Source organism: Pseudophryne corroboree, chromosome 11, assembly GCF_028390025.1.
Source record: "Pseudophryne corroboree isolate aPseCor3 chromosome 11, aPseCor3.hap2, whole genome shotgun sequence".
NCBI lineage: Eukaryota > Metazoa > Chordata > Amphibia > Anura > Myobatrachidae > Pseudophryne > Pseudophryne corroboree.
Window position 1 is genome coordinate 171868085 of NC_086454.1, and position 72089 is coordinate 171940173.

At 46.2% G+C, this 72089-nt stretch overlaps 1 protein-coding gene across 2 annotated transcripts; it reads left to right on the forward strand.

Moving 5' to 3' along the window:
* Positions 1 to 7941: 7941 nt before the first annotated feature.
* FOSL1 (FOS like 1, AP-1 transcription factor subunit) lies at positions 7942 to 60369 on the forward strand. 2 transcript variants are annotated; one of them, XM_063946164.1, is made up of 6 exons: positions 7942 to 8018; positions 17298 to 17464; positions 52633 to 52891; positions 58274 to 58468; positions 59023 to 59130; positions 59318 to 60369. In XM_063946164.1, exons 3-6 carry the CDS (start codon positions 52748 to 52750, stop codon positions 59753 to 59755), a joined length of 885 nt encoding a protein of 294 aa, XP_063802234.1. In that variant the 5' UTR covers positions 7942 to 8018; positions 17298 to 17464; positions 52633 to 52747; the 3' UTR covers positions 59756 to 60369. The 2 variants fall into 2 exon arrangements, with proteins under 2 accessions (XP_063802234.1, XP_063802235.1); XM_063946165.1 differs by lacking the exon at positions 7942 to 8018 and adding an exon at positions 8082 to 8406.
* The last annotated feature ends 11720 nt before the right edge of the window (positions 60370 to 72089 follow it).

Sequence of the window (72089 nt, forward strand, 5' to 3'; positions counted from 1 at the left end):
GCAGAGAGAGTTAGATTTGGGTGGGTTATTTTGTTTCTGTGCAGGGTAAATACTGGCTGCTTTATTTTTACACTGCAATTTAGATTGCAGATTGAACACCACACCCAAATCTAACTCTCTCTGCACATGTTATATCTCCCCCCCCCCCCCCCCTGCAGTGCACATGGTTTTGCCCAACTGCTAACAAAAATCCTGCTGCGATCAACTCAGAATTACCCCCCAAATCTGGTCAGTCCTCCTCTATTACTCAGACTTGTAAACATGCTAAGTGCTATCACATCCATGTTAAATATATCTGGATAGCAAGTGGTTTGTGGCCACATTGTTTAAAATCTCAATATAGCTTGTTTGACAGAAACATCTAAATTGGGGTTTTTTGTTTTAAACTCTGATGCTACGTATTTATTTCTTCAAAGGAAATCTGAAATTTGGTCGCAACCACCTTAAATATCATTTAGAAGTTTTACTGCAGCAGATTGTAGTAAAATAAACGTCTGCAGCACATATACTGTAAGTCACTCGCTTGTGGTCTTAGTGCCAGATCTCCTTTCCTTTCCCTGGTTCCCCTTCTGTTTACTCATCCACCTTGGCACGGGATTAAATAATCAACAGGATACAGAGGATTCCTCTCCTGTGAGGGAAGAGGGATCCTCATCATGCTGGAATGTGTTCTCCGTCCAGGAGAGTAAAGGGGATTTTTACACTGACCTACAACAGCACCAGTAGGATTTGTGACAGACCACAAAATTAGGCTAATATAGAAACCACAAGTAAACCGTTGAGCTGTAAAATTACACAATGGTTAACTTTATGTCTTTCTGTTAAATAATAATATTGGTAAAAGAAAAAAAAATTATAATAATGTGACTTAAAATACACATATTGCATATTACACACAAACATCTTTCTACGGGTTTACTACTCCTATCCTATAGCTTATATAAAAAAAAAAACTTACGTCATATAACTACATAAACAAGTGCCATTCAAACCTGCCTAATTTACCAAGGATAGGATGTCTGTGGTGAAATACAGGTGAGTCAGTCACTGACACATTCCTTTAGTTCTTTCATAACGAACTCCTTTATAGTTGTGCGGCTTTATAACACCTGCATCTTTATATAATATCTCTGTGCGATACACAGACAGGGGCCTGTGTTCACTTTCTGTGGGCCCCCACTCCCAGAAGAAATCATACTGGCACATGCATTTAAGTCTTCAGTTGCAGAATATCTTCCAAAATCTTCCATTTACCAGTAAAGTGTTAGTATATGGAATGCACTACTGTGCTTCCTCCATGATGCTCCTTTACATGAAACATCCGATTCAAGATGGCCACAGTTCTTTAGCCTGCGCATGGGCGGTGCCATCTTGTCACTGTGTTTGAGCGCAAAAGTAATACATAGACGTGTACTACTTAGCTCCATTGGGGACCCTGTGTAATCCTGTGATCCCGCATACATGACGGGCTGGACCACTTTCTGCTCTGCTTCATCTACTCTGCTTGTGTACATAACTGTGAGTACGGCTGTACTGAAACTATGCATTACAATAAACACAAGCTCCGGGTTAAGGGGGTGATTCAGCCCCAATCGCTGCTATGCGTTTTCACACAGCGGCCAATCAGCAATAGACTGCGCAATGTCGGCCAACAACAACTGGAATTGCCGGTCAGTGACAGGATGGTGCGAAAATTCCGATCGATCGGGGTGTGTCCAGAAAAACGCAGGCGTTCACAAGCGTTTTCAGGGAGGGTGTCTGACATCAGCTCTGACCCAATCAGCCTGTTCTCATCGAGGAGTAAGTCCTGGGCTGTGCAGAGACTGCACACACTGGATTTTTGCACCTTGGAGTACACATGCGATCGCACACTTGTGTATTTACACTCCCCTTTGGGCAACTCCTATCTAAATGTAGGACAGCAAAGTTAGAAGCCCAGAGATCATGTCTAAATCACCCCCTAAGTCTATCCAGCTGACGTGTCTCCCAAACTTCTTTCCGCTGTTGTCTATTATTTAACAACCGTGTACAGCACAAAAAAGTACACACTTATCGACATAAAAGAGTTGATTTAGAGTAGGTCATAATTTTGCGTCTCACAGCTAACCACAGACACACAATGTGTAGCTTAATGTGTGTATTTTGAGTTGCACATATATTGAGATGCATGCAACTCCAAGTTATAGATGTGGTGGTGTTACACACTGAGCATGTTGTGATACAACTGAAGCAATGATTCATTGGTGTATCTATAATGGGTCCTGGGAGTGCACACAAACCTGGGGTGCCACACTGCACACCATGCACCCATATAATTATACTTACATCTCTGGAGTCCTGTATTGGTCAAAGCTGCAGACAGAAATCATCTGGTACAAATGCAGATTCTACTGCACTGAAAGAGGAGGGGGCCCAACACAGCCTGCACACAGGCCCTCTCCTCTCTTAAACAGTCCCTGGCTTGATGATGATGATGAATTCTGTATAAATAAAACAAGTAAATACAATGGAATAAATGCCTAAAACCTTAAAAACGGAACCAGCACCAGTGCTATAGCCCGGGTTGGATAGCGCTAATTCAAAAAAATAAGAATTTACTTACCGATAATTCTATTTCTCATAGTCCGTAGTGGATGCTGGGGACTCCGTCAGGACCATGGGGAATAGCGGCTCCGCAGGAGACAGGGCACAAAATTAAAAGTTTGACCACTAGGTGGTGTGCACTGGCTCCTCCCCCTATGACCCTCCTCCAAGCCTCAGTTAGGATACTGTGCCCGGACGAGCGTACACAATAAGGAAGGATTTTGAATCCCGGGTAAGACTCATACCAGCCACACCAATCACACTGTACAACTTGAGATCTGAACCCAGTTAACAGCATGATAACAGAGGAGCCTCTGAAAAGATGGCTTCCAACAATAATAACCCGATTTTTGTAACAATAACTATGTACAAGTTTTGCAGACAATCCGCACTTGGGATGGGCGCCCAGCATCCACTACGGACTACGAGAAATAGAATTATCGGTAAGTAAATTCTTATTTTCTCTGACGTCCTAAGTGGATGCTGGGGACTCCGTCAGGACCATGGGGATTATACCAAAGCTCCCAAACGGGCGGGAGAGTGCGGATGACTCTGCAGCACCGAATGAGAGAACTCCAGGTCCTCCTTAGCCAGGGTATCAAATTTGTAGAATTATACAAACGTGTTCTCCCCTGACCACTTAGCTGCTCGGCAGCGTTGTAATGCCGAGACCCCTCGGGCAGCCGCCCAAGGTGAGCCCACATTCCTTGTGGAGTGGGCATTTACAGATTTTGGCTGTGGCAGGCCTGCCACAGAATGCGCAAGTTGAATTGTGCTACAAATCCAACGAGCAATCGTCTGCTTTTATTCTAAGCAGCTCTTTAGGAGAGCCACCTAGATTGCACCCTTCTCGGCCGGGCACAAAAACCTAACTGAGGCTTGGAGGAGGGTCATAGGGGGAGGAGCCAGTGCACACCACCTAGTGGTCAAACTTTTAATTTTGTGCCCTGTCTCCTGCGGAGCCGCTATTCCCCATGGTCCTGACGGAGTCCCCAGCATCCACTTAGGACGTCAGAGAAAAGGGCAGTGTGCTGACATATGTTTCCTGTCACATACCTTTAATAATAAAGAATGTGAGTGGGAGGGGCATTAATCATACTTGCCTACTCTCCCAGGATGGCACTCCCGGCTTCCTTGGAAAGAGAGCACGTCTCTCAGAGCCGGCGTGCACTTGTTGTTCGAACGACACCCCACCCATCCACCCAGCACAGCCACTGCCGAACACTTACAAGCTGAATCGAGTCATCATAGCCCTGTCCCTCACTTTACAAAAACTGTAATCTGTGCATTGATGTGTTTCTGCCCCACCCACATATGCCCCCGTTATGTTGACCTGGATGGTCATCCCAGGCACCCTGTAGCCATATACAGATGCTGTGGGGCAGCAGCGGCTCTGCACCCTGGGCGATGACTCTACTCGCACACCCCTACTTACGGCCTTGGGGATCAGCATCTCTGTATTTATATAGAGAATAATCGTTAAAATAATAATGCTCTTCTCCAGAATTAGTATTTTAATAATTATGTACATTGGAGGAAGAGACGCCAGGGAATAGGTAAGAAGATGGCAGCCAGCATTGTGATTTTTGGATCAATCCTACTGATACATCTTGCCTCCAGGATCCATCAAAAATGCAATGTATCAGGGCATCTTTCCGAATAAATGACCTGTGATGCCCATTTGTAGCCTAGACTTCCTACGGTAATTAGATTTCTAGATAAGCTGACAGTCTCAATATTAGTATATTATTAGTTATTAGTAATATGTTGCAGTATTGTACAGGACAGATACTTATCATAAATGAATCCTAACTCAAGCTCTATACACACTATACAATATTTCGTGTTCATGCCCAATCTGTTGTTCACTGGCATTGTTCACTTAACCATCCCACTGGATGTGCTGCACGTCCAATGGAACGATTCCACAGACGATGCGGTGTTGTTGCATGCAGCATGAAACGATACATTGTGTCTTCGTGCGGCGGATCATGTAGTGTGTACGCTATATATCACTACATGTCGCTGGGTAGCGTCGTTGATCAGGTGTATACCCAATTTTACTCTTTAATAGTAAATCTTGTCATCACTATACACAAATCCATGTTTACAAACACACATGCTATTATATGCTGTTTTGTTTTCTTGAGTATGCCATCCCTCCTGTTTATCCATAACATTGTTTTTATAACTTCCGGTAGTCTCCAAAACGTATAGGGGGGAGATGTGGAGAGAGATAAAGTACCAATCAGCTTCTGTCATGTTACAGGGGGATGCAGTTAATTTACCAGCTGTCAGGAACCCGGCGGTCAGAAGGCCGATGCCGGAATCCCGACAGCCGGCGATATACCGCCAGTCGGAATCCTGGCCAAAACCCCTAGTTTCCACTCGGTTGGTGTTCTACTCCACCACCCAAGGGGGAATATAATAGTGTGGCGAGCTAAGGTCACCACCAAGCCCGAAGCACGGCAAGCGCAGCGAGCCCGTGAGGGGACTCGTTGTGCTTGCTGCCGGGGTTCCGGCATCGGTCTCCCGACCACCGGTATTACATACCAGACCCATTACAGGCTGTGTTTGAAAAATGGCAGTTAGGAGCTGACTGATTAGTAGTTTATCTCTTTCCACTTTATCACTCCCCAAAGCTGCCCCATAGCACACCTACTGATAAGTGATCGGAAATCACTTGTGACTTAGAGGTCTAAGTACTAAGCTTTGGAGACAGATAAAGTGGATGGAGATAAAGTACCAACCAACCAGCTTCTGTCATTTTTCAAACACTGTAACATGGCAGTAAGGAGCTGATTGGCTGGTACTTTATGTCCGCCAACTTTATCTCTCTAAGTGGCACATTTATCAAAGTATATTAGGTATTTCCTGAATGTAAGAAGGAGGGACATTGCCGCCTGCAGCCGCATTCCCAATATTGGTCCCCGCAGCTACCGCCATCCCATTGTCACCTATGGGCTACAGATTGCATTGCTGGCCGGGCAGACGGTTCCCTTGAACCCTACCTGGAAGTGGCCTCCCTGGAAATGGCCTCTGTGCGCGGTCAGAACTGACTGACATGCACAGACCCCCCGGCAACGCCACAACACATCTCAGGGACTGGGTCCTTTCGGAGCCCCTGTCACTGCATGTGATGCATCAAACATTCTGTGGATAAGATCACATATTGCAATGCGATCCTGGGCGGTAAGATCCCGCCCAGATCGCATTCAATATGCAAACCATGATAAATGGGCTCCCAAGGATTAGTACATAGCATACTTGCCTACTCTACCGGAACGGCTAGGAGGCTCCCGAAAATCTGGTGGTGCTACCGGACCCCCATCCCCAGGAAAGTGGACAAGTCTCCCTGATCCTGCCTCCGCCAGAATCCCAATCCCCGCAGCCACCGGCAAACCCCTGTACCCGGCCGCAGAATTGGGAGTTTTGGGATAGGGGGCAATGATGCAATTCGCACTCATTCATAGTCCTGCTCCCAGATTTACAATGCCGTAAACTGGGCATCAGAGGCGTAGCTAGGGTTTTTGGAGCCCAGGGCAAGATGTAAAATGGCGCCCCCCCCCCCCCCCCCCCAAAAAAAGCACACAAAAAGAAGTATGTGCGCTCGTCAAAAAAATGGGCATGGCCACACTCCAGAAGGGTGTGTGGCCACGCTCCAGAAGGGGTGTGGCCACTGAAAATGGCCCACAGTGCCAGTTACATTGCCCCACAGTGCCAGATACATGCCCCACAGTGCCAGTTACATTGCCCCACAGTGCCGGATACATGCCCCACAGTGCCAGTTACATTGCCCCACAGTGCCAGTTACATGCCCACTGTGCCAGATACATGCCCCACAGTGCCAGTTACTTGCCCCACTGTGCCAGATACATGCCCCACAGTGCCAGTTACATGCCCCACTGTGCCAGATACATTGCCCCACAGTGCCAGTTACATGCCCCACTGTGCCAGATACATTGCCCCACAGTGCCAGTTACATGCCCCACAGTGCCAGATACATGCCCCACAGTGCCAGTTACATGCCCCACAGTGCTGGATACAATGCCCCACAGTGCCGGACACATGCCCCACAGTGCCAGATACATGCCCCACAGTGCCAGATACATGCCCCACAGTGCCGGATACAATGCCCCACAGTGCCGGACACATGCCCCACAGTGCCAGATACATGCCCCACAGTGCCAGATACATGCCCCACAGTGCCGGATACAATGCCCCACAGTGCCGGACACATGGCCCATAGTGCCAGTTACATTGCCCCACAGTGCCAGTTACATTGCCCCACAGTGCCAGTTACATGCCCCACTGTGCCAGATACATTGCCCCACAGTGCCAGTTACATGCCCCACTGTGCCAGATACATGCCCCACAGTGCCAGTTACATGCCCCACTGTGCCAGATACATTGCCCCAGTGCCAGTTACATGCCCCACAGTGCCAGATACATGCCCCACAGTGCCAGTTGCATGCCCAACAGTGCCAGATACATGCCCCACAGTGCCAGTTACATGCCCCTCAGTGCCAGTTACATGCCCCCATTTGGTGCCAGATACATGCCCCACTGTGCCCGTGCCCCCCCTTCCCCCCCGTTCACTCACCGGCCGCTTATGTGAGGGGAGGAGAGCGCAGCGCCTCTTCTTCCCCTCACGGCTTCGTCCAGGTCTCCCGTCCCGTCTCCGGCGGCTGTGTCTGGCGCCGGTTCGCTAGCCAATCAGAGCTCACGGACCGGCAGCCAATCAGGAGCCGGTCCGCAAGCTCTGATTGGCTAACGCCGGAGACCGGACACAGCAGCGCTGCTGGCAGCGGCGGTGAGGGGAGGGAGAGACGCTGCGCTCTCCTCCCCTCACATTTAGGGTTGACGGGGGTGAGTGGGGCATGATGCCCTGGCCGCCGGCGGCGCCCCCCTCTCCTGGGCCTGCCAAGGCGCCCAGGGCATGTGCCCCACTCGCCCTACCCTAGATACGCCTCTGCTGGGCATTGTAAAGGGGGGGAGGTGTGCGATGACGCAATCCAGCGTCCACACTCCCCACCTTGATGTCACGCCCCCCCTTTTACACCGACTTGGCTGCCTCTGACCAGAAGTACATAGTCGACCACTTACTCTCTAATTGTAAATATGTCATCACCATACACAAATACACGTTTCTTATTTACAAATCCACAGCTTCCTAACTTCCTATACGCTACTTTGTTTTCTTGAGAATGCAATTCATAACTTCCCGTAGTCTCCAACACACGTAGCACGCCCGCTTGTAATCGCCCGTATAACAATTGCCGAATACTCCCCCTTTCATGCCCGGTAACAGCTGCCAATTACAGGCAGCCTCTGCCTCTCCCTCACGCCTCTGCTGCCCCTTTAAGACAAAGAAGCCTGTGATCTGACAGCGCGCTGAGTCACAATGCCGGGAAATCAGATAGACGCACGTGACGGTGAGACAGCAGAAACAGACAGCTGGGAGCGATGCAGTGTGAGAGACTCTCAGACCCGGGGGTGGGGGAGTGTAAGGAGGAATAGAAGGAGAAAGTATTAGCCGGGGACTGAAAGGAGAACTTGTTAGCAGGGAAAGTGTGGGGAAAAGAGGAAGACAGAGCAGGAACTCTGATCTATTCTACAAATGATTAGTCTCTCTCATGCATCCAAAGCAGTGCTCTGTCATCCTCTCATGCTGTATGTCCGAGATCATCACACTCCTCATCAGACATCCACTCTCTAAACAGCAAAGGATAACACTGATTAGTATGCTGTGGTGCTAGAATACTACATAGAGATCACTGAGCACACTGTAACGTCTATAAGACTATAGAAAGACAGCTATAGGTACTGCACTTTTATTTATTATTATTCATTTAAATTATTATTTATTTGGGAGCATGTTAATGAAGCTCTGCATTTTGGCACCGCTATTTATAATTTCTTATTGACAGAATGATTTCAGACAGAAGCCCCTTCATATTCACTTTTGTTTTGGGTTAGAACTGGCCGACTAAGTACACCCCTTCTAAAACAACAGTTACTAAAGGTAATAGTTGGTAGCGTGGATAGTAGAGGAACTATCTCCCTGGCCTAGCTCCTCCCCCTTGTGCTGTGGCTCCTCCCACTAACGGAAAAGGTCCCTTAGGCCACTTGGATCTAGCATCAACCTTTCTCTTATGTCCTAGAGGATAATGGGGTCCACATTAGTACAATGGGGTATAGACGGGTCCACTAGGAGCCTTGGGCAGAGGCGTCACCAAGTGTGGTGACACCTGGTACGCACTCTGCATTACTGCACCCCCCACTCACCTCACCACAGCTGCACGAAAAGGGGGTGTGACCTAATTTGAAGGGACGCTGCCTCGCGGATCTCCCTTCACTCCGGGATCATGTCCAGCTTACCCGGGCCGGAGAGTGTTGGCTGCCCCCTGGAGACTGTGCAGCGCAGTGCCGGCTCCTTATCTGTGACAGGAGCCGAGTGCTGCAGAGGATTATCACACTGCAGCACTCGGCTCCTGTCACTGCAGAAGAGCTGGCACTTTGGTGTCACCCCTTCCGAGGGTGACACCTGGGTGCGGGCCGCACCCCCCCGCACCCGCCTTCTGACGCCACTGGCCTTGGGCACTTTAAGAAATCAATAGTGTGCACTGGCTCCTTTCTCTATGCCCCTCCTACCAGACTCAGTTTAGAAAATGTGCCCGGAGGAGCCAGTCACGCTTAGGGAAGCTCCTGAAGAGTTTTCTACATTTATTTTGCTGTTTGTTATTTTCAGACAGTGCTGTTTGGCAACAGCCTGTCTGCTTCGTGGGACTTAGGGGGGGAACGGACCAACCTCCTCCAGGGTTAATGGTCCCATTCCTCGCTGACAGGACACTAAGCTCCTGAGGGTCCTATTCGCAAGCCCCACCACAGCGAGCGCACGGGCCCGCAGCACACCGCCACCCCTAACAGAGCCAGAAGTAAAGGTGGGTACACACCAGTAGATATATCTGCAGATCAATTGATCTGCATATATATCTATGTACGGATCGGGCAGTGTGCTGTGCATACACACTGCCCGATCCGTCGGGGGACTGACGTCATGAACTGGGCGGGCGGGCGCCCGCCCAGTTCACCTGTCAATCACCGCCGGCCGCCGCAGCATGTGTATGGCCGTACACACACACAGCGACGCGCCAATATATCGTTAGATATATTGGCCGTCGGCTGTGCTGCGCAGCCGACGCGATACGTCTGTGAACGACGGAGTTCACAGACGTATCGCCCGTACACACTGGCCGACGCTCCCGCGATATATCGGCCGTTTAAGAGAACGGCCGATATATCGACCAGTGTGTACGGGCCTTAAGAAGAGTGGTGAGTAGGTGGCTGGTGCCCCGGTTAGCGGGTCACCATCTGAAATTGCGTCATAAGGGTGTGGAGCGCAGCGCTGACAGGCAGGCTGCACTCCAGGGCTCAGGATGACATGCTGTGTGCGTGTGTTCCACTGTGAGGGGCGCGCTGAGCCATTACTTATGTTACCCACACTGGCAAACTAGCTTACAGGGGTTCTAACCCACTGTTAAGCACCATGCATGCCTCAGCCAGTATTAAAAAAAAACTGGGAAGACCACGTGCCATGGGGGTGGGGCTTCACTATGAGCGGATCCAGCAGCTCCCCAGCACCATTTTCCCTCTGCAGCTCTACACAGACAGACTGGCAGGGAACGCAGCCCCTCCATAAGGACTCCAGCTTGCCTCAACGGTACCAGGTGGTCATAGCAAAGTGGGGGAGCAGTATTAGAATACTGAGCCTTTATTAAGAGGGCTTAGTTTGCGACCCAGCTAACCTTATAATTAGCTATAGGGGCGCTGTGTGGCTGGCTCCATCATACTCTGTGTCTCCCTATTCAGTGTGTGTGTGTGTGTTTTCTTTTGCATTTTACTATGTCAAAGGAGTGTGTTTCATGCACAGCAGAGTGTTTTTCTCCGGGGGGATCCCTACAGTGTACTCAGGATAGTACACATTCTCAGGCTAGTGGGTCAGAACCAGTATTCATTAAAAGGGATGATCTCAAATATTTCACATAAATTATCCCAAAATGAGAAGGAGATGCAATACTTAAGACAATCTGTGGATGACCTGATGAATAGAGATTCAGTGGCCATTCCAGCGTCTCAGACCCCTGCCATTTGTCCACAAAAGCGTACACTGGCCCAAATCATGCAGACTGATACTGAAGATGATGTATCAGATGTTCAGGGTGAGGTGGACTCGGGAGGGGGGGGTGCAGCTTTGTCACAGGCAATACAGGCCCTGAAAGAGGCTGTTAGAGATGTCCTGCACATTCCTGACAAAGCGACAGAGGACGATGAGGAATGTTATTTTAATGTAAAAAAGAAATCCTCTGCTACTTTCCCTGCATCTAAGGAATTAAATTCCTTATTTGAAGAAACTTGGGGGTAAATTTACTATGAAGGGAGTTCTATTTAAGATGGGATGTTGCCCATAGCAACCAATCAGATTCTACTTCTCATTTAATTAGCACCTTCTAGAAGATAATACCTGGAATCTGATTGGTTGATATGAGCAACATCCCATCTTAAATAGAACTCCCATCTTCATAAATTTACCCCTTGGTCTAATCCTGACAAGAAGTTTCAGATCCCTAAAAGGTTACTTATATCTTTTCCTATTCCTCAGGATGAGGAAAAATGGGAAAACCCACCGATTGTTGACGCATCAGTATCTAGATCAGGGGTGGCCAACCCGCGGCTCTCGAGCCGCATGCGGCTCTTTCATCGTCCGCATGCGGCTCTATCCGCTCCCGGCCACCCGCTGCGCTACTTCAATGGAGTCTCAGCGGCGTGTGAGGAGAGGGGAGGAGAGCGCAGCGCGCGCCTCTCCTGCCCTGACTCCTGCGGCGATGTCTAGCTTCAATTCGGTGCCGGACCATGAGCCAATCAGAGCTCGTGGTCCGGCAGCTAAGGCTCCTGATTGGCTGCCGGATCGCGAGCTCTGATTGGCTCACGGGCCGGCGATGTATCGAAGATATACACTGCCACCGGAGTCAGAGGAACAGGAGAGGCGCGCGCTCTCCTCGCCTCCTCTCACAGCAGCAGCACGGTGAGCAGCACATGGGGGGGGGGGGCGAGCCACTGTGGGGATGTGTATCTGCGCTGGGGCCATAGCTGGCACTGTGGGGGCATGTCTATCTGTGCTAGGGGCATAGCTGGCACTGTGGGGGCATGAGTCTCTGCGCTGGGGGCATAGCTGGCACTGTGGGGGCATGAGTCTCTGCGCTTGGGGCATAGCTGGCACTGTGGGGGCATGTGTGTCTGCCCTGGGGGCATAACTGGCACTGTGGGGGCATGTGTATCTGCGCTGGGGCAATAGCTGGCACTGTGGGGGCATGTGTAGCTGCGCGGGGGGCATAGCTGGCACTGTGGGGGCATGAGTCTCTGCGCTGGGGCATAGCTGGCACTGTGGGGGCATGAGTCTCTGCGCTGGGGCATAGCTGGCACTGTGGGGACGTGTGTCTGCACTGGGGGCGTAGCTGGCACTGTGGGGGCATGTGTATCTGCGCTGGGGCCATAGCTGGCACTGTGGGGGCATGTGTATCTGCGCTGGGGGCATAGCTGGCACTGTGGGGGCATGTGTATCTGCGCTGGGGCCATAGCTGGCACTGTGGGGGCATGTGTAGCTGCGCTGGGGGCATAGCTGGCACTGTGGGGGCATGAGTCTGCGCTGGGGCATAGCTGGCACTGTGGGGGCATGAGTCTCTGCGCTGGGGCATAGCTGGCACTGTGGGGACATGTGTGTCTGCACTGGGGGCGTAGCTGGCACTGTGGGGGCATGTATATCTGCGCTGGGGCCATAGCTGGCACTGTGGGGGCATGTGTATCTGCGCTGGGGCCATAGCTGGCACTGTGGGGGCATGTGTATCTGCGCTGGGGGCATAGATGGCACTGTGGTGGCATGAGTCTCTGCGCTGGGGCATAGCTGGCACTGTGGGGGCATGAGTCTCTGCGCTGGGGGCGTAGCTGGCACTGTGGGGGCATGAGTCTCTGCGCTGGGGGCGTAGCTGGCACTGTGGGGGCATGTGTATCTGCACTGGGGGCATAGCTGGCACTGTGGGGGCATGTGTATCTGCGCTGGGGCCATAGCTGGCACTGTGGGGGCATGTCTATCTGTGCTGGGGGCATAGCTGGCACTGTGGGGGCATGAGTCTCTGCGCTGGGGGCATAGCTGGCACTGTGGGGGCATGAGTCTCTGCGCTTGGGGCATAGCTGGCACTGTGGGGGCTTGTGTGCCTGCACTGGGGGCATAGCTGGCACTGTGGGGACATGTGTATCTGGCACTCGGGGCATAGCTGGCACTGTGGGGGCATGTGTTTCTGGTTCTGTGGGGGCATGTGTATCTGACACTGGAGGCATATATTTATCTGGCACTGTGTGGACATATGTCTCTGGCACTGTGGAGGGGGGTATATGTATCTGGCACTGTGGAGGCACCCATTTATTGGCATTTTTATATGTATGTGGCACTGTACTGGGGCATTATATGTATGTGGCACTGTACAACATGACTAAAAATGGGGTTATGACACAAGGTCATACTCCTACAAATGTCATACCGAAAGGTGCGCGCACAAAAATGGGGTGTGGCTTTGTGAAAACTAGGCCATGCCCCCATTTTTGAGCACGCGCCTGATAGTGGCTCTTGCCCTTTACTACGGATCTTTTCTGGCTCTTTGCCTCTTACTGGTTGGCCACCCCTGATCTAGATTATCACGTAAGATAGTTTTACCGGTCCTCGGGGCAGCTTCCTTAAAAGATGCGGCAGACCGCAAGATTGAGACCACTCTCAAATCTCTGTACACAGCTGCGGGGGTGGCTATTGCTTGTGCTTTGGTTCACTAGGGCCATTGCAAAATGGTGAGGTAACCTAATTGAGGGGTTAGATTCCTTACCAAGAGGTGAGATGATTTTACTCCTGCAATATATACAGGACTCTGCAAATTTTATGGTGGAAGCCATAAAACAAATTTGATTGCTCAATGCACCCGCCATGGCAGTATCAGCATGCAGGGGCCTATGGCTATGTCAGTGGACGGCGGATTCCAGAAAGGGTGTGGAAAGCCTACCTGGTGATGAAATGGATACGTGGATATCCAAGGCTACGGCAGGTAAGTCTACATATCTTCCTTCCGCAGCCCCACCAGCTAGGAAGACCTATTCTGCTCCGAAGCTGCAGTCCTTTCGGACAGCAAAATTCAAACATAAAGCCAAGGGTTCCTCTACAGCCTTCAAAGGCAATAGAGGTAAACCCAGAAAACAAGCAACTGCAAGATCACAGGAACAGAACTCTAGTTCTGCTTCCTCAAAGCCTTCAGCATGACGGTGGATCTCTCTGCCTGGGAGACAGGCAGGTGGGAGCCCGATTAAGAGATTTCAGTCACATATGGGCGACGTCATGCCAGGATCCCTGGGTCAAAGAGGTCATCACCCAGGGGTACAGACTGGAGTTTCAGGAACACCCACCTTACAGATTCTTCAAGTCAGGCCTACCAGCTTCTCAGGAGGCAAATATAAATTTACAGGATGCAATTCAAAAACTGGTACAGACTCAGGTCATTGTTCCAGTTCCAACTCAGCTACGGAACAGGGGTTATTATTCCAACCTGTTTGTGGTACCGAAACCGGACGGTTCGGTGAGACCCATTTTAAATCTCAAGTCGTTGAACCCGTACTTATGGGTGTTCAAATTCAAGATGGAGTCTCTGAGAGCGGTGATCTCGAGTCTGGAGGAAAGGGAATTCTTGGTGTCTCTGGATATCAAGGATGCATACCTTCATATCCCGATCTGGCCGCCTCATCAGGCTTATCTTAGGTTTGCCTTACTGGACTGTCACTACCAGTTCCAGGTTCTGCCCTTTGGCCACTCCACGGCTCCGAGGGTGTTCACCGAGGTAATGGCGGAGATGATGTTTCTCCTCCGCAAACGGGGAGTGAACATTATTCCGTACCTGGACGATCTGCTGATAAAAGCACCATCCAGGAAGCGGTTATTGGACAACATTGCCCTCTCAACTCGACTGCTGGCAACAGCCTCCCTGCTTCGTGGGACTAAGGGGAGGAGTAGTGTCCGCCCTAAGGGGTCTGAGCCACTATCTCCGCTGACAGAACACTGAGCTCCTGAGGGGATTGATTGATCGCCACCACAGGGGATCGCTCACCCCGGCAGCATGCTGCCACCCCCTTACAGAGCCAGAAGACTTGTGGCGAGTTAGTAATCGGCCCCCCTAGCAAGTGGGGAGCCGGTGTGAAGATGGCGGCAACAGGGTAGGGAGCACAGTACTAACTGCACTCCGGGGCTCAGTGGTACTTGGTGCGGCGCTGTGAGGGGCGCCCTGAGCCAGCGCCTACACCCTACACTGGTTGGCAAGCCTGTCAGGGACCCCGAATCACTGCCAGAACATACCTCAGGCCAGTATAATTCAAACAGAGAGCGGGCAGCAGCGCCATGAAAGGGGGCGAAGCTTCTCAGAGCGGACCCAGCACCCACTACCTCAAATAGACATGATGGCCTCTCATCTGAACAAGGAGCTTCGGCAGTATTGTTCCAGGTCGAGGGACCCGCAAGCCGTGGCAGTGGACGCCCTAGTGACTCCGTCGGTGATCCAGTCGGTGTATATGTTTCCTCCACTTCCACTCATTCCAAGAGTTCTAAAGCTCATAAGGAGAACAAGAGTTCAAGCGATCCTCATTGCTCCGGACTGGCCAAGAAGGGCTTGGCACGCGGATCATGTGGATTTACTGCTAGAAGAGCCGAGCCCTCTTCCTCTTCGGGAGGACCTGCTGCAGCAGGGACCGTTCGCTTATCAAGACTTACCGCGGCTACGTTTGATGGCATGGAGGTTGAACGCCAGATATTAGCTCGGAAGGGCATTCCAAACAAGGTTATTCCTACCCTGATACAGGCTAGGAAAGGAGTAACGTCTAAACATTACCATCGTATTTGGAAAAAATATGTATCTTGGTGTGAATCCAAGAAGTTTCCTGCGGTGGAGTTTCAACTGGGACGGATTCTCCTCTTCCTGCAAGAAGGTGTGGATATGGGCCTGAGGTTGGGATCCGTAAAGGTCCAGATTTCGGCCCTGTCCATTTTTTTCCAGAAACAGTTGGCTTCCCTCCGTGAGGTTCAGACTTTTCTGAAAGGGGTTCTGCACATCCAGCCTCCCTTTGTGCCGCCTATTGCACCATGGGATCTTAACGTGGTGCCGCAGTTTCTCCGATCGGATTGGTTCGAGCCTCTACAGGAGGTTGAGGTCAAGTTTCTCACATGGAAGGCTGTCACTTTGTTGGCCTTGTGCTAGACGTGTGTCTGAGTTGGGGGCTTTGTCTTATAAGAGCCCCTACTTGATCTCCTATGAAGATAGGGCTGATCTCTATACACGTCCACGGTTCCTTCCAAAGGTTGTGTCGGCATTTCATATCAACAAACCTATTATGGTGCCAGTTGCTACTGACTCCTCAATTTCATCAAAGTCCTTGGATGTTGTAAGGGCTCTGAAAATCTATGTGAAGAGGACTATTAGTCACAGAAAATTGGACTCTCTGTTTGTCCTGTATGATCCCAAGAAACTTGGGTGTCCTGCTTCTAAGCAGACGATCTCTTGCTGGATCAGGTTCACTATCCAGCATGTGTATTCTACGGCAGGATTGCCGTGTCCTACGTCTGTTAGGGCCCACTCTACTCGTAAGATGGGTTCTTCCTGGGCGGCTGCCCGGGGTATCTCGGCTTTACAGCTTTGCCGTGCGGCTACTTGGTCAGGGTCGAACACGTTTGAAAAGTTCTACAAGTTCGATACCTTGGCCGCTGAGGACCTGAAGTTTGGCCAATCAGTTCTGCAGGAGCCTCCGCGCTCTCCCTCCCATTCTGGGAGCTTTGGGACATCCCCGTGGTACTAATGTAGACCCCAGCATCCTCTAGGACGTAAGAGAAAATAGGATTTTAATTACCTACCGGTAAATCCTTTTCCTCATAGTCCGTAGAGGATGCTGGGCGCCCGCCCAGCGCTTCGTGATCCTGCAGTGGTTACTTTGTTCAGTACTGCTTAGTTCTTGGTTTAGTACTGTTTTGTTACTTGATTAAGTAATATTGTTCAGCCGTTGCTGATGTTTCAAGCTAGTTAGCTTGGTTTGCCTTGTATGTGTGAGCTGGTGTGAATCTCGCCACTATCTGTGTAAAATCTTTCTCTCGAAGTGTTCCGTCTCCTCGGGCACAGTTTCTAGACTGAGTCTGGTAGGAGGGACATAGAGGGAGGAGCCAGCCCACACTCTCAAAGTCTTAAAGTGTCAGTGGCTCCTGGTGGACCCGTCTATACCCCATGGTACTAATGAGGACCCCAGCATCCTCTACGGACTACGAGAAAAGGATTTACCGGTAGGTAATTAAAATCCTATTTATTTATTTTTCTAAATGTGTCAATAAGAAAATTTTGGCCTAGGGGTGCCGTGAAACAAAATCTGATACTCTAGGGAGCAGTGATTCCAAAACGCTTCGCAACCACTGCCATAGTGTGATTTTGCCTTTATAAATTTGTTTTATTTATGGGTTTTTCTCTTATTTATTTATGTATTCATTTTATTAATGGATATTATTTTGCATTTATATTAAATGTTGATTTGTTATAAGAAGCCTAGTAGTTGCCAGACTCCAAGCTGTAAATTTATGGATATTTTTTTAACAGTTAAACCAAGTGGGTCACCAGATGTGAGTCATAAGAAAAAGGACAGACTTAGAGGCAGATCAGCAAACAAGAGACACTTTAGGAGTCAACTTGGATCAAATGCTCAGGAAAGAGAAATGAGGATATAGATTACCAGGATACTGGAACCCAGGGGACCTGAAGCCCAGGTAATCAAAACCTAACACCGATCGCTGTACAGAGGTTCCTTAAATACCCAAAACAATTAAAATTGGCAACAGTCATGTGACTGGGCCTTTACATCCGCAGCATAGACACGTGTCCGTCACTTTAGCATGTGACCTGCAACAAAACTGTAAGGATGTGGGTGGGGTGAACAGCTAGGAGGAGAGGGAAGCTTCAAAAGTGACAGCTGGACCCGATAAGTGACCCCAGTGCCAGACAGTACCCCCTCTTATGGATGGACATGGACATTTCAAGAATGGCTTATCTGTATGTTTATGTGGAATTTCTTGAGAAGGCTAGAGGCAAGGACCTCAGTGGCTTTGACCTAGCATCAGTGGCTTTGACCTAGCATCATTCCTTAGGGCCATACATCTTCCATTCAATCAGGAGGCATAAGAATTTAAAATCTGTTTTACCTCATATTCTTCTTACTTTTGAATTGGGGTGGAAAAGGGAGGCAAATTGATGGAAAAGATGGGGTTGATTACCAGTAGTGTTACTTAGCAGTGGTGTCACAATGGGGGTGCGTGGGGCGCGGCCCGCACCCAGGTGTCATCTGCCTAGGGGTGAAAATTGTTACTTGAGCGCTAGTGTGTATGTTAGATATGTGCAATATATTGTAACAGATGTTAAATACAATGTTTAAAGTGGCAATAAAAGTGATGAGTAGAGGAGAAATAAATATGAGTTACAGTGATGAAAATAGAAATAATTTTTTTTTTTTAAATGCAAGGGAAATAAAAATAAATTAAAAATGAAAATAAAATGAAAAAAAGCAGTTTCTAATGTTTACAGCCTTTTTTGATTCTTTGTTGGGAATGAGGGAATTTCTGTTGCCGCCGTTATGTAAGGTACAGTCAGTATTTTGCCCGTCTGGGCTAGACTGAGTGTCGCAGCGGACATCGGGACAGAGACGCGCCCCGGCACCAGGACCTTGACAGCTGTCAGAAGAGGCCACAGTGTTAACCGCACATCGCAGGGACAGGACGAGAAAGCCTGAGTCTAGCCCAGACGGGCAAAATACTGACTGTACCTTACATAACCGCAGCAACAGAGACTCTCTCGTTCCCAACAAAGAATAAAGAAAGTCTGTAAACATTAGAAACTGCTTGATTTTTCTTTTCTTTTTCTTTTTTTTCTTTTATTTATTTGTATTTTTTTTATTTCCCTTGCATTTATTTTTATTTCTCTAACGTCCTAAGTGGATGCTGGGGACTCCGTAAGGACCATGGGGATAGACGGGCTCCGCAGGAGATAGGGCACTCTAGAAAAGAATTAGGTCTACTGGTGTGCACTGGCTCCTCCCTCTATGCCCCTCCTCCAGACCTCAGTTAAGAATCTGTGCCCGAACGAGAAGGGTGCAACTTAGTGAGCTCTCCTGAGCTTGCTGAGAAGAAAAGTATTTTGTTAGGTTTTATTATTTTCAGAGAGTGTTCTGCTGGCAACAGACTCTCTGCTACGTGGGACTGAGGGGAGAGAAGCAAACCTTACCAACTGCGGGATAGGTTGCGCTTCTTAGGCTACTGGACACCATTAGCTCCAGAGGGATCGAACACAGGTACTAACCATTGGCGGTCCGATCCCGGAGCCGCGCCGCCGTCCCCCTCGCAGAGCCAGAAGCAAGAAGCACGGCGTAGAGCAGAAAAGCGGCGGCAGAAGACTTCAGTCTTCAGAAAGGTAGCGCACAGCACTGCAGCTGTGCGCCATTGCTCCCACAGCACACCACACCACACACTCCGGTCACTGTAGGGTGCAGGGCGCAGGGGGGGGCGCCCTGGGCAGCAATAAGGTACCTTTTGGCAAAAGTAAGCAGACATACAGGTAGGCACTTTATGTCTGCATGAGCCCCCGCCATTATTCACACAAAATCGCGGGACAGAAAGCCGCCATGAAGGGGGCGGGGCTTCTTCCTCAGCACTCACCAGCGCCATTTTCTCTTCACAGCTCCGCTGGAAGGAAGCTCCCCAGACTCTCCCCTGCAGAATCAGTAGAGGGGTGGAAAAAAAGAGGGGGGGGCACATAAATTTAGGCGCAAATTTGATAATACAGCAGCTACTGGGTAAACACTGAATTACTGTGTTTTTTCCTGGGTCATATAGCGCTGGGGTGTGTGCTGGCAAACTCTCTCTCTGTCTCTCCAAAGGGCCTTGTGGGGGAACTGTCTTCAAGAAGGGCTTCCCCTGTGTGTATGGTGTGTCGGTACGCGTGTGTCGACATGTCTGATGTAGAAGGCTCCCATAAGGAGGAGATGGAGAAAATATGTGTGTAAGAAGGTGTCGCCGTCGACAACGCCGACACCTGTTTGGATATGTGTAATTTAGTGCTAAGATAAAGTTATTGCACAAAGAAGGTTAGGAAACAGACAGGAAATCTACCATGTCTGTCCCTATGCTGCAGGGACCGACAGAGTCTCTCAATGTTCACTATCCAAGATAATAGACACTGATATCGACACAGAGTTTGACTCCAGTGTCGACTATGATAATGCAGAATTACAGCCAGGTTGGCAGTAAAGTATTCATTATATGTTTTTCTCTGACGTCCTAAGTGGATGCTGGGGACTCCGTCAGGACCATGGGGATTAGCGGCTCCGCAGGAGACAGGGCACAAAAGTAAAAGCTTTAGGATCAGGTGGTGTGCACTGGCTCCTCCCCCCATGACCCTCCTCCAAGCCTCAGTTAGATTTTTGTGCCCGGCCGAGAAGGGTGCAATCTAGGTGGCTCTCCTAAAGAGCTGCTTAGAGTAAAAGTTTGTTAGGTTTTTTATTTTCAGTGAGTCCTGCTGGCAACAGGCTCACTGCTACGAGGGACTTAGGGGAGAGAAGTGAACTCACCTGCGTGCAGGATGGATTGGCTTCTTAGGCTACTGGACACCATTAGCTCCAGAGGGAGTCGGAACACAGGTCTCACCCTGGGGTTCGTCCCGGAGCCGCGCCGCCGACCCCCCTTGCAGATGCCGAAAAGTGAAGGTCCAGAAACGGCGGCAGAAGACTCTTCAGTCTTCATAAGGTAGCGCACAGCACTGCAGCTGTGTGCCATTGTTGTCAGCACACTTCATAGCAGCGGTCACTGAGGGTGCAGGGCGCTGGGGGGGGGGCGCCCTGGGCAGCAATGATAGTACCTTATTCTGGCTAAAAATACATCACATATAGCCCCTGGGGGCTATATGGATGTATTTAACCCCTGCCAGGTCTCAAAAAAATGGGAGAAGAAGCCCGCCGAAAAGGGGGCGGGGCCTATTCTCCTCAGCACACAGCGCCATTTTCCCTCACAGAAATGCTGGTGGGAAGGCTCCCAGGCTCTCCCCTGCACTGCACTACAGAAACAGGGTTAAAACAGAGAGGGGGGGCACTTATTTGGCGATATGTATATATATATTAAAATGCTATAAGGGAAAAACACTTATATAAAGGTTGTCCCTGTATAATTATAGCGTTTTTGGTGTGTGCTGGCAAACTCTCCCTCTGTCTCCCCAAAGGGCTAGTGGGGTCCTGTCCTCTATCAGAGCATTCCCTGTGTGTGTGCTGTGTGTCGGTACGTGTGTGTCGACATGTATGAGGACGATGTTGGTGAGGAGGCGGAGCAATTGCCTGAAATGGTGATGTCACTCTCTAGGGAGTCGACACCGGAATGGATGGCTTATTTAAGGAATTACGTGATAATGTCAACACGCTGCAAGGTCGGTTGACGACATGAGACGGCCGGCAAACAAATTAGTACCTGTCCAGGCGTCTCAAACACCGTCAGGGGCTGTAAAACGCTACATTTACCTCAGTCGGTCGACACAGACACGGACACTGACTCCAGTGTCGACGGTGAAGAAACAAACGTATTTTCCTTTAGGGCCACACGTTACATGTTAAGGGCAATGAAGGTGTTACATATTTCTGATACTACAAGTACCACAAGAAGGGTATTATGTGGGGTGTGAAAAAACTACCTGTAGTTTTTCCTGAATCAGATAAATTAAAGAAGTGTGTGATGATGCGTGGGTTTCCCCCGATAGAAAATTATTGGCGGTATACCCTTTCCCGCCAGAAGTTAGGGCGCGTTGGGAAACACCCTTTAGGGTGGATAAGGCGCTCACACGCTTATCAAAACAAGTGGCGGTACCGTCTCCAGATAGGGCCGCCCTCAAGGAGCCAGCTGAGAGGCTGGAAAATATCCTAAAAAGGTATATACACACATACTGGTGTTATACTGCGACCAGCGATCGCCTCAGCCTGGATGTGCAGCGCTGGGGTGGCTTGGTCGGATTCCCTGACTGAAAATATTGATACCCTTGACAGGGACAGTATTTTATTGACTATAGAGCATTTAAAGGATGCATTTCTATATATGCGAGATGCACAGAGGGATATTTGCACTCTGGCATCAAGAGTAAGTGCGATGTCCATATCTGCCAGAAGATGTTTATGGACACGACAGTGGTCAGGTGATGCAGATTCCAAACGGCACATGGAAGTATTGCCGTATAAAGGGGAGGAGTTATTTGGGGTCGGTCCATCGGACCTGGTGGCCTCGGCAACAGCTGGAAAATCCACCTTTTTTACCCCAAATCACATCTCAGCAGAAAAAGACACCGTCTTTTCAGCCTCAGTCCTTTCGTCCCCATAAGGGCAAGCGGGCAAAAGGCCAGTCATATCTGCCCAGGGATAGAGGAAAGGGAAGAAGACTGCAGCAGGCAGCCCATTCCCAGGAACAGAAGCCCTCCACAGCTTCTGCCAAGTCCTCAGCATGACGCTGGGGCCGTACAAGCGGACTCAAGTGCGGTGGGGGGTCGTCTCAAGAGTTTCAGCGCGTAGTGGGCTCACTCGCAAGTGGACCCCTGGATCCTACAAGTAGTATCCCAGGGGAACAGACTGGAAATTCGAGACGTCTCCCCCTCGCAGGCTCCTGATGTCTGCTTTACCAACGTCTTCCTCCGACAGGGAGGCAGTATTGGAAACAATTCACAAGCTGTATTCCCAGCAGGTGATAATCAAAGTACCCCTCCTACAACAAGGAAAGGGGTATTATTCCACACTATATTGTGGTACTGAAGCCAGACGGCTCGGTGAGACCTATTCTAAATGGGAAATCTTTGAACACTTACATACAAAGGTTCAAATCAAGATGGAGTCACTCAGAGCAGTGATAGCGAACCAGGAAGAAGGGGACTATATGGTGTCCCTGGACATCAAGGATGCTTACCTCCATGTCCCAAATTGCCCTTCTCACCAAGGGTACCTCAGGTTCGTGGTACGGAACTGTCACTATCAGTTTCAGACGCTGCCGTTTGGATTGTCCACGGCACCCCGGGTCTTTACCAAAGTAATGGCCGAAATGATGATTCTTCTTCAAAGAAAAGGCGTCTTAATTATCCCTTATTTGGACGATCTCCTGATAAGGGCAAGGTCCAGAGAACAGTTGGAAGTCGGAGTAGCACTATCTCAAGTAGTTCTACGACAGCACGGGTGGATTCTAAATATCCAAAATCGCAGCCGTTTCCGACGACACGTCTGCTGTTCCTAGGGATGGTTCTGGACACAGTCCAGAAAAAGGTGTTTCTCCCGGAGGAGAAAGCCAGGGAGTTATCCGAGCTAGTCAGGAACCTCCTAAAACCAGGAAAAGTGTCAGTGCATCATTGCACAAGAGTCCTGGGACAAATGGTGGCTTATTACGAAGCGATTCCATTCGGCAGATTCCACGCAAGAACTTTTCAGTGGGATCTGCTGGACAAATGGTCCGGATCGCATTTTCAGATGCATCAGCGGATAACCCTATCTCCAAGGACAAGGGTGTCTCTCCTGTGGTGGTTACAGAGTGCTCATCTTCTAGAGGGCCGCAGATTCGGCATTCAGGATTGGATGCTGGTGACCACGGAGGCCAGCCTGAGAGGCTGGGGAGCAGTCACACAGGGAAAAAATTTCCAGGGAGTGTGATCAAGTCTGGAGATTTTTCTCCACATAAATATACTGGAGCTAAGGGCAATTTACAATGCTCTAAGCTTAGCAAGACCTCTGCTTCAAGGTCAGCCGGTATTGATCCAGTGGGACAACATCACGGCAGTCGCCCACGTAAACAGACAGGGCGGCACAAGAAGCAGGAATGGCAGAAACTGCAAGGATTTTTCGCTGGGCGGAAAATCATGTGATAGCACTGTCAGCAGTGTTCATTCCGGGAGTGGACAACTGGGAAGCAGACTTCCTCAGCAGGCACAACCTCCACCCGGGAGAGTGGGGACTTCATCGGGAAGTCTTCCACATGATTGTGAACCGTTGGAAAAGACCAAAGGTGGACATGATGGCATCCCGCCTGAACAAAAAACTGGACAAGTATTGCGCCAGGTCAAAAGACCCTCAGGCAATAGCTGTGGACGTTCTGGTAACACCGTGGGTGTACCAGTCGGTGTATGTCTTCCCTCCTCTGCTTCTCATACCCAAGGTATTGAGAATTATAAGACGTAGAGAAGTAAGAACTATACTCGTGGCTCCGGATTGGCCAAGAAGGACTTGGTACCCGGAACTTCAAGAGATGCTCACAGAGGACTCATGGCCTCTGCCGCTAAGAAGGGACTTGCTTCAGCAAGTACCATGTCTGTTCCAAGACTTACCGCGGCTGCGTTTGACGGCATGGCGGTTGAACGCCGGATCCTAAGGGAAAAAGGCATTCCGGAAGAGGTCATTCCTACCCTGGTCAAAGCCAGGAAGGAGGTGACCGCACAACATTATCACCACATGTGGCGAAAATATGTTGCGTGGTGTGAGGCCAGGAAGGCCCCATGAAGAAATTTCAACTCGGTCGTTTCCTGCATTTCCTGCAAACAGGAGTGTCTATGGGCCTCAAATTGGGGTCCATTAAGGTTCAAATTTCGGCCCTGTCGATTTTCTTCCAGAAAGAATTGGCTTCAGTTCCTGAAGTCCAGAAGTTTGTCAAGGGAGTACTGCATATACAACCCCCTTTTGTGCCTCCAGTGGCACTGTGGAATCTCAACGTAGTTCTGGGATTCCTAAAATCTCATTGGTTTAAACCGCTCAATTCTGTGGATTTGAAATATCTCACAGGGAAAGTGACCATGCTGTTGGCCCTGGCCTCGGCCAGGCGAGTGTCAGAATTGGCAGCGTTTGTCTCAAAAAAGCCCATATCTGATTGTCCATTCGGACAGGGCAGAGCTGCGGACTCATCCCCAGTTTCTCCCTAAGGTGGTGTCAGTGTTTCACCCGAAACAGCTTATTGTGGTACCTGCGGCTACTAGGGACTTGGAGGACTCCAAGTTGCTAGATGTTGTCAGGGCCCTGAAAATATCGTTTCCAGGACGGCTGGAGTCAGGAAAACTGACTTGCTGTTATCCTGTATGCACCCAACAAACTGGGTGCTCTTGCTTCTAAGCAGACGATTGCTAGTTGGATGTGTAGTACAATTCAGCTTGCACATTCTGTGGCAGGCCTGCCACAGCCAAAATATGTAAATGCCCATTCCACAAGGAAGGTGGGCTCATCTTGGGCGGCTGCCCGAGGGGTCTCGGCTTTACAACTTTGCCGAGCTGATACTTGGTCAGGGGCACACCCTGACTGAGGAGGACCTGGAGTTCTCTCATTCGGTGCTGCAGAGTCATCCGCACTCTCCCGCCCGTTTGGGAGCTTTGGTATAATCCCCATGGTCCTGACGGAGTCCCCAGCATCCACTTAGGACGTCAGAGAAAATAAGAATTTACTTACCGATAATTCTATTTCTCGTAGTCCGTAGTGGATGCTGGGCGCCCATCCCAAGTGCGGATTGTCTGCAATACTTGTACATAGTTATTGTTACAAAAATCGGGTTATTCTTGTTGTGAGCATCTTTTCAGAGGCTCCGCTGTTATCATGCTGTTAACTGGGTTCAGATCACAGGTTGTACAGTGTGATTGGTGTGGCTGGTATGAGTCTTACCCGGGATTCAAAATCCTTCCTTATTGTGTACGCTCGTCCGGGCACAGTATCCTAACTGAGGCTTGGAGGAGGGTCATGGGGGGAGGAGCCAGTGCACACCACCTGATCCTAAAGCTTTTACTTTTGTGCCCTGTCTCCTGCGGAGCCGCTAATCCCCATGGTCCTGACGGAGTCCCCAGCATCCACTACGGACTACGAGAAATAGAATTATCGGTAAGTAAATTCTTATTATTGTAATGAAATGTGCATATCACTGATGACTCATCTGTCCCTGACACGAGGGTACACAGGTGTAAGGGGGAGAAAGCTGAGGTAATTTTCCCTCCTCTCATGAGGAAAAAGGGCGGGAATCTCCAGACAAGACTGCAGCTTCCCACAAATAATTCCCAGGCAAATATCCTTTACCCACTAGGGCCAGGATAAGATGGAAATCTTCCCCTAGGGTGTCACAAAAGGCAGCCCTGATGTTACAGCTATTCTCAGGGATCCTGCAGATAGCGTGCACATTCTGGTACACTACTCAGACCGGCGATGGGGTCGGCATGGGTTTATAGCACTGTGGCAGCGTGGACAGGTACCTTATCAGCAGAGATAGAGACCCTAGTATGTATAGATATATATATATATATATATATATATGGGATATATATATTTATATTAATGATGCTGTCTTAAGAGATATGTATGTATATATATATATATATAAAAGGAAAAAGGATTCTAGTGGGAGCCAATTTGCCTTTAAGATAATTTTAAAAATTATTTATTCATGTACATACTGACATTTACAACTTAAATATCCATCAAATAAGTACAGATTACTAAAAAATTCTATATAATGGTATAACAAGTATAAAAATCTTTCAATTTAAGAGGGGATTTTACAGTCAGGTGGTCACAATCAGAATTTTGAAGGAATATATCTCCAACCAGAAGTTTGTGGTGAAGGCTTTTGTCCGAAATCACGAAAACCAACGCGTTTCGTCCGTTAGGACTTCATCAGGGGTTAACAATCTATATAGTTACAAAGGGAAATGCATGAATCAATACATATTCGAGGGTATTCCAAATCAACATAATTGTCTCAGTAAATACCATTCCAGATAAAATACAATACAAACAGGTATACATACCAATTTTTTTGATAGACTGGGTTATTGAGAATCTCATTATGAACCCTTGAGTAGGGGTTGTCATTATAAACTCCCTTATTATATTCTAATGGGTTCAATATTAATGGTAATAAATCCTATGTCCTTTGAAAATTAGGTTCACATAATTTATATATAAAATATAAAAAATAAATACTATTAAGGAGAATTTATTATACCTGACAAGAATTTGGAACTCAATCACTATGTCCACACTCTTTGATTCCCTCTTCCCTCTCATTTTTCCACAATCTTCCACAATTTTCCATCATTTGTTTTTTGGTTAATAATATATATATATAATTTTTATAATTTTTATAATTTTATTTTAATTATCATAATGATAATATTCCAGATACCAAATAAATTGAAAACGTACTTGAGACTGGATATAACATTGAGCCCTAACCTGTCAAAAAAATTTGGTAACCCAATCTATCAAAAAAATTGGTATGTATACCTGTTTGTATTGTATTTTATCTGGAATGGTATTTACTGAGACAATTATGTTGATTTGGAATACCCTCGAATATGTATTGATTCATGCATTTCCCTTTGTAACTATATAGATTGTTAACCCCTGATGAAGTCCTAACGGACGAAACGCGTTGGGTTTCGTGATTTCGGACAAAAGCCTTCACCACAAACTTCTGGTTGGAGATATATTCCTTCAAAATTCTGATTGTGACCACCTGACTGTAAAATCCCCTCTTAAATTGAAAGATTTTTATACTTGTTATACCATTATATAGAATTTTTTAGTAATCTGTACTTATTTGATGGATATTTAAGTTGTAAATGTCAGTATGTACATGAATAAATAATTTTTAAAATTATCTTAAAGGCAAATTGGCTCCCACTAGAATCCTTTTTCCTTTTATATCTATCCCATATACCTTATCTGACAGAAGGTATTTCTTAGTGGTTGGAGACTTATGGTACAGCGCATAAAAGGTTACCTTTTATTCAATATATATATATATATATATATATAAAAACATGCCCATAGAGACATGAGTATACTGGGTCCCAGTGACAAAAGCTATGTCGATTTCTGCTTGATGTGTCCTGTACAAGGACAGACGATGCCGCCTTAAGAGGCATATGGAAGGCTGAGGATTGGGTGGAGATGGTTTATCGGATCGGGTCTCCACGGCTATATCTGATATTTGGCCTTATATCCCTGCACTGCATAGGAAAGCACGACATTATCAAATGTAGCCTTTCGAATAAAGACACAAGAAAGTCCGAGATGCGTCCTTTCTTGCCAGAGGCGGGGGCAGAGAAAGTCCTCCCAGGCCTCTACATAAACCACCGCATGTCGCTGGGGCTCCACAGGCGGAGCTAGGCCCGGTGGGGGCACGCTTTCAGAAGTGCAGCCGCAAGTGGGTTCACTACCTGTTAGATATTGTGTCTCAGGGATACAAAAAAAAAAAAATGCCCCCTCACCGACGGCCCTGACGGCTTCCCCTCACGAGAGGAAAACAGTGTGAACTGCATTTCACAAATTGTATATTCAACAGGTGGTGGTCAAGGTTCCCCTCATTCAACAAGGAGGGGATTATTTTTATTTGACCATGTTGTGGTCCCAAAACCAAACGGCTTGGTCAGACCCATATTGAATTAAAATTCCTGAACATATACCTGAAAAGGGGCAAGTTCTAGATGGCATCGCTTAGAGCGGTCGTTGTAAGCCTGAAAGGGGGTTCGGGACATAAGGATGAATACCTTCAGGTCCCCATTTATCCACCTCATCAGGCGTACCTCAGTATTGCGGTACGGGATTGTCATTACCAGTTTAGACCAGGGTAATGGCGGAAGTGAGGGTGATCCTGTGGAAGCAAGGTGTCACTATTGTCACGTATTTAGAAGATCTCTACATAGAAGCGAGATCAAAAGAGCAGTTGCTGAACAGCGTATCACTTTCTCGGGAAGTGTAACGGTAACACGACTGAATTCTATATATTCCAAAGTCGCAGTTGGTTCCTACAGCTCATCTGCCCATCCTAGGCACGATCCTAGACACAGACCAGAAAGGGGTTTATCTCCCAATAGAGAGAGCTCAGGAGCTCGTGACACTGGTCAGAAATCTATTATACACAAAGAAGGTGTTAGTGCATCACTGCACTCGAGTCCTGGGAAAGATGGTGGCATCATAAGAGGCCATTCCCGTCGGCAGGTTCCATGCGAGGACCCTTCAGTGGGACTTACTGGACAAGTGGTCCGGATTACAGCTTCAGAAGCATCGGTTAATCACCCTATCCCCCAGGGCCAGGGTGTCTCTCATGTGGTGGCTGCAGAGTGCTCACCTTCGCGAGGGCCGCTGATTCGGCATTCGGGACTGGGTCATGGTGGCCACGGATGCACGCCTCTGAGGGTGGGGGGGGGGGGGGGGGGGCAGTCACACAGGGAAGAAATTTCCAAGGTCTGTGGTCAAGTCAGGAGACTTGCCTTCACATTAACATCCTGGACCTAAGGGCCATATACAACGTCCTACGTCAAGCGGAGACCCTGCTTCGCGACCAACCGGTTCTGATTCACTCAGACAACATCACCGCAGTGGCTCATGTAAACCGCCAAGGCGGTACAAGGAGCAGGGTGGCGAGGATGGAAGCCACCAGATTTCTTCGCTGGGCGGAGAATCACGTAAGCGCACTGTCAGCAGTGTTCATTCCGGGCAACTGGGAAGCAGACTTCCTCAGCAGGCACGGCCTACACCCGGGAGAGTGGGGACTTCATCAAGAAGTTTTCATGCTGATGGAGAGTCAGTGGGAACTGCCACAAGTGGACATGATGGCATCTCGCCTCAACAAAAAGCTATGGCGGTATGGCGCCAGGTCAAGAGACCCACAGGCGATAGCTGTGGATACGCTAATGACACCGTGGGTGTTACAGTCGGTGTATGTATTTTCCCCTCGTCATCTCATACCCAAGGTACTGAGAATCATAAGGAAAAGTGGGGTGAGAACAATACTCATTGTTCCGGATTGGCCAAGAAGAACTTGGTATCCAGATTCGCAAGAGATGCTCACAGAGGACCCATGGCCTCGGCCTCTAAGACAGGCTTGGTTGCAACAGGGGCCCTGTATGTTCCAAGAAGATGGAGCAAATATGTGTGTGAGTGGGTGTCTCCGTCGACACCTGTTTGGATATGTGCTAAGGTGAATTTATTGCACCTAAGTTTGGAGAACGGACAGGAAATCTACCCATGTCTGTCCTGATGTCGCAGAGACCGTTAGAGTCTCTCAAGGTTCACTATCCAAAATAAGGGACGCTGAGATCGACACGGCGTTTGACTCCAGTGTAGACTACTATAATGTACAGTGTTCAATGTGACGGTTGAACATTATCACCGTATATGGCAAAAATATGTTGCTCGGTGTGAGGCCAGGAATACTCCTATTGAGGAATTCCAGCTGGGCCGTTTTCTTTCACTTCCTAATGTCGGGAGTGTCTTTGGGCCTAAGAATAGGATCCATTAAGGTCCAGATATCAGGCTTATCCATTTTCTTTAAAAAAGGAACTGACTTCTCTTCTTGCAGTTCAGACCTTTGTAAGAGAGTGCTGCATATACAGCCCCCGTTTGTGCCTCCAGTGGCACCTTGGGATCTGAACGTGGTGTTGATTTTCTTGAAATCACATTGGTTTGAACCACTAAAATCAGTAGAGTTAAAATATCTCACGTAAAAGGTGGTCATGTTTTTAGCCTTAAGCTTTAGCTAGGCGTGTGTCGGAATCAGAATCAGAATCAGAATCAGCTTTATTGGCCAGGTATACTTACGTATACTAGGAATTTGTCTTCGGTTTGCTATACAACAGCCAAGTAGGTAACAGGTAAGCAGGTGTGTGTGTGTGTGTGTGTGTGGGGGGGGGGGGGGGGGGGGGGCAAGTTTAGTTACACAGATAGGTATACCGTAGGGACACAAGTGAGTTACATGTACGTCTAGTCAGTCAATGTTCAGGAGTTCAGCAGGCGGACAGCTTGGGGAAAGAAACTTTTGAGGCTTCTGGTGGATCTGGCGGGGACAGCCCTGTAACGCCTGCCTGAGGAAGCAAGTTAAACATGCTGTGGCCGGGGTGTAGCTGGTCTTTTACTATCTTCATTGCCCGCTTTTTAGCTCTGGACAAGTACAGGTCCTGGACTGAGGGAAGGTCGGCCCCGATGATCTTCTCTGCGGTTCTGACCACCTTTTGGAGCCTGCATATGTCCCTCGCACTGGCGGAGCTGTACCATACGAGTATCGAGGAGCACAGTACCGACTCCACAATCGCGGAGTAGAAGAGGAGCAGGAGCTTCTGTGGGATGTTGAACTTCCTTAGTTGCCTGAGGAGGAACAACCTCTGCTGCGCTTTCCCAACAGTGGCGTCAGTGTTGGACCCCCATTTAAGGTCCCTGGAGATTGTGGTCCCTAGAAACTTGAAGGAGTCCACTAGCGATACCACACTGTCAGCAATCGTTAGCGGAGGTGCACTAGATGACTTCTTCCTGAAGTCCACTATCATCTCGACAGTTTTGAGGGGGTTGAGGTCAAGTTTGTTGTGGATGCACCACTGGGCCAGCCGGTCTACTTCCCGTCTATAGGCCGATTTGTCCCCATCCTTGATGAGGCCGATGATGGTGGTGTCATCGGCGAATTTGATGATCCTTACTGATTGCGCCTCTGAGGTACAGTCATTTGTGTACAGGGAGAAGAGCAGGGGTGAGAGGACACAGCCCTGAGGGGCCCCTGTACTGATGGACCGCGCTTGAGAGGTGAATTCCCCCGCTTTCACCACCTGTGTCCTATCTGTCAGGAAGTCTATTATCCAGGAACAGGTAGCTTCTGGGACCCCTAGGCGAAGTAATTTGGGGTGGAGGATGCTGGGGACGATTGTATTGAAGGCCGAGCTGAAATCGACAAACAGGACCCTCGCGTAGGTACCGGGAATGTCTAGGTGCTGTAGAATGTAGTGCAGGCCCAGGTTGACTGCATCCTCGACACACCGATTCGAGCGATAGGCGAACTGCAGGGGGTCCAGTTGGGGGCCAGTCACAGTTTTCGGGTGATTCAAAACCAGACGCTCGAACGTTTTCATGACCACAGACGTCAGTGCTATCGGCCTGTAGTCGTTCAGGTTCGTGATAGTGGGTTTCTTGGGGACCGGGACTATAGTAGACCTTTTGAGGCAGGAAGGGACTTTCTGTAGCTCCAGCGATTTATTGAAGATCTTGGTGAATATGGGGGCGAGCTGACCCGCACATGCTCTTAGGGCAGATGGTGACACTCCGTCAGGACCCGGAGCTTTCCTGGTTTTGGTCCTTTTGAACAATGCCTCCACCTCTTCTTGGGTGACTTGCAGTGCCTGGGGTTGGCCGTCGGTGTTCGGGGCATCGTAGAGGTGATTGTTTGGGTTGCAGGGGACTTCTTTTGCGAACCTGCAATAAAAGTGGTTCAGTTCATCTGCAAGGTCTTGGTGCATGGCGGTGGACTTTGATGTTTTCCTATAGTTGGTTATGGATTGCATTCCTTTCCATACAGATACGGGGTCATTGGTGGAGAGATCGTTTGTCAGCTTGTCCGAGAACCGCTTTTTTGCTAGCCTAATTCCTTTAGTCAGAGAGTTCCTAGTACGGTTGTATAGTGCTCTGTCACCGCTGCTATAGGCCTCCTCTTTGGCTCGACGAAGTTGCCTGAGCTGGGCATTGAACCAGGGCTTGTTGTTGTTGTAAATGCGGTAAGTCTTGGTAGGTACACACATGTCCTCACAGTAGCTGATGTAGGATGTGACAGTGTCTGTCAAGTCATTCAGGTCGGTTGCCGAGGCTTCAAAGACCCCCCATTCCGTGCAGTCAAAGCAGGCCTGGAGCTTCATCTTGGCCTCATTGGTCCATTTCTTGACAGTCTTAACGACAGGCTTAACTGCTCTCAGCTTCTGTGTATAGGTAGGGAGTAGGTGGACGAGGCAGTGGTCAGATAGGCCGAGTGCAGCACGCGGGATAGACCGGAAGGCAGACTTGAGGGTAGTGTAGCAGTGATCAAGGGTGCGCCCTTCCCTAGTGGGACACGTGACTTGTTGTTTGTACTTAGGTAGCTCCTTGCTCAGGTTAGTTCTGTTGAAGTCACCCAGTACTATAAGCAGAGAGTCTGGGTGTTTTTGTTGTATGTCGGATATACATATGGCCAGGTGGTGCAGGGCTTCGTTCGCGCAGGCGAGGGGGGGGATGTACACTCCCACAAGGACAATTGAGGCAAATTCCCAGGGGGAATAGAAGGGTTTGCAGTTGATACTCAGCATCTCCAGGTGAGGGCTGCATGATTTGCCTATGATCGTGACATTGGTGCACCATCCGTCGTTGATGTAGAAGCAGATGCCACCACCCTTCGTTTTTCCTGAGAGAACCTTGGAGCGATCGGCCCCCGCCGAATGAGCGGCTTTGTCACATATAAAGCCCCTATCTGGTTCTTCATATGGACAGGGCAGAATTGCGGATTCGTCAGCAATTTCTGCCGAAGGTAGTGTCATCTTTTCATATGAAACAACCTATTGTGGTGCCTGTAGCTACCAGTGGCTGGGAGGATTCCGAGTTACTAGATGTAGTGCGGGCTTTGAAGAGTTATGTGGCCAGAACGGCTAAGGTCAGGAAAACTGAGTCGCTGTTTATCCTGTATGCATCCAACAAGCTGGGTGCTCCTGCTTCAAAGCAAACTGTTGCTCGCTGGATCAGTAACACGATTCAGCAGGCTAATTCTGCGGCTGGACTGCCGCATCCAAAATCAGTAAAGACCCATTCCACAAGGAAGGTGGGCTCTTCTTGGGCGGCTGCCCGAGGGGTCTCGGCAGTGCAACTTTGCCGAGCAGCTACTTGGTCGGGTTCAAACACATTTGCAAAGTTCTACAGGTTTGATACCCTGGCTGAGGAGGACCTTGAGTTAGCTCATTCGGTGCTGCAGAGTCATCCGCACTCCTCCGCCCGTTGGGGTGCTTTGGTATAATCCCCATGGTCCTTACGGAGTCCCCAGCATCCACTTAGGACGTTAGAGAAAATAAGATTTTACTCACCGGTAATTCTATTTCTCGTAGTCCGTAGTGGATGCTGGGCGCCCGTCCCAAGTGCGGACTTCTTCTGCAATACTTGTATATAGTTATTGCTTAACAAAGGGTTATGTTATGTTACATCAGGTTGTTTGATGTTTTGTAATTGTTCATACTGTTAACTGGGTTTGGTTATCACAAGTTATACGGTGTGATTGGTGTGGCTGGTATTAGTCTTACCCTGGATTCCAAAATCCTTTCCTTGTAATGTTAGCCCGTCCGGGCACAGTTTCCTTAACTGAGGTCTGGAGGAGGGGCATAGAGGGAGGAGCCAGTGCACACCAGTAGACCTAATTCTTTTCTAGAGTGCCCTATCTCCTGCGGAGCCCGTCTATCCCCATGGTCCTTACGGAGTCCCCAGCATCCACTACGGACTACGAGAAATAGATTTACCGGTGAGTAAAATCTTATTTTTTTACATTTTTTATTTCAATTTTCATCACTGTAACTCTTTATTTCTCCTCTATTTCTTTCTCCTCTACTCATCACTTTCATTGCCACTTGAAACATTGTATTTAACGTCTGTTACAATATATTGCACATATCTAACATACACACGAGTGCTCAAGTAACAATTTTAACCCTATATCTATTATTGAGCTGCTTGCAAACCCTTGATTAGCGCAGCACATTGTTCACTATTTAAAATTTGCCGAGGAGGGGTGACACAATAGTGCTGACTCTTCAGTGACAGGAGCAGGGTGCTGTACTGTAGCATTATGTGCAGCACCCTGCTCCTGTCACTGTGCAGGAGCCGGCACTGCACTTGCACTAGTCCCCAGGGGCAGCCCGCATCTCTGGCACTCTTGTAGCAGAATTAATCCCGGTATTCTTAATTCATATAGTTAGGAATTTACAGTGGCAACCTCTGGACTAGTAACTGTGGGCACAGTGAGCACCGTAAGAGGAGATTGAAAACCATACATGATAAAAAAGGGAAACCTTTGTGTTGATATGTGGACATGGTTATTATGGACAATTTTGGCACAGACTAGCAGGTCTACTCAAAATTTTTGTTCAGCTAAGATATACATTCTGAGGAAGGCTTCTAGGTCTTGGTTCACTTTTCCATTTGGCCATAGGATTGTGACTGGTATGCTGTACAAAAGGTTGATTTTACACCAAAGCTTTTTCAGCAAGACCTCCAAAATATATACAGAGGCTGCAAGCTTCGATCTGAAACAATCTCCTACAGGCAGCCGAAGTCTGAAGATTTCTGTGAAAAGTTGATCGTTGGGTGGACGGACGCCCTTTAAGAGGGATAATGTGCACAACCTTTTGGCTAAAGTTGATTGGGTATAAAAGGTTTTACCTGACAGATTGCCTTTACAGTAGGTAGAGGCTGGAGTTACAATGACGGTATACAGCAGCTGTGGCCTATAACAGGAGGATCCTCACAAATGTTAGGATGAAAGAAACAGCATAAGAGTATCCCTGAACATTTTTGCAACTTGGCTGGAATTTGAGGAATAAGTTAAACAATTACAAATATAGGGACCTTCTTGCTTGATGAGCATTAAGACACTGAGCTGACTGGAGATACAAGAACTTCTTATGATCTGGAAAGCAACCCCTCTACCAGCAGTCATCATTATTTGAGTGCCAGATTGATAACTAAAAGTTTCCTATCTCCAATTGAGAAATTCATCTCAGCACGTTTTAATTTACGCAAGTAAACTCTGTAAAAATGAAGCTTCTCAGAAGAAGTTCGCTGAACAAAGTAGCTTTTATTCCGATGGATAAAGCGTTTACTTCTTAGAAAAAGAGATGGATAATATCTGGCTACTTGAAGATCATTTTATTCTCAAAATGTGAAGCCCCATGCCAGGGCTTGCTCTAGGAGTATGGAGATTAAGTAAGTAACCTCAGAGGAGAACGTTCCATGTAACAACTGGATCAGGGCCACTCAACCCTAATTATTAAAAAGTGAATATACATTTTGGTGCCTCATGATGGAAAAACGACGATATTAAATATATTAAAAAAGTTTCATCAGATTTCTGTACATGCCCAGTATATTCCTTGTGACCCATCCGGATGCCCTTTATATGCCATCAGATTTCTCTTACATACCATCAGACCCCTCTAGATTCCCCTTATATGTTGTGAGACTCCTCCAGATGCCCCTTAGACAGTATGGCATCAGTCTCCAAACATCAGACTTCTATTCCATCAGCTTTCTCCGTATGCCTCTTATATGTCATCAGACCACTCCATGCATACATAACATGGTACCAGACTCCTTCACATGTTACTTGTATGCCATCAGACCCCTCCAGCTGACAGAGTGTCAGAAGGGGAAATTAGATGTTACGGATAGACTGAAGAAGGAAGAGACTAGTGAGAAGAAAGCCAGATAGGAGGAGGTTGCGTAGTGAAGCAGGAAATGACAAGTGGCTGGATGACAGTTCTGGTTGCACCCATGGTAAGAAGGGGTCTGCATTTAAGTGAACCTTTTTGCTAACTTCTAATATCCTTACAAAAAACCTGAAACATTATCCCTGCAACATTGACATGGAGAACATTTTCTCTTAGAGAAATAATCACTTACAAAAAAAACCCTCTATATCCTTTATTTTAACTAGAATACAGCAGTGCCACACTGACATACATATGCACTGATATATACTGTGTGGCTTAATAGCAAAGCCTTTATTGGTAGAGGGGTTTGACAGCCTTTATTAAAAAAGTTTCTCTAAACCACAGTGTATTATAGTAGCTTTGACCATTTAATTTATTTTAATATACCTTTTATTATAATTTCACCCTTTATTATTTTTTTTGTTTTGGAAATTTCACCTTATTGCACATTATGCAATTTTTTTTTATGTATACCTATAAAGATTGAACTTTTTATTGTTGCCCCAGTGCACCCACGATTGAGCTCTTCTTTTCTTTGTGTCGATAGTTCTGAGAACTCGCCCAGGTTACTTACCTAAAGTGGTGTCATCTTTTCACCTTAACCAAGAGATTGTGGTTCCGGCCTCTATCTCTTCTGACTTGTCTCCCAAAGAGCGGTCTTTGGATGTGATAAGTGCTCTCCGTATATATGTGGAGAGGACTGCCTCTATCAGGAGGTCAGATACCCTTTTTGTACTATTTGGTTTCCACAAACGTGGCTGGCCTGCAAATAAGCAAACCTTGGCCAGATGGATCAGAATGGCGATTGCACAATCTTATGTGCAGGCTGGACTCTGGCGGCTACGTGGTCCTCAGTGAACACGTTCATTAGGTTCTATGCCTTTGATACTTCCGCTTCCAAGGATGCTTCCTTTGGACGCCGGGTTCTCATACCCGTTAAGGCGCGTCCCCTCTCTTAAGGAACTGGTTTAGGACATCCTCGATATATTTCCTGTGGAACACAGTGTACCCCACTGGAGAAAAGCAGATTTATGGTAGACTTACCATGTGTCAAAGTCAGAAAAATATCTCTATACACACTGCCATATTTGCACCTCATACACGTCCGCACTGCGCATGCGTACGCTCTCCCGTGCGTGCGCATACTCACAGTCGCGGGCACCCGCAAGCGCACGGTATGCGTATTTACGGTAGAGTTTATGTGATCGTAGCGTGCGACTCAATCGTTACATATTTTCACGATATAATGTATTTTGTAGATCATGGTCCCTTTGATAGATTCTGAAAGTTTAGTTAATATAGCATGTTCCTGGACAGAGAGATCCCTCTTTGTATTGTACGAAGGGTCTAACAGGAGTCATACAGTGGTGTTTAGTACCCATCGGAAGAGTATTTAATTAGCAATATTCCGGTGTTGGTTTGGAGCGGATTAATCGCTCGTGCGAATAGTTATGGACATAAGAAGTTTATGTCCATTTACTATTATTTGCTCTTACTTAGCCATGCGGCGGGAAACCCAGTTTCCCTCCCACCTGAGCTGTTGGAAATCGTCACAGCCCACCTGTATGAATCAACCTATGACCTTTTGTTATAGTGCGAAGCCGAATTCCTGTGTCCAATGAACAATGAGATTGTAGGGACCATTGAATTGTATTGTGTGTGGGGCATAAATAGACAAGCCGATCACATCCAGCTCACTCTTCAACGGTTATCATTGCTGAAAATCGGGAGCTGGATGTCCAGAGGCGCATGCGATCGTTTCCCCTTGTGCGTAAGTGTTTCTCCGCAACCATATTGTTCTTACTGTTATTGTGGGCCATTTCTCTCTCTCTCTCTTCTCCTCTTTCTCACTTATTTTCCCTTAAAACGTAATTGTATTGTATTGTATTTCCTGTGTAGTTATCTGGTTAGGTAGTCTATGTTATATTGTAGTGTATGACTTGTATTGTATTAATTCTTTTGCAAGTATAACATTCATAATATATATATAAGGCGTTAGACCCTAAGCACGATATCTGTGTATTTCTTATAGTGTTAAGTATTCTCAGAGCGTCGGTGACGCTCGAACAGCATTCGAGTTAATAAGGTTATACTGTGTTGCATTTACACTCTATCACTACACTAAGGTTTTACTGCATAATATACTGTTTACGGTTTAGATATAAAGGTTTAACATTGTGAGCGTCAGCGCCGCTGGTGATCTCCTCGTGGTCCCGAGCGTCCGCTACGCTATAGCGAATCATTACGATAGACGGCAGCCAATAGCGTGCCTGCCTGTGATCTCTTGGCCGTGAGCGAACGTGACGCTTGAGCGTCTCGACTACGGCTAAGCGATTGCTACGCAACGAGCGTACCCTTACGGTACTCCATACGTGAATAGCGTACAGTGTTCTTAGACCTCATAAAGGGTTTTATATAAGATAAATATTTAGCTTTATCAATTGGCGGCTCGCCCGTCCTTCACATATTTGCACTAGGTAATTTCAGCAGACATTATCCAGCAGCAAAGGGCGGGAGGTCATATTCCTCGTAGTGCTGTTTGGATAAGCGTCTGCTTCGCTTAGTAAAGGGTGCTGAAGGAATCCGGGACCGGAGGTAAGAACAAAACGATAGTGTCTTTTTAAAACTGTTTATTTCTGTCTTGCGTACACACGCACGCATATCTGCATTTCTTTTCATTCGTGTATTTTCATATATCACTCTCCTGTTTGCCATTGTATAATTGATAAACGTACTAAGAGAGATTTGCCGCTATTTCACAGTTAAGGTAAAGGTAATACAGTTAAGGTATAGAAATACACACAGCTCTACCTAAAGGTAAAAGGAGAGATTGGTGTGGTGTGCGGTAGATGATCGAGGATCATCTACATTGATAAAACGTGTTAGTTGTGTTACGGTGGACATTGGTTTGGTGTACACGTGTCTCTAACAAAGGGCTGAGACTCGCGTACGCAAAGGCCGACGCACGCAGCGTAAATTACGCAACGGAGCGTCTGGGTACGCCCACGTAACTCAAGTCACACGATAGTGTTGATTTTTAAGTAGCGCAAACAGGCGATAAATAGCGCAAATCTATTCGAAATTTAAATTAACAGATCCTTCTCCTAATTTGTAACACATCTGGTCTAAAGAGAAATTTCTGCGCAGAAATAGAAATAGAAACAAAAGTGTATATGTGGTGAGTGAGTGTTTGTTTTTACAATTTTGAGGATTGAACCAAAAGAAATCATCGAGTTCTCGTGAAGGTACATACGTGTAAGTGACATGCACGGTGGCTAGGGAGGCATCCTTGGTTAAACAAAAAATTTGAGCATTCGAGTGTAGCAGACCAGGAGGTCATACTGTAACAGACCAGGCGGTCAGACCAGGAGGTCGCATAACAGACCAGGAGGTCTAGGTACAGCAGACAAGGAAGTCCGCTATAGAGTCCACAGGCACAACACCAAAAAAAAAAAAGGGTTGGTGCAACACCCATATAGGCCATACAAGCTCTTGCTGAAGGAATTCGCAGCCGCAATTTTCGATTCCGCTGGTCGCTCCGTACATAAGATTAGTTGCTTATGTGCTGAACGATTGTACCGCACGTAATTGTGTGCATTAGTAAACCTGACCGGTACTATTTGTGTACGAAGGTCATAAACGCTATTTGTACATTCTAACGTGATTTGTGTAATTTTTTATTTTTTCAAAAAGGGAAGTTCGCTGGTCACTCAGGAACTATCTGACAACCACACCTTTACTGGAAAGGGTTAATGCTCTGCGGATCACACTCACATGTTCCAGTAAACAAAGGTTAATAGGGGCCCTGGGTCGAGTACGCCAGCACTATATCAGTGTGATCAGGTCGTATTGGTCGGCGTGGGCGAGTGAGTGAGGTGCTCGGTAAACTTCACCGCCAACCTATCGTGAATATCTTGGTTTTTTGTAAGGTTCCGTAACACCTGCAAATTATGGGGGCCAGTTGTTCAGGAAGGGGGCGATCAACCTCGGTTCGGGTTGATTCTATAAACCGACCAGTCGGGTCGGCAAGGTACGTAATGTGTGAAAAGTACGAAAGTCACACAGAAGCTTTATGTGATGAATGGGAGAGAATGACAGTACATGACGGGGAGAAATTCCCAAGAGTAGGTAGCTTCAGCACAGAAGTGTTAACGAATTTAAGGAGAAGGATATGTCTCATTAAATAAGCAAAGAGACGAATCAAGCATTATGATTATTTGCAGTTGTGGCAACAGGAGGGTGACATACAGAGAGGATTGGCTCAGGCGGCGGGATCTGGCTCGATCAGGAAACTGATAGCCACGGCCCCACCGCCACCATACATATCAGGAGAAAAATTGGTTGCGGAGAATGACGCACTAAGGTGTAACAAACAAACACTTAGCAACTGTGTAAATGTTAAAGATAATGTTAACCAATTAACCAATGCAAGTATTAACCCGTGCAAGTTGTACCCTGTTTTGAACTTTCCCCAGGAGTGTGATCAAGAGGACGAATCGGCAACAATATCAGCGCTCTCTCTAGCAGCCACCATATCAGAAACAACAGTAGGCACGGCCCAACCCATAAGATTAGTAACAAAGCCCCCTAGAGGAGGGACAGGTGAGGTCGTATCAACGGGTAAGTACGGCACCATACACTATGCTGAAACTATTTCACCACAATCTGCAGAATCTACACAGAATGATGTTAGAAATAATCCTGTTAAGGTAATAGTAGTGCCAAATGGGAAAACGGACACTTCAGGAGTCACTCCTGTTAGGAACATCGCCATGTATAGCCCGTTTACCCGAATGGAATTAAGGACCATAGTGTCTGAATTCCCTGACCCTAGAAAAGATTTAGTTGCTAGCCAAAAATACATCAGAGACCTAGGAAACACTTTAGAGCCCAATAATAAAGATTGGCAAGTACTGCTAAGAGCTTGTTTACCCTCCAATGTCGACGCAACTCAATTTTTAGCTGACTGTGGATTAGATCAGGATGTACCTCTTACAGATGTGTACAACAAAGATAATGTAAAAAGAATAAGTTTACAGTTAAAGGAGTATTTCCCAGCGGTAGTTAAATGGAACAAGATATTCTCCATTAAACAAAAGGAGTCAGAAACAGCTGCAGAGTATTTTCACAGAGCATTATCAGAGATGGCAAAATACACAGGCATAGAGGACATTAAAACAAACATAAACCATCGAGAAGTAGCAGTATCGGTACTGATGGATGGTTTAAAAGAGTCATTAAAGACTAGGGTACAGACCACACAACCATGTTGGCGAGGTCTGTCTGTAGCTACTTTGAGAGAGGCTGCTATTGATCACGACCGGAATATCACCAGACACAGGGAGTCACAAGGTGATAAGTTAATGTCAGTAAGTATACAGGCCCTGACCACAAAACAGCCTGTGTTAATATCACCAAACCCTGTGGGTAAGTCAAATGTGGTAACATGTTATTTTTGTCACAAACAGGGACACTTTGCACGAGACTGTAGATCGAGAAATGTACCAAAATCTTATCAACCCCCTAGACAACGACACGACACACGACATTGGGATCAGGGTCCACAGAGACGGAGTTATGAGCCACATACAGGGGAAACAAAAAGATACCCCCCGAACAGAGACTGGCACGCCTCTGGTAGTTCCCAGCTAACTCCCTCACAAGTAGTTGCTGCCAGCGGGATTCAGGGAGGTCACCATACCCAATAGGGGTGTGGCCATACCTGTAATCTGCAGCCAGTAAAATTGATTGCAAGCCTTGGAAGTGAACCCGAAGTTGCAATTAATGTAGCTGGTAAATCATTAAACTTTCTTGTAGATACGGGGGCGGCCAAATCAGTGATAAATTCGACAGTGGGCATGAGAACCACTGGTAGGACAATTCCAGCCATGGGAGTAACAGGAGTAGTCCAGCATTACCCTGTTAGCAAGCCAGCCGAGATTACAATAGGGCCTTTACATACCAAGCATTCCTTTTTGCTGGCTGCATCGGCACCGACCAATCTCCTGGGAAGAGACTTACTGTGTAAAATGGGGTGCGTCATTTATTGTACTCCTGAAGGTGTATTCTTGGACATACCTGAGAATCACGCTCAAGAAGTGCGAGACATGTTAGACTCCCCATCAAAATTAATGTCACATACCATTATGACAAATAGGACTCCCTCCCAAGTAGAAGAAATGACATCTCAGATACCAGAGTCACTTTGGACTAAAGATGGACAGGACACTGGATTAATGGCAAACGTAGCTCCGGTAGTTGTACAAGTAAAAGATGGTAGGATAGCTCCAAAAAATCCCACAGTACCCTCTGAAGCCAGAGGTGGAGTTAGGAGTTTACCCAGTAATAGAGCGCTTGCTACAACAGGGCATTCTGGTAAGAACGTCCAGCACTGCCAATAGTCCCATCTTCCCTGTGAAAAAGAGTGGGGGGAGGGGTTACCGGCTAGTGCAGGATCTAAGGGGGATTAACAAAATAGTTGAGAGTCAGTTCCCCGTAGTGCCAAATCCAGCTGTCATCCTAATGCAAATCCCTCCCACTGCGAAATTTTTCACTGTTATTGACCTCTGCTCCGCTTTCTTTTCGGTACCTCTGCACCCTGACAGCCAATATTTGTTCGCATTTACATACAGAGGAGTCCAATACACATGGACTCGATTACCACAAGGATTCATAGATAGTCCAAGTATATTTTCCCAGGCTTTGCATGATTGTTTACAGTCTTTCCAACCAGAGAGTGGATCAGTATTAATACAGTACGTGGATGATCTACTACTGTGTTCTGATTCATTGGAAGCATCCCTGAAGGATACGAAACAGCTCCTGTTTCATCTTTCAGACACAGGACACAAGGTTTCCAAAGACAAGTTGCAATTATGCCAAACTAAGGTAAAATATTTGGGACACTGTCTAACACAAGGACTGAGACACCTGACCGCTGATAGAATTCAAGCTATTAGAGACATGACTCTGCCACAAACCCAGCAACAGATCAGAACATTTTTAGGAATGTGTGGGTATTGCCGTAATTGGATCCCAGGGTTTTCCATTCTAGCGTTACCCTTGCAGGAGATGGTCTCCTCAAACAAACCTGATCGGATTTCGCATACAGACGAGTCTGAGACGGCATTTGAGAGACTTAAACAGTGCCTAACGCAGGCACCAGCATTAGGTATGCCAGACTATGGGAAACCCTTTGAGCTGTACGGAACAGAAAGTGCTGGTTGCGCGGCAGGCGTACTAACCCAAAAGCACGGTGATGCCAGCAGGCCAGTAGCATATTACAGCGCTCAGCTAGACACGGTAGCGCGATCCCTCCCCACATGCTTACGAAGCGTTGCTGCGATAGCATTGCTAGTAACGAAAAGCGAAGATGTCGTGCTAGGTCACAACCTCACAATTCATACACCACATGCAGTGTCAGCCTTGTTAAATTCTGCCCAAACCAGGCACGTCTCATCAGCGCGGTTTACAAGATGGGAATTGGCACTGATGGCCCCCGTAAACATCACCATAAGGAGATGCAGTGCATTAAATCCTGCAACATATCTCCCAGATGTGCCTGGACAGGCACAAAGGGTGGAGGATGAGAGTGGTGGGGAAGGAGGATTTAATACAAAGGAAGACACACATGATTGTATGGAATATTTTACCCAAAATTTTACCGCAAGGCCTGACATCAGTGACAACCCACTGGAAGATGTAGAACTTACGTTCTACACGGACGGTAGTTGTCATAGACAGTCAGACTCGGGAGACTTGTGTACTGGATACGCAGTCGTAGATGACCAAGGCACCATAGAAGCGGAACCGCTAGGCCCACCTCACTCAGCCCAGGTTGCTGAACTGGTCGCCCTAACCAGAGCATGTGAATTGGCTAAGGGCAAATCAGCCAATATCTACACCGATTCTAGATACGCATTCGGGGTAGTCCATGATTTCGGAGCCCTATGGCGCCTCAGAAACTTCATGACAGCAGCTGGTACACCGGTAGCGCATGCAGCTCACATAAAAAGGCTTCTAACAGCGATACAGGAACCCGACGGAGTGGCTGTTATCAAATGTAAAGCACACACATATAGCCAAGACCCAGTATCACTTGGTAACAGCCGAGCAGACGAAGCTGCTAAGTTAGCAGCTGGTACCCCCAGACAGACAGACACCACACAACTGATGGTATTTAATACCATCAACACACAGAAGTTGTGTGAGATGCAAAATTTGTGTTCCACACAGGAAAAGGCAGTCTGGAAGGCAAAAGGATATGGCCAGGAGTCCTCAGGACTCTGGACGGATGGACACGGTAAACCAGTGGCCCCCAGAGCATACCTTCCATGTTTAGCTGAGGCAGCTCATCTGGGCAAGGAAGGGATGTGCAAGTTGGTAAGAGCATATTGGTGTGCCCCAGGATTTTCATCTCATGCGAGTAAAAGAGCAATGTCATGCCTTACCTGTTTGAGAAAGAACATCGGAAAGGCAATACCTACAGAACCATCTCATATCCCACCTGCCGGCGGCCCTTTCCAGGTAATACAGATTGACTTTATACAATTACCCCCTTGTCGAAATTTGAAATATGTACTTGTTTGTATAGATGTTTTCTCAAATTGGGTCGAAGCATTTCCGGCGGCCACAAATACCGCTATGTTTACTGCTAAGAAAATTGTGCAGGAATTTGTATGTAGATATGGTATCCCTAGAATTATCGAAAGTGATAGGGGTACCCATTTTACAGGTGATGTCTTTCAAGGAATGTGTAAATTGATGGGAATTGATAGCAAGCTGCACACTCCATACCGTCCACAGGCGAGTGCGAAAGTGGAAAGAGTGAACAGCACTATTAAAAATAAACTGAGTAAAGTGATGGCAGAGACAGGATTGACATGGCCAGAAGCTTTACCCATTGTACTGTACAGCATCAGAACCACTCCCAGGTCCCCTCTTAATCTGTCTCCCTTTGAAATCTTGTTTGGTCGACAACCGCATGTTATGATTAACCCTCAGGATGATTTGAAGTGTAACAATGAAGTGACTGTAAAATACTTGATTAACATGAGTAAACAGTTAAGGAATCAAAATGATAATCTGAAGTTGGTGATTCCTGATTTACCAGATAGTAATTGTCATGACATTGAACCTGGGGATTATGTAATGATACGGAATTTTCTATGCTCAGGTTGCCTTATTGACAGATGGGAAGGACCATACCAAGTCTTATTGATTAGCACGACCGCATTGAAGGTTGCCGAGAGAGAGACTTGGGTTCATTCGTCCCATTGTAAGAAGGTTGCTGATCCAGAGAGGTCCCGTGATAAAGAACAGACGGTAGAGGAAATTGTATCACTGGAGTGTCTGTTTCAGGAGGACTGAGACGGCACCTGAGCATTGAGAATAATAAGATCGGAGGCAGTTGTCGATTCCCTGTTCCCTTTTATTGTTTTTCTCCACTTCCCATCCCATCTCCCTCAATTGTTTCTTTCCCCCTTCTCATTCTTCTCCATTTCCTCCTATAAGATGGACTTGCCCCAAGAGACTGTGATCCGGATTTTCCTGTTGACCATGATGTTGACCAGAGCAGTCTGTTCCGGCGAGAGTACCATGGAGGTCGAGAGAGGTTCTGGAATGGGTTCTGATGATAAAGATGGAGGCGTAGTTTTCCAAGAACAACTTAACCAACAAGTAAAGGCGAGTATCAGGAAACGATCCGATAGCATTGACAATAGAAGGAATTGTGAAGGATTGTTAGCTGAAGAAAACTGTATCTGTAGGCTCTGTGACAACATAGTGGAGGACGGGTGCATCAAGAAATGCCAATCCAGTTTTAATATCCATATGGACCGGCATCCATTGAGTGACTATCACTCCTTAGTGGGTAGTGTGTTAAATAAAACAGATTGTTGGGTATGCTCTCAAGTACCTCAAGGTCATAGCAAATCAGGGCTAGTACCATTTCCTTTAACGTTAGGGGAGGTACTTGAGTTAAGTGGTGGGAGACCGGTGGACAGGAGGTTTAATATCTCCAGCCCTCCTAGTTTGAAGCTCCACCAATACCATGTGGATAGGTCCCTATTATGTTTTAACATCTCCAATCCCCGAAAGCCAGGAAATTGGGAAGTGTCATGGAGTAACCAAACCATGACCTTTTCGCATAGAGCAGATAGAATGCCTACAGATACAGAGCTTATACGCCACATAGCCAGTAGAGGAAAATCTTTCCGATATAGGTATACCTTAGGAAATAGGATTACGAGAGTTGGAGAGGTATCACCAGGATACTGTGCACATATCGTACAACCTGATACGTGTACTAAGCAGATGGAAGAATTAGGGTTAGGAGATTTCACATGGAAGGTGTGTAATATGGTTATGTCCTACTCCGTCCCATATGTTCTCCCCGATGATGCATATTTCATATGCGGGAGAAAGGCGTATAAGTGGCTTGCCCCAAACTCTGAAGGATTGTGTTATATTGGAAAAGTACTGCCTGAAGTAATGACTGTATCACATGACAAAATGAAAGACATACATCGTGTTGCCCAAACTCCTTATACTCACACCCATTACGAGCACGTAGTTAAACGGCACCTGATAGAAAGAACAGAGCATCCGGCCTCTGACATGATCCATGAATCCACCGGGATTCAGTTTCTAATCACGTTAGACATCACTCGCACCGCCAGAGGAGTGTTGAATTATAAATACATATCTGCGCTTGCAAATTTGTTAGATAATATCACTGAAATGTATGATGACACGTTTGGGTATACTGGAAGAGAACTTCAAGCTTATAAAACAGAACTGGTACAGCATAGAATGGTTCTTAATTACCTCACAGCAGTGACAGGCGGATATTGTGTCACACTGGCAACACAATACGGCGTGAAATGTTGCACATATATTACGAATAGCACCGAGGACCCGGTCGAGGTCATAGACCAAAAGATGGACGATATTCTCCAACTGAAGTGGGAATTTCGCAGGAGACACAATCTCACTCTTGCTGCTGTAGGAAATGAGCTGACTGGTTGGGTGTCATGGTTGAACCCGCGAAATTGGTTCTCTGGTTTAGGAGACTGGGCTCAAGGAGTCATAATGGATGTTGGGAAGTTTCTCCTATGTATCTTAGGTGTTATCATAACGATTGGCTTGATATTTAGATGCGGTCAGGCTTTAACGAAGTGTAAACAAAGTACCAGGGTGATGAGTTTAAGGAGTGAGGAAACTGTAATTCCAATGGATTTGATTTATGACCCAAATGTAGAAACAATGATGTGATGAAAATGCGATTTCTACGGTCCGTTTCTTTCACCTGTTTTTCCGTTTCCTCCAAGGTAAAAAGACCCACTTGGACGAGGAATTTGATGAGCCGATATACAGACAACAGATGGATTAAAGAAGAAGTTTTGACAACCCGATACACAGATTTTTGATGAACTTTGCCATAGATCCCCAGTTTCCCTAGAAATTTTAAAATTACGCTAGCCCAACACTTTTGTAAATCTATGGACATTGACAAAGCTTTTGCTCGCACCTTATGGGCAAAAGCACAAAGAAGACTGCATTCAACAGACACCGAACAAGACTTCAACCGACAAATGTTCATTTACCTGACATAGAATACCACTGCATTTACCATAAGTGTTCTTTATCTTCATTTTTACAACCCTCAGGTAATGACACACATAGTCGATAGGGAATACAGGCACAGATATCAGCAATCACATATCTCCCCCATTCATGTATCATCAACTAAAATGTGCTCCCCATTTTGTTACATCCAAAATCCGAAAAGAGCTCGGTAAAGTTTGACAGCCCATCCACAGACCCGTACCACGGGATAAGAAGGAATTCAAATGTATACTTCGCAATACCTCGAAGCTTGATTTAAAACATGTACGGCACGATGATACATGACCCCCAAACATGGATTCATACACACATGCTTCTGCTATCTCACTAGGTCATACCCTCTTCACACCTTCTCCTCTCTCCTCCCTTACCCAACCATGGAAATGTATTAACCCCTGACATATATTTTTCTCTTTTTGAAATGTTTTAGGAAGTGGCAGTTATTGGTGACTGCCAAAGGGTGGACTGTCAAAGTCAGAAAAATATCTCTATACACACTGCCATATTTGCACCTCATACACGTCCGCACTGCGCATGCGTACGCTCTCCCGTGCGTGCGCATACTCACAGTCGCGGGCACCCGCAAGCGCACGGTATGCGTATTTACGGTAGAGTTTATGTGATCGTAGCGTGCGACTCAATCGTTACATATTTTCACGATATAATGTATTTTGTAGATCATGGTCCCTTTGATAGATTCTGAAAGTTTAGTTAATATAGCATGTTCCTGGACAGAGAGATCCCTCTTTGTATTGTACGAAGGGTCTAACAGGAGTCATACAGTGGTGTTTAGTACCCATCGGAAGAGTATTTAATTAGCAATATTCCGGTGTTGGTTTGGAGCGGATTAATCGCTCGTGCGAATAGTTATGGACATAAGAAGTTTATGTCCATTTACTATTATTTGCTCTTACTTAGCCATGCGGCGGGAAACCCAGTTTCCCTCCCACCTGAGCTGTTGGAAATCGTCACAGCCCACCTGTATGAATCAACCTATGACCTTTTGTTATAGTGCAAAGCCGAATTCCTGTGTCCAATGAACAATGAGATTGTAGGGACCATTGAATTGTATTGTGTGTGGGGCATAAATAGACAAGCCGATCACATCCAGCTCACTCTTCAACGGTTATCATTGCTGAAAATCGGGAGCTGGATGTCCAGAGGCGCATGCGATCGTTTCCCCTTGTGCGTAAGTGTTTCTCCGCAACCATATTGTTCTTACTGTTATTGTGGGCCATTTCTCTCTCTCTCTCTTCTCCTCTTTCTCACTTATTTTCCCTTAAAACGTAATTGTATTGTATTGTATTTCCTGTGTAGTTATCTGGTTAGGTAGTCTATGTTATATTGTAGTGTATGACTTGTATTGTATTAATTCTTTTGCAAGTATAACATTCATAATATATATATAAGGCGTTAGACCCTAAGCACGATATCTGTGTATTTCTTATAGTGTTAAGTATTCTCAGAGCGTCGGTGACGCTCGAACAGCATTCGAGTTAATAAGGTTATACTGTGTTGCATTTACACTCTATCACTACACTAAGGTTTTACTGCATAATATACTGTTTACGGTTTAGATATAAAGGTTTAACATTGTGAGCGTCAGCGCCGCTGGTGATCTCCTCGTGGTCCCGAGCGTCCGCTACGCTATAGCGAATCATTACGATAGACGGCAGCCAATAGCGTGCCTGCCTGTGATCTCTTGGCCGTGAGCGAACGTGACGCTTGAGCGTCTCGACTACGGCTAAGCGATTGCTACGCAACGAGCGTACCCTTACGGTACTCCATACGTGAATAGCGTACAGTGTTCTTAGACCTCATAAAGGGTTTTATATAAGATAAATATTTAGCTTTATCACATGGTTAACTCTCTTTCTGCAAGGTACACTGGGTTCCACAGGGCGCCCACCCTGACGCACCTAGCTTCTATGGGTTTGTATGGCATTTGCCGCTGGTCCCTTTTCCTGTCATGAGAATGTGGTTCTATGTGACTAACAACTGCCTTCTCCCTTACCTGCTCCTACACTGGACTGGTTAACGAAACTGAGCTCACAGTGCCTGGAGGCGGGGTTACAGAGGAGGCCCCAATGCATCCTGGGACAGCCTAAAGCTTTAGCCTGTTGGTGCCTCTGGATCAAAATCCTCTCTATACCCCGATGTATTTCCTGTGGAACCCAGTGTATCTCACAGAAAGAGAGTTAACCATGATAAGTCTACCATAACTCTTATTTTCTAACCATCGATGGTTCCAGCTAAAACACCCATCGATGGGTTTGGTACCGATGGCCAACCTTAATTTACTGAGGAAGAGTTGGTATTTCAAAAATATACTTTAGGTGTATTGGACACAGTGCTGCTTAGTATGTTAAACAGTTTATGGCTGATGTCCCAAAGCTGGAGAGATTGGGAGTGGTTCACTTGGTCAAATAAACCACTGAGTGTCCAAGGTATTCTGGGGAAGAAACATTCTGCCTACCTTGCTGACAAATACAGGGATTGACAACTGCAGCTCACCTAGAAAGAGGATTAATCACCCTTGTACCTGTCAAGTAGGAATATAATATATTGCACAGCTGAATTTTAGGACTCTTAAATTAATAAATCAGTTTAACAAAGAGAAGTATAATTCTTGTCTAGCTGTTATGTGTGCATTAATATAAATATATATATATATATATATATATATATATATATCTGTGCCATGGGATCAGTATGTTTTGCCAGTGCACGGGATCCCGGCGGCCGTAATACCAATGCCAGGATCCCGATGTTTGAGAAGCCAACAGGGGTGACCAGTCAGAAACACCCACTGCCACTGCCTGAAGACGTTCTTCCAGCAGCTTTCAATCTCAGAAGGACCTCCTAGTCTGCAGCTCCATCCCCAATTTGTCCCAATGACTGCTGGCCAGTGATCAGTCAGTTCAAAGACATTGACAACCTGCTGCTGCAGAAAAGCTGTGGCTTACGGTATCTGTGACTCTGCCCCCAGTGTCCCATTCTCTGCTGGCCACAGTGATTGAGAAGTCCACTGTCACCCCCACTCAGCAGCACCTCTCCCAGGCCTTACCGCAGCAATCCCATCCCAGGCATTACCCCCCATCCCACCGTCCACTCGGTCTGGCCCCATCTACCCACGCTGTCTAGGCTCTGTCACCGCAGTAACATCCCGCCACGCCCCTCTACCTGTCCTGCCCATCTCCTGGATTCCATACTTACGCCGTTCCCAGCGACCAGTTCTCCTCTTCTGGGTCTTTCCCGTCTCCCACACAATGGGAGCCAATGGTGTTTGCAGTGCGCATTGAGGAGACGAGATCACTTTCAGCAGTATATATAGGATTGCACTTAACAGGCTTGTGGATTAGCAGCAAAGTTTTATTTCAGAAAAAAAATCATAAAATATACGTTTCGTCCTTACCTGAACCTTCGTCAGGACAGATGTCCAGGTTAGGGCAGAAACTTAGATTTTACTATGGTTTATCTGAAATAAAACTTTATTGCTAATCTACAAGCCTGGTGAGTGCATCGTCTTTTACATGAGATAACCTGTACTCATTTTGGGTTGCTACTTCCTATGACCACCTCTTCTAAGACAGGTGAGACAGTGTCTTCCCTACCTATCCTTTACACATATCTCTGATCAAAACTCACCAAATTTCCAACAGTACATACTGCTGCACCTGTGTATAATGCCCACATGAACCCATGGGCTCATATATATTGTGTGGAAATCTGGCTCTGATATATATATATATATATATATATATATACACACAGTTGCGTATCAATAATGGGTGCAAGGTGTGCAGAGGCCCACACAGCACAACCTGCACCCATTTTCTGAGTACTTACCCCTCCGGAGCCCCATGTCGATGGCAGCAGCTGTAGAAATAACTGGAAACGGTGGCCATTCTCCTGGTGTTTCGAGTATGCACTGTAGAATAACTGGACACAGCGCCATTTCCCCAGAGACCTGCACACGTGCACTAGACTCTGGTACAGCGTTAGGGTCTCCTAGTGACCGTAGTGCTCAGAGTCCACTGAGCTGCCAGCTAGACAGGAGGGGGCCCAGACGGAGACTGCACATGGGCCCCCTTCTCTCTTAATGCGCCTCTGAATATTTATATAACGTGTGTGTGTGTGTGTGTGTGTGTGTGTGTGTGTGTGTGTGTGTGAGTGTGTGTGTGTGTGTGTGTGTGTGTGTGTGTGTGTGTAAATATTGTAAAGATAATATAGTATAAAAAGTTTAAACTATAAAATTAATTTTATTTTCAAAAATGCCCTCAAAATTGTTGATTGTTTTTAATGATCACATAAATTTTGATTTTGTACTTTTGTTACAACAAAAAATGTTGAATCAGGTTTAAATAGCTATAATTTGTGTATTTTCATAGTTAAAAAGAAGTTTTACATTTTGGGGACATTTTTGGAAATTTTTTAAGCCCGTTAAGTGGTTAATAACAATTGGTAATACACATTCCTTGTAATAATACAGGAAATAATGCTCATTAAGGGAAATGAAGCTTTTCAGATAAACTGAATATACCTTTATACCCATGAAAAGATTATCAACTATTTCCCATACACTCTGAGAAAAGGTGACTGGGATGGTAAAATGTTCTTTAGAATAAATAGGAACCTGTAACATATAAACAAGCATCATTTCCCAGAAGTATTTGTGTCTCGGTGTCTCCGTGTAGTTATATAATTTTACCTATAGTTTCCGTTCCACTCTGGAAATAGCAGGTTTAGAACAGTCGCTTCTAGCAAAGGGCTTTCCTTTCGCTGAGGAAGTATGCCTTATAAGGGCATCTACGTCATCACGTTGGGTAATCCCGAGACCGTACCAACTGGACGCTCTAACGGGGGGGGGGGGGGTTACTTTGTTTTAACGTTAGTACAATCAAGATTGCAATTTAGTTCTTTTCTATAGTCTAATTTTCAATTTGAATTGTTCTTTAGCCCTGGACTCCATACAGAAAGGCTGCCATTTACAGTATAACAAAAATATTACCATGTACGTTCATTTTAGTTCCCCCTATCAGTTTTGAAATGGTGCAGTGCCGGAGTCCCCATTGATAAAAATCAGGCACCGTAGATCTGTGAGTCAGTGTGACTGGGACAGAGGAGGACCGAGCTTCCAGACCATGTACAGAGACTTTTCCGGGACTTACCCTCAGCAAGATTTAGGGTGCAGCAGAGGCAGTCACAGCCCTAGTAACCCAGGAACGGCGCAAGTGTTTGGCATGGGTCACAGTGTCAGATCATTACCTCCTGAGGATAATCAGCAAGTGAGTCCTTTAATATAGCTCTATCCATTAAACGATATTTTATTACTGACGGATAAGGCATGTCCTTGCTCCATGTGTTTGCTTTTATAGGCGTGTATTGCGTTATAAATGCGTCTACAGTACATACATAACTATATACATGCTATATAAACTACAGATGTATGCTAAGCCAAAATACAGTGTAATGTACGTATACTAGTGACAGCGATATTGTAGGAAGTAGCTGACTGAAAGATTAGTAATTTTATATTGATATTTATGTTATAGTTTAAGAAATGAAAAATTATCTCATTTTGTAGCTATACTGTTATAGCAGAACATTTATAGATTGTGTAATGATTGTGATCATACTGAAAATGATTTAGCTGCACGTTATAATGAGTCATCTACATATTAAAAAAGTGATGCACGTTATAGTGATGCCTAGTACCGGTGCACTAATAGCCTATTCCTAGTATCAGCTTACTGGCAATATATAATCATGGTGTGTATTACTAAAATTATCATAACGTCACAACACAATAATTATACTGATTATCTATTTTCTTATAATATACAGTAAAGTAGTATGTACTATAGGAATAGAAGTATTCTGATTGTGAGTACACTACATGGTTGTTTATGAACTTGTGTAAAGCATAAACACGTGGACAGACCCTAAGGCTAATGAGTATACATTCTTGCACTGCATTACATCATCATGAGGCTTATCTGTATGTTCTATAAAACTAAAGGTCCTAGTTCATCCTTCCTCTTGTACTGGTCAGGCAGGAGACTTGGTGGTCAGCACTGATCAGTGTATTCTGGGCTCTATTAAAGAGTTGACACTTTGATTCTTTAGGTTTTGTATCAGATGTCATTTGTCAAAAGAGGATGATTTTATTGGAGGAGACACTAATGAAAGCTATTAGAGATTCTGTTATGGAACCACATTGTCATAGACACGTATGATAAATGAATGATCAATCTGGTTTCTATGTCCTGCTTCCCATAGACTATCAGAGGATAATTCTTGTGCACCTTCTATAATCTGGAGAGAATTAGATTTATTTTCTTGCTCAAATTGCAGCTGTTCTGGTCATGTATATGTAAATGTGCACCTTATTCTCACACATGTCTGTTCCTCATCTCTGCTCATTTTCCTGTGAGAGGGTAATAGTGACAAGGGTCTTGTGCTAGAAGGTGTGTATCTGACTCATAGCTGCTTCTGAGGCTGTTGATGACGATAACACAATTTTGTACAGAATGTCCTAAATGTGTTCAGTACCGTACACGTACATACTGTATGTTAAAGAGTAAATTAACACACAGAGATATTACTCACCACTCTGAAAGACCATGAAATCTTGCTGTGCTACCCAGCGGCGGATTTAGGGGTGAGGGTGCCCCTAGGCACAACATGAATGTTCACCCCCTAAATCCGCCCCTGGGCAGCACAGCAAGATTTCATGGTCTTTCATTAATATCCTTTAACCTATGTATCTTAATAAATAAAGTTTTGAGGATTAACTTCTGTCTATATATATGCTACTAAACTCTTATAGAAGAATAAGGCTGATGCAAGTTACCTAAGTAGATATGTACTATATGCATCTGGATTATATTGTATCATATAAGAGGAAGGAGTTGGTGACATCACTCAGTTTATCTTCTTAGCAGCTTTGGAATGAAGTTTCCTTTTCCCAGAAAGTGTGACTAGTGAGCTGGATGAGGATGCTGAGTTTCTGTGTACTGAAATGAATGCACTACAAAGTATTATCAGCACGTGAATAATAATGAATCTAATGATATGAAGATCGCACAGTACCCTGCAGTATGACATCTCCCAGTGACGTGAGAGATTCATGCATATGTATTGAGTAGCTGAGCGCACTGTGGAGGGCTGTGTCTAATATCTCCTTTTCTACCAAATTTATAACCCGGATTATGGCCGTGGCAACCCAATCAAAATGACCCGGGTCTCTTTACCCAAGAATCTGACACTGGCACCAACCCGGGTTGCCTGCTGTGTGAATGGTGTGACTCAGGTCATCCGACCCAAGTCACACAAAATAATACAGAGAGCAGGATCACCTGCGCTTGGAGATGATGTAATCTCCAAGTACCACCAAAGAGCCGGCAATAACTCTGGTCCCGCCTGCGATGTGGACAGGGGTGGTCATTCCGAGTTGTTCGGTAGCTGTTTTCAGTCGCTGTGCAGCGATCCGGAAAAAAAACTGCAATTCTGCGCATGCGTATGCGGCGCAATGCGCACGCGCGACGTACTTTCACAACAGCTGATGCAGCTTCACACAAGGTCTAGCGGCGCTTTTCAATCGCACTGCTGGCCGCAGAGTGATTGACAGGAAGTGGGTGTTTCTGGGAGGTAACTGACCGTTTTCGGGGAGTGTGTGGAAAAACGCAGGCGTGTCAGATACAAACACAGGAGTGCCTGGGGAAACGCAGGCGTGGCTGGCCGAATGCAGGGCGTTTTCGTGACGTCAAAACAGGAACTAAACAGTCTGAAGTGATCGCAAGCTAGGAGTAGGTCTCGTGCTGCTCAAAAACTGCACAATCTTTTTTTGTAGCAGCGCTGCGTTCCTTTCGTTCGCACTTCTGCTAAGATACACTCCCAGAGAGAGGTGGCTTAGCGTTTGCACGGCTACTAAAAGCAGCTAGCGAGCGAACAACTCGGAATGAGGGCCAGGGTTCAAGCCTCTGTGACACGGCTTGAAACAGTGTTCAATTACCCAGGTCCGACCTCGGTTTTTGGTGGAAAGGGATCCGGCTCTCCTGTGACCACTCTATGGGGTCAATCACGTTACCAACGATGCAATGAAATTACAACGGCTGTTTGCCACAGGACTGCATACAAAAATCTGTGATTTCGGGTAGAGATCGGGCAGCAAGGAGGGAGATTTGCGGTGCCATTGCCATGTGTTTACACACAGCTGCAATAGCTATTCACACTTTTTGTTGGTAATAGGATTGACCCCTATGTCTGCCCAACTTTACAGATGAAAGAAGTTTGCTGTTCATTTGGGAAAATATCTCATGTACCTTAGATCGATCTATCTATCTATCTATCTAATCTATCTATCTATCTTATCATCTACAATATTAACTATTGCACCTTCCTTCTTTCTGGCATTGTCTTTATCCATCTATCCCAGCTTCAGTCCTTCCTGAGTGTTGCAGCAAGACTGCTTCTCCTCTCGCTGGTCCCCTCCTGTCTCACCAACCTATAAGTCCTCACACTGGCTTACCACGTCTCCAGTTCTTTTAATTACTCCCCCTTGCTTACTAAGCTCTCAGAAACATCATCCCTTCATATATCTCAACATACAGTCACTGAAGTCCAAACACAAATCCGTTTTGCAGATAAAACATGTGGTTGTATTGCACCATGCTTACTTCTTAGTCAAGCATGCATATCTTTGGGTGACTCGGGGTAGCATACAGTTGCATCTTTATATGGCATGTAGGTGAAATTGCAGGTAATGCAGAGTTGTCATTACACAAATCTAATAAAGCTACCAGTCGGCTGCAGTAAAACGCGCCAGGTGATCCCACCCACCCACCATCCTTCCTGTGTTGCTTGGACCACCATTGGACTGACTTGGAAAAAAAACAAATTTCCCTAAGGACCGATGAACTTTGCAATCCTGTGAGACCCAAATAACATCTGGAGCACCATACACCTAGTGAGGGTTGTCCAGCAAGGCACCGTTGGGACATAGCTCTGAAACAGCCCTCCAGCAGTCATAAACTGTGGTAATCTTCTACAAACCTTTTCCTCTTTGAATCACAGACTTTTGTATATGTAAGGTCCGGAACTATCAGCCCAATTCTGAAATAGGGAAGCCTTTTTAATGTTTGTCAGAATTTGTGGGTCCATTTTTGAATGCAATACCATTATTTTTTATGTGACTTACCATTGTCTCATTTTAACCTTGTTTATATATTAAAAACATTTGAATTATAAAGCAGACAGCTTTTTCTCAGATATTTAATACATCAGCGCTGCTACCAGTGTGTTTATACAGGCTTTTCTTTTTGTTTCTTTGGGAAGTGACTACTCCCTATTTGTAGCAGCTGCTGCTAGAAGGACCACCATATAAAGCACCTACGTTTTTATCTCTTGGATCATTTCTTGTTCTTTGCTATTACACAAATATCTGTCTGAATTGTCTATCTCTTGCACAAAGGATAGTGCTGGTGTAAGTGTGCATTCATTATGTTTATGGCTATTTCACCAAGTGTGCAGATAGGGACTGTACAGATTGGGGCTGTGCAGGTGCACCGATAAATACCACTCCCGTGCGAAGATCCACATTTATCTCTGTGCAAGGGATGGCAATGGAAATGCGACCGACTCGTGTGTTACTCTGCATTGGCCACTTTGTTTGGCCCCGTCATGTTAATAAAATCAATCTATCTGTAGGATAGATATATATATATATATATATCTATCTATATATATATCTATATATATATATATATATATATATATATATCTATATATATATAATGAATACTCTGCACTCGTGCTAATGTGTTTGGAGCACATATTATAATACTGATGATGTGCACATGTATACCCCCATAACAGTGAATGATAATGGTCATATATAACTCGGTAGCATGTTGGTAAATGTGGTCAGGCAATGCGCACGGCCTGACATAAGAAGTAGTGGTGCTGCCTGGCCAGTTTGGTCACATATATGGGGGATCCTGGCACTTAGCTCTCTGGTCAAGGTCTTTGCTTGTATAGCTACTGTAGTTCAGGTGTTTCCAAAATTCATAATTAAGCTAAAAGACTGAATAATACAATATACATACCTCCCAATATGACCCATTCCAGGAGGGACAAAATGCTGTGCTCCTGGGATTCCCACTTAATTTATGATTGCCATCATCTGTGGTGAAACACCTTTCTTATCAAGTAACTAGTTCAGCACAGGTGATGGCAATAAGAAATGAAGTGGGAAGTCTAGGAACAGAGCATTTTATCCCTCCTGGAATGGGTCATGTTGGGAGGTATGCTATACAGTATGTATGCATTTATAGTACAGGCAGTGATTAATGTGCAGTATAGCTATCCTGTCTAAGCAACATAATATAAATGATTTCTCTATACTCAAATTGTAGCACCAATTACACAGCTGATTTTCCTATTGTTAGTATGGGCACTACAGTACTTATATTCACACTGGTTCATAATCTTACAGAGCCTGAGGTATAAAGGCTATTAGAGCCACACATATCCAAACTTACATTAACTCTTAACATATTGTGATGCTTTCCACCACAGTCTTCCTGTTTTCTGCAGCACAGCTTTATCTTCATCATTTACATATTGACTATAAGCAATCCATTTAATTTTATCATTTTCTTTTGCAGAAATACCCCCCACACACATCTTCCAGTCCTTTCATCCCCACAATAAATGCAGTAACATCAAATCAAGACCTTAACTGGATGGTCCAACCAAGTGTCAGACCTTTGACCTTACCACCCTACCATAGTCCTCGTCATGGTGTCATCAGGAGCATGGGGGGAGTCCTCAGCATGGGACGGAGAAGACACAGTGATCATGTAGGTATTAAAAATCATGTATTTGTTAGGCTGCGTTGTGATTATTAATTGTATGATCTGTGCCCTATTATGGGCACACCTTAGCTTAGAAGAAATGTAGCTTATGTGTGAGGGGTTTACTGTGCATTGAAAGAGTTAATAAATTTGTACTTGAAGTTAGAATTGCTGCACATGTCGGAGGAAACAGTTGATGGACGACTCATAGACAAAGTGGGTGAGTCAGGAGGAAAAGGAGTCAGGACATGAGTGCCAAACCACAACTTGGAGCAGGATAAACATTAATGACTGACTCACTGGGTCACACACACTGCCAGTCCCTCCATTCATTGACAAAGCCGACATCATCCATTCCAGTGTTCATTAATGAACCATGACCTATGTACATAGTAAGGGTGTAGTATGGGAAGTCATAGTGCCAGTGTCTTACTCAAATTCACTTGAATACAGTATCACAACTACAAAAAGGTTTTATTGCTATACAACAATGTTATAGGACATGAATATAGTACTTACTTCTATGCTTTATTGACTTTCTGGTATGTTCTTCTCCACAGGTGTCTCTAGAAGAAGAAGAAAGGAGAAGAGTGCGAAGAGAAAGGAATAAAATTGCTGCTGCAAAGTGCAGGAACCGCCGTAAGGAGCTGACAGATTATCTGCAGGCAGTAAGTAAAGGGAATTGGGAAGGGGGATGTGGAACCTGAGTTAGAGATACCGGGATGGGATATGTATTCTGGAATGTGGGTTTTCGGGATATGAGACTACTGTATTAATGGAAGGAAGGTCAGAAGAAGTAGGACACTTTGAAATACATTTTGGAATCAGACTCAGCCACATTTTTCCCATTTTTAGGAGACAGATAAACTTGAAGAGGAGAAGTCAACTCTGCAGAAGGAGATAGCTGAACTGCAGAAACAGAAAGACAAGCTGGAACTGATTCTTGATGCCCACCAGCCAATCTGCAAGGTGCCCTGTTCCCATCAGCCTAACCAGCGGATGAATTCTTCTAAGCTCTTCAAGGAGGAGCCACATGAAGAACCAGCTCGAGGTCCTAAGGTCAATCTTCCCAGAATAGAGCTTAGCGACACTGTTCTTGAACCAGAAGCTCTTCACACGCCTACCTTGATGAAGACACCATCAATCACACCCTTTACGCCAACTCTGGTCTTCACTTACCCTGGACCTCAAGAGTCTTGCTCTTCTGCCCATCGCAGGCTCAGTAGCAGCAGCAATAGCAGCGGGGACCAAAGTCCTGGCTCCCTTAGTTCACCTACATTATTGACTCTTTAGGATGATCTTTAAGACAAAGTTATCTTCATGAGTGTTAAACTGTGTCTCAGTTGTTTTACAATAGACTTGCCAGTTTTAAGATTGTTCTAGATCGATCCCCTATTCCCTCACACCCAGTAAGGCATGATATCACTTTCCCTTGATATGGTTTTCTATATACACATTTTCTTCCTTATAAGGGATTTACATTAGATGCATGACCTCTTTTTATAAGGTCACAAGTTCTTTCAGCAATATAGCTATATAAGACCACAGGGTCACAGATAAAGTCAAGGGCAGAGCCGACACTAAACTGTATGACCCCTGTTGCAAGGTCACAACAAAAAGTCAACGGCAGAGCCGAAATTAGGCTATGTGGCTTTATAATAGGGTCAGAGGTAAAAGTATTTACAGAGCTGGTCTCTGTATTTATTAATATATATTTTTATATGGTCCTTGCTTGCGGTATGTACATTTTGATAATGGTACATAAATGAAGCCCCTAAAAAGGGTGTTATTATTCATGTTTTTGACTTGTGCATTTTTCTGTGGTATACTCTCAAATCCACATGTAGTGCTGAATTAAACAAGTAATATATATATATTGAATAAAATACTCCTGCATTTGTGTAAAACTTGTATTTATTATCTTAAAAATACCCCGATTATGAGATTATTATCAAATAAATAAAAAATAATTGCAGAAGAAAAATCATATATAAAGCAACCATTTGTAGGTACCTACATCCAATACTTCAGCAACATATCAAGAAAGAGAAAAATATGTTATTTTTTATTTCACAAAGTGGTTCAACAGTGTTTGTGGACAATTTTAATTTTTATTTGAAAATCGTGCCTGGGCCATCTTTATTTCCTATGCTATTGGTACAATGTACATAGGTCATAGGGTTCCCTTTTAATTACACTGGTACTATTGGGTAGTAATGTTTCCATTCTAGGGGCGGTATACAAATGATATATCATGCCCAATCTCCTTTCTAAAGTGATCCCTGTTATCTCGCCCATAGTAATCAGGTTTATCTGCGTAAGGGTTAGGGCGCCTCGCTACCCCAGGGGCAGCGAGCTGAAATGATGATACCACACCCGTCAGCAGAAACAGAACAGGTGTGGAAGGGGGTGGAAAGAATTGAATACCGCCCTAGGAGTCCAAAGCATGGTAATCATTTTGACATCAGGGATGTTTGGAGAAACACCAACAATTCACCACGGTGCTTATAGACTTTGGTGAGGTGGGTGGGTGTGTGTGGGGTGGGGGCAGGGATAAGGAGGGGACTTGCTGTGTATTTGTGTTTCGCCTACAGAGACACCAGCCTAGTGCTGGTCTGTGCAGTAGCATGCTCATGGGCTCCCTGTTATAGTAAAAAGTAGCACAATTGTCTAGCAATGTGAGTGTTTGGGAATTAGAAGAGTGATATTATCTCCTTTTTTTTAAATGTACGTTTATTACATTCAGAGCATTGTGTATGGGAAGAGTTTTGTATTATTAAAGTATAGGAAGAGACCTGAGAATATCAGAATTGAGCATCTTTTCCAGAGGGAAACACCCATACACTGCAAGCCTTAGCCCTGAGTCTAACTCATTTACTGCATTGCTCTGCATATTGTGTACCAATGCACCTATTCTTTATTTCAGAAAGTCCTCACTCCCCCCAACTCCTCTGTCTGAGCAAAGTTGCTCCTTCTGAAATGCGTTCCATTTGTTCAATAAACCCATGCGTCCTGCGGAAGTTTTCTGTAGCCTCATTTGCACACATAGATGCAATCAAAGTTAAACTCGAGTTGGGCTCTCACTCTAAATGTGAGGGGGTATGAAGGGGATGGGGGGAGGGGGGGTTCCAGTTGCCCAACCCCCAACCCCCCCATATGGCTTAATTAATAGTTAAATTGTCATTATCATTTCATATACAGGTTGAGTATCCCTTATCCAAAATGCTTGGGACCAGAAGTATTTTGGATATCGGATTTTTCCGTATTTTGGAATAATTGCATACCATAATGAGATATCATGGTTATGGGACCCAAGTCTAAGCACATAATGCATTTATGTTACATATAGACCTTATACACACAGCCTGAAGGTAATTTTAGCCAATATTTTTTATAACTTTGTGCATTAAACAAAGTGTGTGTACATTCACACAATTCATTTATGTTTCATATACACCTTATACACACAGCCTGAAGGTCATTTAATACAATATTTTTAATAACTTTGTATATTAAACAAAGTTTGTGTACATTGAGCCATCAAAAAGCAAAGTTTTCACTATCTCACTCTCACTCAAAAAAGTCCGTATTTCAGAATATTTGGATATGGGATACTCAACCTGTACTAAAATCACATAAACAGCACCGATATGAACAAGGATGGTCATCAGCAGTTCTGAACCTTCTTCCATATGTAGCAGATCTTTCCTAATCCTAGTGATATTTGTGAGGTATTTGTGTAATACCACAGGCATGTAATGGAACTACATGGATTAGGGTTATCCATCGATGGTTGATGGTGGTAACCATCAATGTTATTTCTCATACGTCCTAGAGGATGCTGGGGATGCTTCACGAACCATGGGGCTAGACGGGATCCGCAGGAGACATGGGCACACTATAAGACTTTGATTGGGTGTGAACTGGCTCCTCCCTCTATGCCCCTCCTCCAGACTCCAGTTAGATTCTGTGCCCAGGGAGACTGGTCACACACAGGGGAGCTCTACTGAGTTTCTCTGAAAAAGACTTTATGTTAGGTTTTTTATGTTCAGGGAGCACTGCTGGCAACAGGTTCCCTGCATCGTGGGACTGAGGGGAGAGAAGCAGACCTACTTCTGTGAGTTCAAAGGCTCTGCTTCTTAGGCTACTGGACACCATTAGCTCCAGAGGGTCCGATCACTTTGTCCGCCTAGCTGCTTGTTCCCGGAGCCGCGCCGTCACCCCCCTTGCAGAGCCAGAAGAAAGAAGCCAGGTGAGTAAAAGAAGAAACGAAGACTTCAGTGACGGCAGAAGACTTCAGTGTTGAGGTACCGCGCAGCGCGCCATGCTCCCACACACACACACACAGCAACACTTGCAGGGGGGGGGGCGCCCTGGGCAGCATGAATACTGAAGTCTTAAAACTGGCAAATGCATATATTAAAAGTGCCTAGGCACTAAATATAGATCACCCACCAGTATAAATATATGGATTTGAGCAGGACTGAAGCGCGCCGGTGAGGGGGCGTGGCTTAGCCCTCACAGCTCTAAACAGCGCCATTTTCTCTTCACAGAAGCAGTAGAGACGCTGGCCCCGACCTCCACACTGCTGTACAAGTAACGGTGCGAAAAGGGGGGGAGGGGGCACAGTAGATCTGGTGCTATTATCTTTATTATTAAAGCGCTAGCAGGTCTGAGGCATTGTATGTAAAGTCTCAGTACCAGGTTGGGCGCTTGGTTGTGAGCTGACAAACTCCTTCTGTGTCTTTCTAACAGGCTTTGCTGTGGGTCTGTCCCCTATAGCCCAGTGTGCTTGTAGGTGTCGGTACGTGTGTGTCGGCATGTCTGAGGCTGAGTGCTCTTCCCAGGAGGAGGCCAGTGTGGGGACAGAAAAGACTGTGGGAGTGACCGTGTCGGTACCGCCGACTGCTGAGTGGGTAAATATGTTGAGTGTTTTGAATGCAAATGTGGCTCGGTTGACTAAGAGATTAGATAAATCAGAGTCTAAGAACCAGACATGGAGGAAATCCATGGAAGATGCATTGTCACAAGCTCAGACCCCCTTCGGGGTCACAGAAACGTGCATTTACCCAGATAGCAGAGACAGATACCGACACGGACTCTGATTCCAGTGTCGACTATAGTGATGCAAGATTAAATCCTAAACTGGCCAAAAGTATTCAGTACATGATTGTGGCGATAAAAGACGTATTACATATCACGGAGGACCCTTCTGTTCCTGATGCTAGGGTCTGTATGTTTAAAGGAAAGAAACCTGAGGTAACGTTTCCTCCCTCTCATGAACTGAACGCTCTTTTTGAAAAGGCTTGGGAAAATCTTGACAAGAAGGTGCAGGTCCCCAAAAGAATTCCAGTGGCATATCCATTCCCCTCGGGGGACAGGGAAAAGTGGGTGTCAACCTTCACAGTGGACAAAGCTCTATCGCGTCTGTCCAAGAAGGTGGCGCTTCCGTCTCCTGACACGGCAGCCCTAAAGGATCCTGCGGATCATAAGCAGGACAATACACTAAAATCCATTTATGTCACTACAGGTTCGCTACTCAGGCCTGCCGTTGCTTCGGCATGGGTGAGTAGCACTATTGAAAAATGGGCAGATAACTTGTCATCTGAGGTAGATACCCTGGACAGGGATAATGTGCTTTTGACTCTGGGTCATATCAGGGACGCTGCAGCATATTTAAGAGAAGCTGCAAGGGATATTGGCCTTTTGGGATCAAGGGCCAATGCCATGGCTGTCTTGGCTAGAAGGGCATGGAGTCTCTACCGTTTAACGGTAGTGTCTTGTTTGGTGACGGCCTCACTGACCTGGTATCTACGGCTACCGCGGGTAAGTCGTCATTTTTACCTTATGTTCCTGCGCAACAAAAGAAAACGCTCCACTATCAGATGCAGTCCTTTCGGCCTATAAATACAAAAAAGGACGAGGATCCTCCTTCCTTGCTGCGAGAGGAAGACGAAAGGGAAAAAGGTCACAGGCTGTGGCAAGTTCCCAGGAACAGAAGTCCTCCCCGGCTTCTACCAAATCCACCGCATGACGCTGGGGCTCCTCTGCTGGAGTCAGCACCAGTGGGGGCACGTATCAAACTCTTCACTCAGGTCTGGGCTCGCTCGGCCCTGGATCCTTGGATATTAGAAATAGTGACCCAAGGGTACAAATTGGAGATTCAAGACGTGCCCCCTCACCGATTTTTCAAATCGGCCTTGCCAGCTTCTCTTCCAGAAAGGGAGGTGGTATGCGCTGCGATACTAAAACTGTGTCAAAATCAAGTCATTGTCACGGTACCCCCATCGCAACGGGTGGAGGGTTTTTATTCGAGATTGTTCGTGGTACCAAAGCCTGATGGCTCAGTCAGACCGATTCTGAACCTAAAATCCCTCAATTTCTGTCTAAAAAAATTCAAATTCTAGATGGAATCTCTCCGAGCAGTGATCTCCAGTCTGGAGGAAGGGGATTTTATGATGTCGCTCGACAAAAAGGATGTCTACTCACACGTTCATATATATCCTCCACATCAGGCTTACCTGAGGTTTGCGGTTCATGATTGTCATTTCCAATTTCAGACGTTGCCGTTTGGTCTGTCCACGGCTCCGAGAATTTTCACCAAGGTTATGGCGGAAATGATGGTTCCCCTGCGCAAGCAGGGAATCACAATTATCCTGTACTTGGACGATCTCCTCATAAAGGCGAGATCCAAGGAGCAACTGCTAAAAAAGTTGCGCTTTCTCTGAATACAGAACTACAGAGAGTCTTTTTTCCAGTGGAAAAGGCTCTGGAAATACAGAAGTCCGGGTCTCACCTGGTCATGCACCGGAAAATAATCCTATCTTCCAGGACCAGGATCTCCCTTCTGTGGTGGCTGCACAGTTCTCACCTTCTGGTGGGACGCAGGTTCGGGATTCAGGATTGGATCCTGGTAACCACGGATGCAAGTCTCCGAGGCTGGGGAGCTGTCACACAGGGGAGAAAATTCCAGGGAAAATGGTCAAGCCGGGAAGTTTGTCTACACATAAACATTCTGGAATTAAGGGCCATTTACAACGGCCTTCTGCAAGCGGAACATCTTCGCGGTCTGCCCGTCTTGATTCAGTCAGACAACATAACAGCAGTGGTGTACATAAACCGCCAGGGTGGAACAAAGAGCAGAGCGGCGATGGCGGAGGCCACGAAAGTTCTTCGCTGGGCGGAGAGACATGCAAGCGCTTTGTGGACAACTGGGAAGCAGACTTCCTCAGCAGACACGATCTCCATCCAGGAGAGTGGGGTCTTCATCAAGAGGTCTTTGCAGAAGTGACAAGTCATTGGGGAATTCCTCAAATAGACATGATGGTGTCTCGCCTCAACAAGAAACTTCAGAGATATTGTTCCAGGTCGAGGGACCCTCAAGCAATAGTGGTGGACGCCCTAGTGACACCGTGTGTGTTTCCGTCGGTCTATGTGTTCCCTCCACTTCCACTCTTTCCAAAGGTGATAAGGATCATAATAAGAACAAGGGTTCAGGCGATACTCATTGTTCCAGACTGGCCAAGGAGGGCCTGGTATCCATATCTTCAGGAGTTGCTCATAGAAGATCCCTGGCCTCTTCCTCTACGAGAGGACCTGTTACAACAAGGACCGTGCGTGTATCAAGACTCACCGCAGCTGCGTTTGAAGGCATGGCGGTTGAACGCCAAATCCTAGCCCGAAAGGGTATTCCCAGTGAAGTCATTCCCACAGTACTTCAGGCTAGAAAGGAAGTAACGGCAAAGCATTACCACCGTATTTGGAGAAAATATGTATCTTGGTGTGAATCCAAGAAGGCTCCTACAGAGGAATTTCAGCTGGGGTGTTTGCTCCATTTTTTGCAAGCAGGAGTGGAAGCGGGCCTAAAGTTGGGCTCCATTAAAGTACAAATTTCGGCCTTAACAATTTTCTTTCAGAAAGAATTGGCCTCCCTTCCTGAAGTTCAGACCTTCGTGAAAGGCGTACTGCACATTCAACCTCCCTTTGTGCCCCCAGTGACACCATGGGATCTTAATGTGGTGTTGCAGTTCCTGCAATCTCATTGGTTTGAACCTTTACGTAAGGTTGAGTTAAAATCCCTTACTTGGAAAGTAGTCATGTTGTTGGCCTTGGCATCCGCAAGGCGGGTATCTGAATTGGCTGCTTTGTCTCACATAAGCCCCTATTTAATCTTCCATGCTGATAGAGCGGAGTTGAGGACTCGTCAGCAATTTCTGCCAAAAGTGGTTTCATCGTTTCACGTAAACCAGCCTATTGTGGTGTCAGTGGCTACTGACGCCTTGGCGGAATCGAAGACTCTCGATGTGGTCAGAGCTCTGAAAATCTATTTCGCCAGAACGGCTCAAATAAGGAAAACAGAGGCTCTGTTTGTCCTGTGGGCTCCCAACAAGATGGGGGCTCCTGCTTTAAAGCAGACTATTGCACGCTGGATCTGTAATGCGATTCAGCAGGCTCATTCTACGGCAGGATTGCCGTTACCGAAATCAGTGAAGGCCCATTCTACCAGAAAGGTGGGCTCATCCTGGGCGACTGCCCGAGGGGTCTCGGCATTACAGCTTTGCCGAGCTGCTACTTGGTCGGGATCAAACACTTTTGCAAAGTTTTACAAGTTTGATACCCTGACTGAGGAGGACCTCTTGTTTGGTCAATCAGTGCTGCAGAGTCATCCGCACTCTCCCACCCGTTCTAGAGCTTTGGTATAAACCCCATGGTTCTTGAAGCATCCCCAGCATCCTCTAGGACGTATGAGAAAATAGGATTTTAATACCTACCGGTAAATCCTTTTCTCTTAGTCGGTAGAGGATGCTTGGCGCCCGTCCCTGTGCGGACACTATCTGCAGTACTTGTTTTCATAGTTATTGCTTGTGTTACACAAAGGTTGTGTTTCAGTTATAGTCAGCCTGTTGCTGATTTTGTTCATGCCGTTGACTGGAATTCTATTTAATGCCATGTTGTACGGCGTGTTTGTGGTGTGAGCTGGTATGTATCTCACCTTTAGTTATCAATAAATCCTTTTCCTCGAAATGTCCGTCTCCCTGGGCACAGTTCCTATAACTGGAGTCTGGAGGAGGGGCATAGAGGGAGGAGCCAGTTCACACCCAATCAAAGTCTTATAGTGTGCCCATGTCTCCTGCGGATCCCATCTATACCACATGGTTCTTGAAGCATCCCCAGCATCCTCTACGGACTAAGAGAAAAGGATTTACCGGTAGGTATTAAAATCCTATTTTCCATTTAATGCTAGGCATCGATAGTTCTATTATGCGTTTCCTTTACACATGCGATGTGCAGCCATGGTCTCTTTTCCTTTGCACATTTGCATTCATTGTTTCCTTTCTTATTGTTCATGCGTGGTCGCTAAGCATGGGTACTTAAACCTATGATGTTTTCCAGATAAGGGGGTAAATTTACTAAGGTGGGAGTTTTATAGAACTGGTGATGTTGCCCATAGCAACCAATCAGATTCTACTTAACATTTGTCTAGCTGCTTCTAGAAGATAATAGATACAATCTGATTGGTTGCTATGGGCAACATCACCAGTTCTAAAAATCTCCCACCTTAGTAAATTTACCCCAATGTCTTCCAGTCATCTGTCATTGAAATTATCCCTAACATTGGCACCTCTGTAGCCTATGCTTATCTCAGCCTGAGCCAGGCGGATGGTCTCTAGGGGTCAAGTACTGAGCTGCTCCAATCAGAGCAGAGCGCGCACTTCTCTGACCTCGTGCTGAGTCTTGTGAACCTGAGTCAGCAGAGCATCAGAGAGCTGTGTGGAGTTAGAGACCACCCATGCCATCTTTGCCAGTGCAAATAGCCTACACCACCTTGTAGGTTATCAGGCTGTCAGGGTTCAGTTTAATTATGCCCAGTGGCAGGGCCGCCCCTAGGCATAGGCAAACTAGGCAAATGACTAGGGCATTTGGTATGCCTAGGGGCACCAGCAGCTTCTGCTGATTAAAATGATATGCGGCATGCCTATATTCTGTGTGTAGCATTTCGTATGCAGATACAGCCACAGTTGCACACAGTATATAGGCATGCTGCATATCATTTTAATCAGCAGAAGCTGCTTGTGCCTCTTAGCCACATAGCAATGCCAATAAGATGTATTTTCATTAAAAAAGGCACCCGACATTAACAGAGCTGCCAGCTGACTCACGCCAGGCATCTCCTGCTGCATGGCGCATTGAGGCAAGATGTATAAGGACACATCTGTATCCAAGGAGAGGCAGAGGTCACAGTGTTAGTGGCTGTGTGAGTGTTGTGTGCGGGTGGGTTGGTTGTGCAATAATGTTTGGTGTATATATGTGTAAGGGACATTATGTGTAAAAGGGTATTAATAAAGGTTAGCATAATGTGTAAGGCGCATTATGTTTATAAGGACAGTAATAATGTGTGTCATATGTGTTAGGGGCTTTACTGTGTGGTATTATGTGTATAAAGGCATTACTAATGTGTGGCATTATGTGTATAAGGTGCTCTACTGTGTGGTGTTACGTATAGAAAGGGCACTATTTTGTGGTGTAATGTGAATAAAGAGCAAGATGGTGTGGTGTAATATGAATAAGGGGCACTACTGTGAGGAGTAACGTATATAAGGTAAAGTGGTACTACTGTGTGATGTAACGTGAATAAGGGGCACTATCGCATGATATAATGTGAATAAAGTTGCAGTACTGTGTGGCATAATTTGAATTGGGGGTACTATTGTGTGGCCATGCCGCTTGCCAGCAAAAACACGTCCCTTTTTGGGCTGTGTGCCAAATGTGCGCACTGTTCCTTTTTAAAATATAGTGTATAGAAACACCAAAATAAGGACTGCTATGGGTGCGAGGTGATGGTACTGGGATAAGGGTGCAAGGTCAGAGGCAGAACTAGCGGTGGTGCTAGGGGCACCAGCCAAAATCTTGCCTAGGGCATCATATTGGTTAGGGCCGGCTCTGCATGTATTGTTTATCCTAAGAGAGTACCAGGCGAGACAGCCATGTTGGGAGCACTACATAGGTTACACTGTGTGATTAGCAAAACGTGGCAGTAAGGCATACAAGGGTACAAAGAAAAGCAACTAACAGAACACCTAGTTCTGCAGCTTACATAGTAAGGAAAATGGTCTTGCTCTGTAATTGCTTTCAGAAAATGTTCTCCTTTATAAAAAATTTAAAGTGAGCTAAGTGGAAAATAGCAAAAAAGGTTCCGGTTAGATTTTGAAATAATTGACAAAAAATAATAATTATCTAACCAAAAAATAAGAAAAAAATAAAGTTATATTAATTCTCTAATACTCCGAAGATAGTAAGCACATATTGTGAATTGCATAAAATATTTATATGAAGCCCACAAGGATTACTGACACCTCAAGAGGTATGTGATAACTTTGGGCTGTGGTAAGGGTTCCAATGACACAGACTTTGTTTCTGTGCAAAATAGACAAATACAAGTGCTGTGAGACCACCTAAACAAATGTTAAGTACATTCTAAACAACTACAGTGGGGATAATATCGTACAGTTTTAATCTATTTTCACTTACAAACCAGTATCAATAAAGAAAAAGTGATGAAACAGTGCTGGATGTGATCTGCGGTACATAATCTGTCCTGCTTCCTAGGACTTGACCAATGACTGACCTGCAGAGTCCTGAGAGTCGCGGCACATGACTAGACCAAAAAAGAAATCAGCGCTAAAGTCCCGAAACAGCAGAAGGATTATTAAAAATTGAGCTTCATACAAACATCTATTCCCTCAGTGGTTGTCTCTAAGCACTTGTAGTGGTGTCCTGGGTTGGTGGTCTAGGTCCAATTCAAATTATTTATGCTCAGTATAATAGGCAAAACCAGTGCTAAGCCTTACTGAAGCAGCCCCTATAGCAGGGGTGGGGAACCCTTTTTCTACCGAGGGCCATTTGGATATTTATAAAATTCTTTGGGGGCCATACAAAAATTATCAACTTAAAAATTAGCCTGCCCCCAGTAGTTATGCCCCCAGGAATTATGCCCCCAGTCAGTAGTTATGGTCCCAGTAGATATGCCACAGTAGTTATGCCCCCAGTAGATATACCCACAGTCAGTTGTTATGACCCAGTAGACATGCCTCCAGCACATATGCCCCCAGTCAGTTGTTTACCACAGTACATACACCCCCAATCAGTTGTTATGCCCCATTAGATATGCCCCCAGTCAGTTATTATGCCCCATTAGATATGCCCCCAGTCACTTGTTATGCCCCCAGTCACTTGTTAGGAACCATTAGATAAGCCCCCAGTTGCTTGATATGCCCCATTAGATATTCCCCCAGTCACTTGTTATGCCCCATTAGATATGCCCCCAGTCACTTGTTATGCCCCATTAGATATGCCCCCAGTCACTTGTTATGCCCCCATTAGATATGCCCCCAGTCACTTGTTATGCCCCATTAAATGTGCCCCCTCTAGTAGTGCCACTTACAGACGCACATTAAAAAAACAACAACAAAACACAATACTCACCAGCCCCGTTTGTACTTCCATACCGCTGCACACCGCCTGGCAGTCCGCTCCTCGGAACTATGGGAGAGATGTCATAACGTCTCATAGCGCACAGCCGCTCACTGGGGGTCATTCCGAGTTGATCGCTAGCTGCCGTTGTTCGCAGAGCAGCGATCAGGCTAAAAATCTGCATTACTGCGCATGCGTATGGGCCGCAATGCGCACGCGCGTTGTAAGGGTACAAAGCCCGTTGTGGGTGTGCACAGGTTGTAGCAAAGTTTTCAGTCGCACTGATGGCTGCAAGATGATTGACAGGAAGGGGGCGTTACTGGGTGACAACTGACTGTTTTCAGGGAGTGTTTGCAAAAACGCAGGCGTGTCTGAAAAAACGCAGGCGTGGCTGGGCGTCGCTGGGCGGGTGTATGACATCAAATCCGGACACGTATAGGCTGAAGTGATCGCAAGCACTGAGTAAGTTCATAGCTACTCTGAAACTGCACAAACTTTTTTTTGCAGAGCTCGGCTGCACATGCGTTCGCACTTCTGCTAAGCTAAAATACACTCCCCAGTGGGCGGCAGCATAGCGTTTGCACAGCTGCTAAAAACTGCTAGCGAGCGATCAACTCGGAATAACTCCCACTGTCAGAGTCGGAAGCTGGAGCTCTGGAGTGAGCTCCGGCTTTCGGCTGCCACTGAGGGCAAGGAGCCCGTGCCCGCTGGTAACACAATCTCAGTGGGCGCCCAACATCTCCCTCGGTAAGGTGAGCCTGGCCGGGCTGGATCAATCGGCTTTGCGGGCCTTATACGACCCGCAGGCCGGACGTTCCCCACCCCTGCCCTGTAGGAACACAAATTGTCTAGTTTCAAAGAGCAGAAGCTTCTCTTTCTATAAAAGTGTTTTACCATGGTCATTCTAAGAGAACTGCTATTCAAATAATTATACCACAAAAGAAAACTACCATGTATGTGTAACCTTAATATAGGGCCTAATTCTGATCTGATCACTGCTGTGCGCTTTCGCACAGCGGGCGATCAGATCTGAACTGCGCATGTCTATGCATCGCAATGCGCTGGCGCGTCGGACGGCTACAACGGGCTATTGCGGACGGCTACAACGGGCATCGCCGATCAGCGACGGGATGTCACCACACAGTAGCACAATCTT

Excerpts from the sequence above, each read along its gene's own strand:
- FOSL1 (XM_063946164.1), top strand. The coding sequence starts at position 52,748 with ATGTACAGAGACTTTTCCGGGACTTACCCTCAGCAAGATTTAGGGTGC. Across the intron at positions 58,469-59,022 it reads GGAGAAGACACAGTGATCAT|GTGTCTCTAGAAGAAGAAGA; the intron begins GTAGGTATTAAA and ends TCTTCTCCACAG. Across the intron at positions 59,131-59,317 it reads TGACAGATTATCTGCAGGCA|GAGACAGATAAACTTGAAGA; the intron begins GTAAGTAAAGGG and ends TCCCATTTTTAG.